This window comes from Euphorbia lathyris, chromosome 9 (assembly GCF_963576675.1).
Source record: "Euphorbia lathyris chromosome 9, ddEupLath1.1, whole genome shotgun sequence".
Lineage (NCBI taxonomy): Eukaryota > Viridiplantae > Streptophyta > Magnoliopsida > Malpighiales > Euphorbiaceae > Euphorbia > Euphorbia lathyris.
Genome location: NC_088918.1, coordinates 76184177 through 76245124, shown reverse-complemented (window position 1 = coordinate 76245124; position 60948 = coordinate 76184177). Strand labels below are relative to the sequence as shown.

At 36.8% G+C, this 60948-nt stretch overlaps 1 non-coding gene and 1 pseudogene across 1 annotated transcript; one reads left to right on the top strand and one right to left on the bottom strand.

Annotated features, from left to right (window-relative positions):
* The first annotated feature begins 5681 nt into the window (after window positions 1–5681).
* On the top strand, window positions 5682–20596 carry LOC136207436 (pentatricopeptide repeat-containing protein At1g63330-like; annotated as a pseudogene).
* Window positions 20597–41192: 20596 nt separating this feature from the next.
* On the bottom strand, window positions 41193–41299 carry LOC136207629 (small nucleolar RNA R71). Its single transcript, XR_010676760.1, has one exon. It is a non-coding gene; the product is annotated as a small nucleolar RNA R71 (small nucleolar RNA).
* Between the last annotated feature and the right edge of the window lie 19649 nt (window positions 41300–60948).

Sequence of the window (60948 nt, the reverse complement as noted above, 5' to 3'; positions counted from 1 at the left end):
AAATATAATAATTTAGTATTGTGTTAGAGCTGTTAGAATTTGTCAAGGGATTTGACAGAAATTGAAAGGGACATAATCTAGTGTATTGACCATATGATTGTTATTTAGTTCATTTTTTTTCATGGCATTTTTTTCTTGAGCTGAATGTATTTTTATAGTATTTGCAACTCGTTTTAACTTTGATGACATATCAGGCGTCAAACGGTTTGGGTACCCTTTTTTTTATCTGTAGCTTAGTTTTATGATTATTCTACTTCCTCTGCTCCTTTAATCAATTAGAGGTTTTAGATTAATCATTTGGATTGAAAATTTAGATGATTATTGGTTCTTAATTCTACTGTTGATTGCTGTGGTGTCAATGAAGATAAAAAAAGGGAATACTTCATTTCTCGTTCTTTATAAAACTGACTCTCTATGCTCTTATTTTTCAGTTGAATTTGGTTCTGATTTCTTTTTTGTTGTTTGTGCGTTGCTTGATTCATGATACAAGTGTTCGTTTGCATTTCTAATTTGTAAAAATATGTAGTTATATTTTAAACTTGCAACTCCTTTTTTTGTTGTTTTAACTTTTTTAGTTCAAACAGTAGATATACAGTGGTTAGTTAAGATTGTAAAACACCTTATTGATAGTTAATACATGAAGAGCACTTGTATTTTGGCTAAATATTTGATCATCCCCTGAACTTTGGAGATGTCTCAAGTCCTCTGTACTTACTTAGCCTGACCTAGTGGCTGCTTGAACCTGGTTAAGTGACCGATTAGTTACTAAGCTCATTGATCCCCTGAACTTGTTTAAAGTGATACGCTTCACGCTTCAATTTTTATCAAAATCACCACTTTGCTCCGCCAAGTAGGGTTTATAGGGTTAAGCATATTACTTTATGGAAGTTTATGGGCTAATGAAACATCTCAAGAGTTCAAGGACCAATCGAATTATTTGGCCAAGTACAAGAGCTCCTGATGTAGTAACCCAAATATCTCCTAGCTACTAGTAACGGTAACAACTATCATCACCAACAGACCGTAAACAACAATAGAAAACATTAAACAACAGTAGTTGAACCAAAAAGATTCTTTGAATATTTGAACAAGAAAGATGTGATTAGGGTAGCCTTTTATAATTTTATTCCCTTTACATGCTTGTGATACTTGCTAGTTCAAAAGGCTGGTGGGGGTAGATAAGATTTAAGTCTTTTTTTCCACTTCTTATTTCGTAATCATGTTAGCCTGGCCCAGCATGGTCTGAACCTGATGTGAATATAGTGCCGACTGAGCTGGGTTCAGCCAAGGTAGTTAAGTGTGAAGTCCAGTTAGCCTGAACCCCATGTTAATATAGTCCGGACTGAGCTGAGCTGGCACATTAGACTTTACTCCCTCCCTTATTGTTTAGGCTAATTTTGTGTTACAAGGTGGTATTACCTTGTTCAAACCATGCTCGCCCCTGCCCTGTCTGAAACCATGATATAATTAAGTACTCATTTTGTTTTCTTTTTTTTGTAGCTCTTTTTTCTTAAAGTAAGTATTTAGTTAGGATTTAGAAACAACTGTCATTAGCTATTTAGAACGAAAATATCTACAAGTAACAACAAACAACAAACAATTAACCAATAGTCCCAAAGATGTAATGCATGGAGTGGTTTTTATTTATTTATTTAGGATCTCAAGGGATATTTGTTTCGATTTCTATCCTTCCACCTGTAATAAGTATTTGATGCCTAAAACGAGAAAAGAAAGCTCGAATATGTACATCTTTCACATCACATTTGCAAGTTTTGGGATTTAAGCAAACAACTTGAGTTGGTTGGTGATCGGTCGGCGGCATATAGGGCAATGATATTGGCATGTAGGGAAATTTGATATCATTGATCCACACTCTCTACATGTGGCCACAGTTGAAGGCAAAGCCTTTGCAGTTGGTCAGGCAAATAGGACAGGGCTTCGAGCCAAATTATAATTTTATTGGAAAGTTTTGATCATCCATAGAGTGTAGCAGTTGAGAAAAAATAAACGTAAAAAGCATCACTAGACTTCTGATCTTTCATTGGATATATTAATCCCCTAATCATTTATGTTTTTGTAACATTAAGTCATTTACTTGTTAAATTGGCTAGTCGTGAATATTTAATTCAATTTAAAAAACATTATTCATTTCATTTGCATTTGAAATTATATCTTTTACAGTTCTAAATAAAGTTTTTACACTTTTCATATAGACACATTACATTAAAAATCATTTCAGACTTAAAAATAAAAATTCAAAAGCAAGTGAAATAAATAACTATTCAAATCTAACTTTTATGGCTATAAGAGGTTTAATGCGATAGAAAATAAAAAAACATGGATTTAATGTGTCCAAATAAAAATCAAGAACTTAATACACCAAAATATGAAAAATCAATGGCTTGCGATGCTTTTTGCAACAAATCGGTAAAAGTTTTAATATATGGATAGCCTCTCCAAGATGTTCATAAGATCTGGCGGCATGTCACATTAAACTCTGATAACAACAAATTAAATTGATTTCCGGAATTGTTTAAAGTAATACACATTTTAATTTATCTAAATCTCCACTTGCATGGCCATGTAGGAACGTAAAAAGGGTTAATCTTGTCACTTGGTAATTTTAAAGGGTTAAGTCTAAGTCTCATTAAGAGAAGGTATTAGAGAAACTTGTATCCGTGATGTCTGAACTTTAGAATGTTTCACAGTTTAGCTTTTAGCATCATCAATGGCATCAAAACCTCTTGGAAGAAGATTAGAAGTTGTTCATTTTGTGTTTGGACCATTAATAAGAACATAACCATCACAAACTTGGACAAAACAATCATGAAAATGGATTCTAACTAGTAGCTATATGAAATGAGATTGGACCCTTTTGATTTACCTGCGATTTGTTGTTTTGACAAAATGCAATTCAGATATTAAAGTATGAATGAGAGTGAAGTTCAAGTACCATTGGTGTAATTTATCCATCAAATTCGCAATTGACCCGTCACTGACCGGTTAAAAGTATTAAATTGTCAAGTCAACTTTACTTGAGGTATATATTTGAAACAAAATGAAATCTAGATACCAAAATATGAAGTATGATAAAATTTAGGTACCATTGGTACTTTTTTCATGTATATCTAACTAAATATCTAAACTTTCATTGAAAAGGCAAATATGAGAAAAAAATGGAGTAAACGAACATTCTGAATTTGTTGTTGGGTTTTTATGTTGGACATGTTCTTGAATAAAATCTTACTCTCGTTTGCCTTTCCACTATAACCAAACACATCATAATTGAAACTGTAATTAAAAATAAATGCATTTCATTATTGCTAAATAATAGAGTAAAGATTTCAAAAAAAAAAAAAAAAATAATAGAGTAAAATTATACCAATGGTATTTCAAATTTGTCCTAACTCACACTTTGGTATCTAGATTTCATTTTGTCTCAAAAATATACCTCAAGTAAAAATAATAGGACAATTTAGTACCTTTAACCGGTCAACACAAGTTTGACGGATAAATTACACCAATAGTACTTAAATTTTATCGTATTTACATTTCGATGCCTAAATTTTATTTTGTTGTAAAAATAAACCTCAATTAAGGATGACAAGATAATTAAGTGACCAGTCAATGCGAATTTACGCAAAAAATTTAGGATCCACTAAGATCTCAACTCTCTCTCACTCCTTTTCATTTACATTCTCTTTACATGTGGTTTATTTTTTAATCACTTGGTTTTTTAATGCAATTGTGAGTGTTCAAGTTGGTAGAGATGTTTTAATGGGTAAATTATATCAAAAGTATACCATAATTTACATTTTGTTACTTAAATTACATTTTGTACAAAAAAAAAAAAAATGTCTCAAATATAGGTGACTGACATTCAAGTAACTTTATTAGCTGGTAGATGTTGGTCAACCCAAATTTAACCACTTTTATACAAATATATAGGCATAATGCTTTCCTAATCCCCTTAACTTGTCCAAATTGGTCATTTTACCCCTTCAACTCATCGAATGTCTTATTTACTCTCTTAACTCCATAAAACTGGTATCTCTCACCCTTTCAACTTGTCCATTTATTCCCCCAACTCATAGAATATTCTACTTACACTCCTAACTCCATAAAACTGGTATTTTTTACTCCTTACAATCCGTTATCGAAGCCTAAATTGATAACTTTTTTTAAACGTTAGACCTATATTTATGCTATTTTGTAAGTGGAACCTAAATTGATACTTCTCCAAAAATCATAGGCCTATTTTGGTACATTATTCCTACATATAATGTATTTAACTTGTTCATATTAATGTTCTTGTTATTTGTATTTTCTATTCGTTCTTTCTCTTTTCAACTTTTTTAACTACTATAAAGGGATAAGAAATACCATTTTTATGGAGTTAAGAAGGTAAATAAGATCATAAGTGGTGAGAAATACCATTTTTATGGAGTTAAAGGGGTAAATAGGATATTCGATGAGTTGAAAATGAGTAAAATGACAAATTTGGACAAGTTAAGGGGGTAGAAATACTATATTTATGGAGTTAAGGGGGTAAATAGGATATTCGATGAATTGGATGGGTAAAATGACCAATTTAGACAAGTTAAATGGGCTGGAGAAGCATTAAACCTTAATCAAATTAAGAGGTTCGTGTTAAAGTTTTAAGGTTTAAGGGCCAGTTGAATTTTTTGGATAATTTGAGGGAAATACTACAAAAAAATTAATGTTAAACACACGACAAACGTTTTTTTTCACATTTTTCACATTTTTGTATGTTTTTTCATGTTATTAACGTTATTGTGTTTTTTCACATTTTTTTTTATTTTGACGTTTAGTTTTTCCGTTTTCTTTCTTTCGCGTTTTTTATTTTTTGCATTTTTTTTTCGCATTTTGTTACTTTTTCGTGTTATTCACGTTTTTTTCATGTTTTTCGTATTTTTCATGTTTTCGTATTTTGTTTGCATTTTTTTTTGTCTTTTCATGTTTATCGCGTTTTTCACTTATTGTCACGTTTTTGTGTTTTAGCATTTTTAGTGTTTTCTTTTTTTCGTGTTTTTTGTATTTTTCACGTTTTTGTATAATTCGTGTTTTCTCACTTTTTCACATTGTTCATGTTTTGTGTTTTTTCAAGTGTTATTTTTTTGCGTTTTTGTGTTTTTCATGTTTGTTCCCATTTTAATGTTTTTGCGGGGTTTTTTCATATTCTCGTGTTTTGTAACGTTTTCACGTTATTCATGTTTTTTCGTGTTTCATATTTTTGTATTTTTACATTTTTTAATGTTTTTCTCATTTTTTCTAAATGTTTATGTTTTGGGGAAAATGTTTTACCCTTTCCAAAAGAGTAAACATTTTTCCGTACTTCTTCCTTTTCCATTGACTTGCTACTTATTTTTCTTTGACTTATTTTCCTACCCAAACAAACACTGAAAAATTGTGAAAATATTTCCCCCAAACAAACATGACCTTAATAAAGTTTTCTCTCTTTCATTAAAAAAACCCTCAATATAAACAATAAAAATAAAAAAATTAATAGTGTATTATTTATTTACTTATTTACGTCATCTGGTCCTACCAAGTAATCCGTCCCACCAAGTAATCCGTGACCTCCCTACAAATCTATTTTGATGTTCGATTTGTTATAACATTAGTTATTCTTTCCAAATAATCAATCTCACATCAACACCATGTTCACCATCACCACCAGACGCCTTCTTGCTTCTTCCTCTTCAACTTCATCTCTCACTTCTTCTCCATTTCATCAGATTACGACTTCCATTTCTCTCCTCCATACTCATAACTCTGCCACTGAGGTCAATGAAGTTGTCTCTTCCTTCCATAAGCTTCTTCGTACAAGGCCCCAACCTTCTGTAATCGAGTTCACTAAATTGTTGTCTTCACTGGTTAGGATGAAGCAGTTTCAGACTGTCATTTCTTTGTCCAAGCAGATGGAATTGGTGAGTATTAAACCTGATTTTTATACTTGTAGCATCTTAATTAATTGCTTCTCCCATTTAGAGCGTGTGGATTTGGGGTTCTCTATTCTGGCCAAAATTTACAAGCTTGGTTTTGAGCCTGACATTATAACCTTCAGTACTTTAATTAATGGTTTATGTGGAGATGGTAAAATTGGACATGCTCTAGATTTATTTGACAAAATAGAGGTCATGGGTCATCAACCTGACGTCATCACTTATACTACTATTGTGAATGGTCTATGCAAAATTGGAAATATGCATGTAGCTATTTGTTTGCTCAAAAAATGGTTGAGATAAGTTGTGAGCCTAATGTTGTGACATACAATGCCATTGTTGATGGTCTTTGTAAGTGTAAACAAGTTAAGGAAGCATTTGAGCTCTTCAAAGAGATTAAGAGCCGAGGAGTTTTGCCTGATGTTATCACTTACAATTCACTAATTCATGGTCTGTGTTATTCGAGCAAGTGGAAGGAAGCTTCGACGTTGTTTGAAGAAATGTTGGATAAGAATATTGGGCCAAATGTAGTTAGTTACAGTATATTAGTTGATGAACTTTGCAAAGGAGGAATGATACTGAAAGCCCAATCTGCGGTCAGTATATTTGTTGGAACGCTCAAATATTCCGATCTGTTCAAATAAGAATCAATTTTTTTGAAAGGGTTTTATCCAATGGCCTTGTTGAAGCTCTTTGTGTCTCCTTTGGCAATATTAAACATGTACTGTGAATTCCTCTGAAGTTAAAGTAAATATTGTTTAGTGTAGTATTTTCCAATTATTCAATTTTTGGAACATAAGGGAAACCCGTAAACGTATCTTATGCTCAAATCTTTGCTCCTTTTAAATAAAAAACTAACTTGTTAATAGAATTTTATTTTCCCCCTTATTTATGATCTTGTTGAATCTCTGTGTTTTTTGGGGCAATATTGAAACATGAACTCTGAATTCTGCTGAAGGTAAAATTATTTTTTGTGTTGTTTTTCTTTTTCCTTTTCATTTACACACACTAATGCTTTCTATAGGATTAGTTATATGACTGTTTGCTTGAGAAATTTTGCAGCTGATAAAAATGGATTGGTTTAGACAGTTTGTTTATAAAACCAGATTAAACCTTATTGTTTACGCACACTAATGCTTTTCTTACTGTTGGGGGATTATGCTTCTTCATGACACTCTTGTTATATCTCATCAAGGATAAGTAGTTTTCTTGGTCATATTGTCTTAACTTAATCTTAAATTTGACTCTTAAAGCAGCGAGTCTGAACCCCTAATTTATGAGTAGTGGGAAAATATAATAATTTAGCATTGTGTTAGAGATGTTAGAATTTGTCAAGGGAATTAGCAGAAATTGAAAGGGTCATAATCTAGTGTATTGATCATATGATTGTTGTTTAGTTCATTTTTTTCATGGCATTTTTTCTTGAACTGAATGTATTTTCATAGTATTTGCAACTCGTTTTAACTTTGATGACATATCAGGCGTCAGACGGCTTGGGCACCTCTCTTTTTTTATCTGTAGCTTAGTTTTATGATTATTCTACTTCCTCTGCTCCTTTAATCTGTTGATTAATGTAGCTCTTAAAGTATTGTAATGTAAAAGTTGAAGCTTGACTCTACCAAGAAGGTAAGACTCAATAGAATGAAACTTCTCTTTTTCAATCATTCATTTGAAGGAGCCTTACATATATATATATATAGTGATGTTTAGAGTATTCTAGAAACTAGATTATAGTTGGATACATTAGAGCATTCTAGATACATATACTTACAACTATACAAATCTCATAACATCTAGACTTTTCTACATTATTCTACTTAACTTTATGACTAACTAAAAATTACAGCAAATACAAAGTAGAAATTATCCAGGAAAAATCCACTTTTGCTGTCACTCCTCCTTGAGATTTTTCTTGGATACACCAAGCATATATTTCAAGAAGTCAAACTTGTCTCTATGTAGAGCTTTGGTAAAGATATCCGCCAATTGCTCTTCTCCTTTGCAGAAAACTAGCTTAATCTGCTTCGTTCTTTCAGCTTCCTTAGAGCATGATACTTAACATTTATATGTTTTGTCCTTCCATGCTGAGTGGGATTTTCTGCCATAGAAATAGCAGATTTGTTGTCAATGTAAATGACAGATGGAGCTTGAGAAGGAAAGCCAAGATCAACCCAGATTTTTCTGATCCAAATGCATTGATTTGCAGCTGATGCAGCTGAAACATATTCAGCTTCTGCTGTGGATTGAGCAACCACCTCCTACTTCTTAGAATTCAACGAGAAGATGCCTGAACCAAAAGAAAAACAATATCCAGATGTGCTTTTACAATCTTCGACACATCCAGCCCAATCACTATCAGCATAGCCAATTAATTTTCCATTTTCAATTTGCTTGTACCAAATACCATGATCCATTGTGCCCTTGATATACCTTAGAACTCTTTTAGTAGCACCAAGATGTTTATAGCTTGGATTATGCATGAATCTTGACAAAATGCTTACAGAGTACATCAAATCAGGCCTTGATGCAGTGAGATATAGTAAGCTGCCAACAAGACTTCTGTATTGCTTTGCACCAGTTTTCTTTTCACCATCTTCAACTTGAAAATTCCCATTAACAATCATAGGAGTAGGCACTGGCTTACACTCGTAAAGATTAAATTTCTTCAACAGAGATTGAGCATACTGACCTTGAGATAGAAAAATTCTAACAGTTGTTTGATTGATTTCCATCCCAAGGAAGAACTTCATCAATCCTAAATCAGTCATCTCAAATTCTTTCTTCATTTTTTACTTGAATTCATCAACAGCAGCTTCATCATTTCCTGTTATTAAAAGATCGTCCACATAAAGTGAGATCACAACTAGACTGCCATTTTTACCTCTTTTCGTATATAATGTGGGTTCATTCATGCTTATTTTGAACCCAAGAGACTCCAAATATGAGTCGATTCTCGAATACCATGCACGCGGAGCTTGTTTAAGCCCATATAGTGCCTTGTGTAGCTTATACACTTTATCTTCTGCACCTGCAATAGAAAATCCTTCAGGCTGGTCTACACACATGTCCTCTTCAAGCCAACCATTTAAGAAGGCTGACTTGACATCCATGTGGTGCAATCTCCACCTAAACTGAGCCGCAAAAGCAATTAAAAATCTCACTGTCCCATGTCTTGCAACAAGAGCAAAAGTATCTCCAAAGTCAACACCAGGGAGTTGAGAATACCCCTTCACTACCAGCCTTGCTTTATGCTTGAAAATGCTTCCATCTGGATTGTACTTGTGTCTGAATACCCATTTTACTCCTATTACATGCTTGTCATTTGGCTTGTCAACCAAAGACCAAGTGCCATTCTTCTCAATAGCCGTTAATTCTTCTTCCATGGCTTGTTTCCATTCAGGAAACTTGATAGCTTCTGCAAAACTTGAAGGTTCAGCTGCAGTAAAATTGCAATCTTCATATATCTCTGATAATAACCTCGTCTTGATCACATCATCATCGGTAGTGTTCTCTATTGAACTTATGTATTCTTGTTGATCAAGCTTTTCATCATTTTTCTCAGAGATATCCATTGCTGGAACTTGATTGCAATGTGCTTCTTGTTTTACCACCATATGCTTCTCCCAATCCCAATAAGCATTCTCATCAAAATGAACATCTCTGCTGATGAGAACCTTCTTTGCTTGAATGTTGTACAACTTATATCCCTTTGAATGAGATGAATAACCCAACAAAATACATAATTCAGCTTTGTCATCAAGTTTTCTCCTCCTTGTTGATGGAATGAGAGAATAACAAATAGAGCCGAACACTTTCAGCTCATTGGTAGAAGGCTTGAATCCATACCAAGCCTCAAATGGAGTTTTCCCTTCAACAGACCTGGTTGAAAGTCTATTAAGTAAATAGACTGCCGTGTTCACCGACTCTGTCCAAAAACATTTGGGCATCTTCTTTTCTGCCAATATGGATCTTGCCATTTCTATAATAGTTCGATTTTTCCTTTCCGAGACTCCATTCTGTTGAGGCGAATAAGGCACAGTGAGCCGGTGATGTATTCCTTCATCTTGACATAACTTTGCAAACTCCCTTGATGTATACTCAGAACCATTATCAGATCTGAGTACCTTAATTAGAGAATCACTCTCCTTTTCAACTGAAGCTTTGAAGGATTTGAAGGCTTCAAAGGCTTGTGACTTATGGCTTAGGAAGTACACCCATGTCATTCGCGTCAAATCATCAATGAATAACAGAAAATACTTACTGCCATTCAAAGCTGGAGTTTGCATTGGGCCACAAATATCAGTATGGACCAGCTCTAACTTTTTACTAGGAACTCCTTTGAGGGAATGACTGCCTGTGAAGCTTACCAAATTGACAAGCTTGAAAAGTCTCCTTACAGATATTAATTTTATCTAAATCATGTATCATGCCATTCTTCTTCATAAATTTCAAAGAATGAAGATTATAATGGCCAAATCTCTTATGCCACAGCAATGAATTATCCTCCATGGCAGATAAAGCATGATTATTAATTGCATTCCAATTAATCGGAAATCAATTATTTTTCATCTCAACTGTAATAACATGAGCTCCTGTAGAGTCTTTGATTTCACAAGTTTTATCTTTGAAAAATAAGCTATAGCCCTTGTTTATCATTTGGCCAACACTTAGCAGATTTTGTGCTAGATGAGGAACATAAAGAGCATCAATAATGAGATTCATACCTGTAGAAGTCAGAATCTTAACCGTACCTTTGCCTTGAGCTTGAATAGTGCTACCATTTCCCAGCCTCACTTTTGTGTTGTCACGTTTGTCTAAATGAGAAAATAAGCTTTCTTCTTTCACCATATGCCTAGTACATCCACTATTTATGTACCAGACATTGTTGTTATTAGCGACTGAATTTTGTGAGGCAATAAAGAGCTTTGCTTCAGCTTCAGCTTCAATATGATCTTCAGTAAAGTGAGCTTGCTGACTTTTTGGTTGTGAGGAAGCTTGCTGATAATTTTGGTATTGCTTTGCCTTGCAATATTTCTCTACGTGCCCAAACTTTTTGCAATGATTGCATTGAATTTGAGGTCTGCCATGCTTTTTCCAGCAGTCTTTCTCTAAATGATTTGTCTTCCCGCATGTGGAACAAGATGGAAATTTTGTCTTTCTAGAGAAATCTGGTTGCTTACCTTTCCCTTACAGCTTCTTGCCATCCCGGAGATAATTCCCCTTTTGCTTGGCTTGAAAAGCTTCTTCTATAACTTGCTTTTGTCTGACAGAACTCCTTTGTTCAGTGGCATGAAGCTTTGAGATCAATTCAGCTACTGATAAAGTACTAAGATCACAAGATTCTTCTATGGCAGAGATCTTGGACTCAAATTTTTCTGGTAAACTAACCAAGATTTTCTCCACGATCCTTTCCTCGTGAAAATCATCTCCATGTAGCCGAATACGATTGACAATCTCCATGATCTTGGCGAAGAAATCCTTGACTGATTCTGTCTCAGTCATATGTAGCAGCTCAAATTCTCTTTTCAAAGTTAAGAGCTTGAATCTCTTTACTTTGGTGTTGCCTTCAAATTCATCTTTCAACTTGTCCCATGCCTCTTTAGCAAATTTACAAGCCATGATTCTTGTAAAAATGGCCTCTGAAACTGCTGATTGAATACAAGAAAGTGCCTTTGGATCCCTAGTACTTAGCTCATCATACCTTTTGATTTCATTTAAAGTTGCATTTTCTTTAAGTGGTGGAACATCAGGTCTTCCATTCTCCAAAACATCCCAAAGACCTTGAGCTTTAAGATAAGTTTGCAATTTGATAGCCCAAACAGTGTAATTCTCCCCTGTGAAAGTTGGAGGAGCTGTTACAGCAGAGTTGAAAGAAGCCATTGCTGCAGAAAAACTCAGGAAAACAGAGTAACCACAACCCTTAAGAAATGCAACTCTGATACCACTGTTGATTAATGTAGCTCTTAAAGTATTGTAATGTAAAAGTTGAAGCTTGACTCTACCAAGAAAGTAAGACTCAATAGAATGAAACTTCTCTTTTTCAATCATTCATTTGAAGGAGCCTTACATATATATATAGTGATGTTTAGAGTATTCTAGAAACTAGATTATAGTTGGATACATTAGAGCATTCTAGATACATATACTTACAACTATACAAATCTCATAACATCTAGGCTTTTCTACATTATTCTACTTAACTTTATGACTAACTAAAAATTACAGCAAATACAAAGTAGAAATTATCCAGGAAAAATCCACTTTTGCTGTCATAATCAATTAGGGGTTTTAGATTAATCATTTGGATTGAAAATTTAGATGGATTAGAGATGCCTGATTGAAAATTAATGATTATTAGTTCTTAATTCTACTGTTGATTGTTGTGGTGTCAATGAAGAAAAAAAAAATGGAATACTTCATTTCTCGTTCTTTATAAAACTGACTCTCTATACTCTTATTTTTCAGTTGAATTTGGTTCTGATCTCTTTTTTGTTGTTTGTGCATTGCTTGATTCATGATACAAGTGTTCGTTTGCATTTCTAATTTGTAAAAATATGCAGTTATATTTTAAACTTGCAACTCCTTTTTTGTTGTTTTAACTTTTTTAGTTCAAACAGTAGATATACTGTGTTTAGTTAAGATTGTAAAACACCTTATTGATTGTTAATACATGAAGAGCACTTGTATTTTGGCTAAAGATTCGATTATCCCCCTGAACTTACTTAGCGTGACCTAGTGGCTGCTTGAACTTGGTTAAGTGACTGATTGATCACTAAGCTCATTGATCCCCTGAACTTGCTTAAAGTGATATGTTTCACGCTTCAATTTATCAAAATGACCACTTTGTTCCGCCAAGTAGGGTTTATAGGGTTAATCATATTAATTTAAGCAAGTTTATGGGCTAATGAAACATCTCGGATGTTCAGGGACCAATTGAATTATTTGGCCAAGTACAGGAGCTCCTGATGTAGTAACCCAAATATCAACACCAACAAACCGTAAACAACAATAGAAAACATTAAACAACAATAGTCGAACAAAAAAGACACTTTGAATAGTCGAACAAGAAAGATGTGATAATTTTATTCCCTTTACATGCTTTTGATACTTGCTAGTTCAAAAGACTGGTTGGAGTAGATGAGGTTTAAGTCTTTTTTTCCCACTAATCCTAGTTGTTATCACTAATCCTGTTAGCGTGGCCCAGCTTAGTCTGAATCCGATGTCAATATAGTGCCGACTGAGCTAGGTTTAGAGAAGGTAGTTAAGTGTGAAGTCCAGTTAGCCTGGCTCAAAGTTAATATAGTCCCGATTGAGCTGAGCTGACACATTAAACTTTACTCCCTCCCTTATTATTCAAATCATGATCTCCCCTCCCGTGTCTGAAACTGATATAATTTTGTGTTACAAATTTAGTTTTAGTTGGATCTCTAAATTAGATGAAGGGGAAAAGTCAATCAAGAGTGACTAGCAAAATACCTTAGGGAGCTGAAGTGTTGCTTTCTTTACGAGTGAATTCAGCCAGTACTGAAGCTGGCGAGGAACAGAAGATTCAGCACAAAAAGAAGTTGATCAGAAGACAGCCATGCCGGTATGTATGTACCATACTAGTTTCGTATGGGAATACTAGAGAGGGTATTTTTAGTTCTTTACCGAATTCACTCTTTCGTATATATTTTACGTTGTGCTCGAATTGTATTTGTTCACTTGATTGTCATACGTGCTTGATGAATGGATTGATGATATACTAGTGATGAAGCTTCATTGACATTCATGTTTAGAATTAGGTGATTCAACGTAAATTCAGGTCTCTCAGTTGGTTTCTGTTACGTACAGAAAACACTAACATTAAGTGTTGGTTTCGTTTTCTTATTTTTTTTTCTTAAAGTAATGCTTGTAGAGGCTACAATAATATTTAGAGGCATGCTATATATATATATATATATATATATATATATATAGTTCGTCAGCAGCAGTGGCAAATATAACATTAATCTGTTTGGAGAGCCAATTCTATGTGCGCCCGTAAAAAAAATGCTTTATTGTCAAATCGAACTCGTTCAATTTTTTTCCATACATATACATGTTAATACTCAATTTTATGTACCACTATAAAATTTCAGTCACTTGGTAGTATGGGAGCCACTGCTAAAATGGTAAAATGGAAATAATCTAGACTAGTTCAATGACAAGTCTCGGGTGATTAGTCAGTTTTTATAGTGTTTCTTACGTCAATTCAAGATCCAGAGACAATACACGTTACAATATCTCCCTCGCCATTGCTCCTTGTCATCTACTCACTCTCTTCCACATTACATCCTTACTCTTCCCAATTACATTGCTTGAAACTACACAAGTTTTCCTCCCATACGTTAAGGTGTTGTTTGATAAAACTCAAATAAGTGTTAAATATTATAAGTGCTGAAAGTATTAAATGATGTAATTTTTATAAAAATATTAGTTGATAATGTTTAACTTAAAATGTTAAGTAAAATAATTTGACTTATCAAAATAAGTGATTTTTAACTTAATTAACTAATTTAAGTGGTGGAGAAACAACCGTTATCAAACGCACTTAAATTAAATATGTGCTTAACATTTTAATTTAAGTAATTAAGTAGGTTATCAAACAAGCCCTTGGGGAAATTGATTGCCCATAATATATTAAACAAACTGAATTTTGTAATGAAATACAAACTCAATGAGTTAATTAACCATTTCGAACTTTAATTGCTTTCACCAATATGTTTAATGGGTTAATTGCATCAATTGTAACCTAAGTTTGGAGTTGGTTTTAAAAAGTCACCGAACTTCATTTTATTTCAAAAAAAAAAAATCATTGAACTTTCATTTCTATTTTATAAAGTCATTCTATTTAAGACAAAAATGACATGAATAGTGTCATGACAGCGACGTTAAAAATGGTTGATTTTTACATATGATATGTCAATCATATTACAACAAAAAAAATCCATATTTATTATTTATTTAATTAAATTGCTTGAAACTGTAACGTGACAATCATTTTTATTCCAAAAAAGTCATTCTAGCCATTGCAGACAGAAAAAATCACATGAATAGTGACATAATAACAACATTGAAATGATTGAATTTTACGTATGACATGATAAACATATTACAACAGTAACAGAAAAAAATCATACTTATTATCTACTTAATTCAACTGCTTGAAATTGTCACGTGACAATTGTTTTTATTTTAATAAAGTCATTCTAGCAATGTCACACAGAAAAAATCACCTGAATAATGACATAACATCGATGTTGAAAATGATTGACTTTTATGTATACCATGACATTCATATTACAAAAAAAAAATCATATTTATTATTTACTTAATTCAACTGTTTGAAACTGTCACGAGACAACCAAAGATACTTTTTTATTTTATTTTTTTCAACTGCCACACAACATACAAATGGTTGTTGTTGAGATTTTGATTTTCTGATTCAAATTTGTTTTTTTACTAAGTCTAGTTTTAACGGGTCTTTATTTTGTTAGTGAGATAAACAGTTAAGATTTTATTGTTTCCTTTAAAATCTCATTTTTTGTTGATACTACAATTTTTCTTATTAATTTCATTTATGTGTTTCTCAATAAAACTCTCAGCACCATCAATTTGTACTAGTTGCGGGGAGAAGTGCTCCGATTACAAGATGATGATGGAAAGTACGTGATATGTAAAAGAACTTTGAATCAAGAAGGAATATTGAGATTTTGATTTTCTGATTCAAAGTTGTTTTTTTTTACTAAATCAACTTGGAATATAGAATCCGGTTAATAGAGTGATATTCGTTTCTGTGAGTTTGAATTTTTTTTTACAGTTAAAAACAATTTTTTATATATGTAATATGAATACATGAAAACTATAAAAACCTTAAAAAAATTATAACTTTAAACAATAAAGAAAATATAGTTAATAAACAGAAAATATAGTTAATAAACAGAGACTAATATTTACTTTGCAAAATATGAAGCTACTTATCTTCAAATTCATCTTTTATTTTAAGGATTCAACTTAACAAGTATAAAAAGAGAATATGGGAAAGTACATCATATCCTTAATGTTTGCAGCACAGAATAACTTTTCCTTTAACGTTTAAAGTAATACAATTTTATTTTAATATTAGCAGTTATTAGTAATTTTATATTTATAAGAGTCAATTTCAGACATTATTGTAAAATATAAATATTTTATTCTTTATTTTGTATCAATTGCACATGAATTGGTTAAACAAATTCTTATGATAAATAATAGAATTGAAGATCAGTACTTATAAATTCATCAGAATATTTGATTTTTTTTTGTCCACCTTATACAAAAAAAAAAAATATTTTTTGAAGAAAAATAAATTTCATTAAATAGAATCAACATACGAGGAATGAGAAGGCCTAGCTAAAGCATGAGTCATCCTATTCGCAGAATGACCTATCAATCTAACAATGAATATGCTCTACCACTAATCGTGCATCCGACAATAATTAAAAAAAGATTTCACATTTAATCATGTTTTGTGATAAAATGATGTGAACTGTAGATCACAATATTCACTGTAAGACCACGTTTGACAAATTATTTTTCAAATTAATACAACCTGTGAACTGTAATGTCGTTTTTAGCCTCTAACTTAGAGTTAAAATTGTATGGTTGTAAACCTTAGGTTAAAATTGCTCCCTTTATTATAAACATCGGATCGATTTGAAGCCTCCAAATTCCCAAATCAAACCCCTAATTCTCTCCAATTCTAATCTGCTGTTGTTAAGGTTTTTCCATTCACCCCAAAAATCGCTCCCCATAACTACTCCAAGCTGCCCGCCATGCTCACCTCCACCTCCAGACGACTTCTTCTTTCTTCCTCTTCAACATCACCTCCATTTCATCAGATTATGGGTTTCATTTCTTCTCTCCATACTCATACTTCTGGTTCAGATATCAATCAACTCCTCGCTTCCTTTCATAAGCTTCTGCGTACGAAGCCCCGGCCTTCTGTAATCGAATTCAATAAATTGTCCTCTGTACTGGTGAAGATGAAACAATTTCAGACTGTCATTTCTTTGTCCAAGCAGATGGAAATGGTGAGAATTAAACCTGATGTTTATACTTTTAGCATCTTAATTAATTGCTTCTCCCATTTAGATCGTGTGGATTTGGGGTTTTCTGTTCTCTCCAAAATTTACAAGATTGGTTTTCAACCTAGCATTGTGACCTTCAGTACTTTAATTAATGGTTTATGTAGAGATGGTAAAATTGGTCATGCTGTAGATTTATTTGACAAGATAGAGGCCATGGGTCATCAACCTAACTTCATCACTTATAGTACTATTGTGAATGGTCTATGTAAAATTGGAAATATGCATGTAGCTGTTTGTTTGCTCAAAAGAATGGTTGAGAAAGGTTGTGAGCCTAATGTTGTGACATATAGTGCCATTGTTGATGGTCTTTGTAAGTGTAACCAAGTTGAGGAAGCATTTGAGCTCTTCAAAGAGATGAAGAATCGAGGAGTTCTGCTTGATGTTATCACATACAATTCACTAATTCATGGTCTATGTTATTCGAGCAAGTGGAAGGAAGCTTTGGCGTTGTTTGAAGAAATGTTGGATAAGAATATTGCACCAAATGTTGTTAGTTACAGTATATTAGTTGATGAACTTTGCAAAGGAGGAATGATAACGAAGGCTCAATCTATGGTTAGCAATTAGCAAAATGATTCAAACAGGTGTTGAGCCTGATGTCATTACATACAATTCACTAATAGATGGACATGGTTTACATGGACAAATGCATCTAGTTAAGAAAGTGTTTGATGTGATGAAGAGAAAAGGTTGCAATCCTAATGTCCATACTTATAGCATCTTGATCAACTGGTATGGTAAGAAGAAACTTATTTACGAGGCAAAGAGTCTTCTTTATGAAATGTCTTCTAGAGATTTAGTCCCGGATCAATATATTTATAGTTCTATTATATACGGCTTATGTCATGCCAGAAGACCTTGGGAAGCACTCGAGTTTTTCAAGGACTCATGTGGAAGTGGCTACCTTCCCAATGTAGTAACATACTCAACTTTGCTACATGGTTTTTGCAAAAACGGGCATCTTGATATAGCATTATCCTTATTTCATGAAATGGAAGTGAGCAATTTGAAGCCTAATGCAGTTACATATACTATCCTAATTCAAGGCATGTGCAAGGCTGGAAGGTTTAAAGATGTCAAGAAATTGTTATCTAAATTTTCTGTTGATGAGTTGCAGCCTACGATTTACACGTATAGTATAATCATTGATGGGCTTAGCAAGAAAGGATTCCTAGATGAAGCATACCAGATCTTCAGAAATATGGAAAACAATGTCTTCTCACCAAATAGTTGCTGTTATAATGTGATTATTCATGGATTTCTTAGGCGCAAGGATTTGGCGATGGTAGCAAAACTTATTCATGAAATGCGTGACAAGGGTTTCTCTGCCGATAACACCACGTTTGTTTTGGTAGCGGAGAATAAAGACATCTTGAAATTACTATAAAATGTCTTCAGGTGAAATGATGAGCTGAAATTGACATTTATTACATCCTTACAAATTGACATTTCAGATTCTGATTATTTGTCTTGATGTCTAAGCAGCTGTTTGTGAATCCTAGCTCTGGGAGCATGTTGCGATAACCACATTGGAAAGAAGCTACCCTTGCCTTACAACAGCATCACCATTGTTTCACTTGAAATCGGTGAGTCCCAAGTTTATTGCAATGGCTGCAAATCTGAGATGTAGAGTTTCTATCCAGTAGTAAAAGCTCTCCAAATGGTATCTTAGTCCATAGTTCGACACAGAATGAGTATGATGTGGCAGTTTGATGCTCTTAGCCCAATTTGGGTGGCCTAGATTTGACTTTTTGAGATTAATTCTGAAATTTTTGTATATTGTTGTTTCCAAAGTTTTTTAATACGAGTCTAGTGTTGCTAATTTGTACGAGTCGAATTCTGTATGGAAGATTTGTGCTAGGCAGACAGATGATAATTTTTTTAAGGACATGTATATTCAGTTAGTACTCTCTTATTGCATAGGTAGGAGTTGATGTGCTACAAACAACAGTGGCAACTCCCCTTGCCTTAGTAGAGCATCACCACCATTTTCATTTGAAGTCTGACTCTAAAGTTTGTGGCAGTCCGAGAGGTTAGCAGCTTTTTCAAACTATTTCAACAGAGTTCCTTGTTATATTATTTTTGAACTGAGTAGAAAAGAACTTATGCTTGATCCTTTTACATGACTGAGTCATTCTGTCACTTGATCTCATTGAGGAAAGATCAAATCACTGTTTAGTGACTTTTTCTGTCTGCAATTTCTTTTATATAGCAAACTATGTAGTGCCTCCCTCTTTATCATTATCACAAAAAGTTTCTATTTTGAAATGAAATCTTACCAATTCTCTCTTCAAGTTTAGTATAATCTTATAAAAGAATTGTATAAATCCTCTGGCCCAATGCACGCCCCGAGTCCCTTGTACGCTTCTTCATTTTAATAAAGTTAATCTCTTTTCTACAATAAAACCTCTTTCGTCTCTTTTGATCTGTAGTTTAGTTTTATGATTATTCTACTTCCTCTGCTCCTTTAATCAATTAGAGGTTTTAGATCAATGGTTTGGATTGAATTTGGTTTTGGGTTGTCTAGTTTTGATCTCAATTTAGATGGATTAGACGTTGGATTGAAAATTAATGATTATTAGTTCTTAAATCTGCTGTTGATTGTTGTGGTGTCAATGAAGATAAAAAAAAATAGGGTATATTTCATTTTTCGTTCTTTATAAAGCTGAATGCTCTGATGTTTTGTTGAATTTTGGTTCTGATTTATCTTTTGTTGTTTGTACATTGCTTGATTCCTGATACATGTGTTCGTTTGCATTTCTAATTAGTGAAAAAATGCGGTTGTAGTCTTGTTATTTTAAACTTGCAACTCTTTTTTGTTGTTTGAACTTTAGAGATGTCTCAATATCCTCTACACTTACTTAACCTATTGGCCCTTAAACTTACTTAAAGTGACCTATTGATCCCTTGAACTTGTTTCAAGAGATAGATTTCACGCTTCAGTTTATCTAAATCACCACTTTGCTCTGGCAAGCAGGACCTAAAAAGTTAGTCATGTTACCTTAAGCAAGTTTATGGACTAATGGGTCATTCAATTGTTCAGGGACGAATCAAATTATTTGGCCAGGTACAGGAGCTCCTGGTGTAGCAAGCCTAATTCTTCCAGTAGAGAAAACTATTCCTCAACTGCTGTGGTTTTATGTTTATAGTATTAGAGTAACCTTTGACCATTTTAGTCCCTTTACAAACTTTTTTTAGGGAAGCTCAATCAAGAGAGACTAGCAGAATACCTTGGGGAGCTGAAGTGTTGCTTCTCTGAGAGGCGAGACACTAGCCAGGAAATGCTACGTGCGAATTCAACCAGCACCGAAGCAAGGCAACATGGAATCCGGCGAGGAACAGAAGATTGAGCACAAAAAGAAGTGGATCAGAAGATAGCCATGCCGGTGCATTACTTTCTGTTTGTTGGTATCATTATATGGTTAGAAAGCACGGAATAGCTCGATGCTTTTTGCAATGTTATTCCATACTTGTTTCATATGGGAAAATTTGAGCGGGTATTCTTACATTTTGAGTTTGTTCAATTCATAGTTGCGAAAGGCGAAAGGCGAGTCGAGGCGATAAGGGCAAAATATCGCCTCGAGGCGAGGCGACTGCCTCTCGCACGTGAGGCGACAAACAATTTAGAAAAAAAAAAAAAACCATAACTCAAATTGGCTAGTTTAACTTCTAAAGTTGTAAAACAAAATAAAACTTCTAGTCTAATACTAAGATCCTAATTCCTAATAATATATCAACCATCATCATCAAACTCAATGTCATCATACTTCCCTGCCTTGACCTCTTGCACATACTTCCAACAAAGATTCATTCTTGTTGTCGCTTTCGATGTATTAGAATTACTAATACTCATGTCCAAAAGCCTGCAAAATTTGGAAAATTAGACTCTTGTAAGCTACTATTTCATACACTTTTATACATTTTCACACACTTACATAGAGTTGCAAACATTTTCACACATTTTCAGTTCACACACTTTCATAAACTTGCATAAAATTTCACATACTTTCATAATAGTAACATAAACTTTCATAAACTTTCATAACAGTAGCATTAGCATAAACTTTCACACACTTCCATTTCTCAAACTTTCATAACCTTCACCTAAACTTTCATAACTTAGTAATAATAACACAAATCGCAAAATTTGGGCAGCATAACACTTGCATAAGTCACAAGTCATAAATAAAGACTAGAAATTTGGGCAGCATAACAACAGGACGAAGATGAAAAAAAGAAAAATAGAGAAGAAAGGAGAAGATCGTAAAGAAAAATAAAAGAAATGAGAACAGAGAAGAGTATTAGAAACAAAAACAAAAGAAAGAAGAACAGAGACCGTACCTGTTTTTATGTCAACGAGGCCGTTGGGTGGGTGGAGAGGTAGTTTCTGTGTGGATGTCTGGATCGATCGGTGTTGTTGTGCCTAGTTTGCTTTTTTTTTTCTTCTATACTTCCAAAGGTTCCGATGTCTTTAACCTAAAATCCCTTTTATATTTCTTTCTTTCTGATTTTTTCAGAAAAAACTGTAAGTAACCACCAAAGTTCAGAAGGCGACCGCCTCTCGCCTGCGGCAGCCAGGCGGTCGCCTTTTGAAGAACGCCTGCCTTCCAGTGAAGAAGGCGGGGGAAGGAACGCCTGGGTCGCCTCTCGCCTCAGGCGATCCAGGCGATCGCCTTTCACAACTATGGTTCAATTGATTATCATACTTGCTTGATTAATTGATTGATGATATATTAGTGGTGAGCCTTCATTGACATTCATGTTTAGAATTAGATGATTCAACTTAAATTCAGGTTTATTAAAAAAAAACTTAAATTCAGGTCCCTTGGTCTCACTTGTGTACACAAAACACTGAAATTAAGTGCTCGTTTCGTTTTCCTTTTTGTAGCTCTTTTTTTCGAAGTAAGTATTTAGTTAAGATTGAGAAACAACTATCATTATCATTAGCTATTTAGAACGAAAATCAACTGTCATTAACAACAAATAATAAATAATTAACCAATAGTCTCAAAGATCTAATGCTCGGATTGGTTTTTATTTATTTATTTTGAATCTCAAGGAATATTTGTTTTGATTTCTATCCTTCCACCTGTAATAAGTACTTGACGCCTAAAACGAGAAAAGAAATATTACATCTTTCACATCACATTTGCAAATTCTGGGATTTAAGCAAGCAGCATGAGTTGGTTGGTGATCGGTCGGTCGGTAGCATATAGGGCAATGATATCGGCATAGAGCAATTTGATATCATTGATGCACACTCTTTACAAGTCTGCAGGAACTGGTAAATGTTAGTTTAACCAAACTTTAAAAACAACAAATTAACTCCTTAAACTAGTTTAAAGGGATAAGGTGTAAAAAATGCCTCTAACGTTAACAATCAGGAGTAATTTTACCCATAACATAAAAAATAGTGCAATTTTACTCCTAACGTTGGCAGTCAAGAACAATTTTACCCCTAATGTTGGCAGCCAAGAACAATTTTACCCCTAACGTTGATTAGTTGGATTAATTTGAAAAATAATTTATCAAACTGTCTTCTCGGTCGTAGATCTTGTCATTTACACTTCATATGCATATCAATTTATCACTCATTAGTAGCAGATCGCAAACATATGTTTAGACGTGAATTTTTTTTTTAAAATATACCGTCTTTTGTATGAGTTGGATAATTTTTTTAAAATATTTTACAGAAGTTGTAAATATTAATCTCGAATTCTATTATTAAATCACAATAAAAAATATGAAATCTTTTTTTAGAACCAACTAATATGCATTTGGTAGAGAATAAGGAACAAAATATCTGTTTTTATAATAATGTTTAAAATTGACCCGACTTGTCAACGTTAAGGTAAAATTGCTCTTGTCTGTTGTAACAGAAAGTCAATGTAATAAATGTATAGCATGCTTAGGCTAATGTGACAGCTATAGGCTGCCAGTAGGGCTACTATGTTTTCTTTATTGCAGGAAAAATCTTGTATAAATATGTGTATTCATCTTAAGTTTAATATATCAATGTAGACTCCTAATCTACATAGTATCCCATGGATTTCTCTCTATTTCCATGGTCTATTACATGGTATCAGAACCTGAGGTCTAAGGTTTCTGAATTCTTTTTTCTGGGTAGTATTTCTAGAGTTGTGAAGTATTTCCAGAGTTGTATTTCTGCAAGGGTTCAATATTTTCTGGGTAGTATTTCCCAGAGTTCCATTTCTGTCAAGAGCTTGGGTCTCTTGAATACTCACTGTTGGGGCGTCATTTTATCTCACCACCCCTCTGGTTCATCGCCTCTGATCGGCGTTTCCTCACATTCCGGCCACCCTGTATCGTCGTCGCTGTAAGAAAAGTCCTCCTTACATGGGATTAGAGCCTTGTTTGGTCTCTGTTTTGGGTTTCTAGATTGAGATTCCAGAATTTGTCTTCGGCTTTATGAGCAGAATTTATGGGTTTACATTTCTGGGTTGTTTCTTTCAACATTGTTGTCTGCCTTGTGAGCAGAATTTCTCGGTTCTTCTTCCGCCATCATCGACTCTCTGTTTTCGATTTGTCTGTCCCGTTAGTTTTCCGGTGAATCTCTTTTTGTGCACTGATGTTGCTGGCAGCCTCTTGCATGTGGCTACAACTGAGTTTTGCTTTTCTGTTTCGCAACAAAGCCGCGTGCCCTGGATTATATTTTATATTCTAAAGTATCTTGAGATATTGTTTTTAAGACCATGTTATCTGTATTTGTAGCAAGATGAGCATGATTAAAATCCATGCCTCAGCTTGAGGGGGAGTGTTACAGAAAGTCAATGTATAGCATCCTTAGGCTGTTGTGACAGCTATAGGCTGCTAGTAGGGCCACTATGTTTTCTTTATTGTAGAGAAAACCTTGTATAAATATGTGTATTCATGTTAAGTTTAATATATTCATATAGACTCTTAATCTACATGTATCCCATGTATTCTAGTGTATTACATGGTCTCTTACATCTGTCAACCTTAGGGGTATAATTGCACTATTTTAGACATTAGGGGTAGAACTGCTCCTAACTGTAAACGTTACGAATATTTTTGCACCTTATCCCTAGTTTAATAACATATTGACCTCCTAAACTTGTTTAAAGTGATATATTGATTCTCTGAACTTACTTAAAGTAGTAAATGTTTCGATTTGTTCAAATCTCTACTTGTACCGCCACATAGGGACATAAAGGGGTTAATCTTGTCACTCGGTAATTTTAAAAGGTTAATCCATTTTAAAACTTGGATGGATCATTAGAGTTTTCTAAATATTTGGGACCTAAAAAAATTAGGGTTATAAACAAGGCGGGCAGAAATAGGGTATGTTTCCTCCGTCTCCATTCTTGAATACTCGAAGAATCTCCATTCGTGTCTTTATATATGAATCAATGAAAAATCAACGGAAATTAAGTATTCTTTATGTTTAGTGTATGCATGTTCATCCTACTACGTGTAGAAAGCTTATCAATAAATAAAATTATTAGGATTTGAATCTTGATTAATTAGCCTAAAAGATTCTAATACCCAGTAGTATTCATATGGACCCTGAATAATTAGATGAATTATATATTTTTTTTTATAGTTTATGATTTCTTGGTTTGAGGGTGGTCAGACATTTTTTAGGTAGAGAACTTCACAATTTAAGCTTTTTACATACGTTAGGACTTGAGGTCCTTAACCACTCAACTCGTCTATAAATTATATTTTAATGTAAATAAATTAATAAATATTGAAAAATTCATATCAACAAGAGTGACAAGATATTTAATGTCAAGAACTGAAGCTGCAAATTTCTGGTTTTGAGAGTCATTAAATCCATGTAAATTAACAGTCTCAACTCCACTATCTTTTCTTTCAATTCGCACTTGCCAAAGGTCTCCATATATTAATAATAAATAATATTTCACAAATTTACCAATTTAATAACGGTAATCTATACTATATATATATATATATAATTACGGAAGCAGAGAGAATTTGCAAGAAGAGTTTTAGAGGTTTTTTGGCTTAGTTGGTATCGCAGGAGCAAAGAGAATAAATTAGTTAATGAGTTCTAATTATCTCTATATAATTAGTACTATGTTAACACATTATTTATTTTCCATTAATGGTCCATCAATTAAGTAATAAAATAAAGTAAGAGTTACAAGAAGATGAAAAAACACAAAGCGAAGGAAATCCAAAAGTCACAAATAAACCTATATATAAAGCATGACATATAACATTCTATCATTATATTCATTGGCCACCGAAAATCAAATTCATCATCAACCTTTTTTTTTATTTATGTATTAGTTTTGTTCTTAATCATATATATATATATATATATATATATATATATATATATATATATATTTTTTATAATTTTGTTCTGATTTCATTAAGAGATTCAAATTTATTTAGATGCGATTTCAATTGATAAACTGTATTAATAGCATTTTCTTCAAGAATTGTCAGAATTTAGACTTTGTTATCTCCAATTGAAGAAATCTGATGGAAATAAAAAAGGCATGGACAACTGAAATCGGGAAAAGCAAAAGAGTAAAAACTTATAGGAAATCGTTATGTTTCCCAAGGTAATATTCTATCATTATATTCATTGGCCACCGAAAATCAAAGTCATCATCGACCTTTATTTTTTTTATTATGTATTAGTTTTGTTCTTAATCATATAATTTTTTTTTTATAATTTTGTTCTGATTTCAGTAAGAGATTCAGATTTATTTAGGAACGATTTCCATTGATAAACTGTATTAATAACATTTTCTTCAAGAATTGTCAGAATTTAGACTTTGATATCTTCAATTGAAGAAATATGATGGAAATAAAAGAGGCATGGACAACTGAAATCGAGAAAAGCAAAAGAGTAAAAAAGTACAGGAAATCGTTATGTTTCCCAAGGTAATTATTCGATTTTTTTTATATGTAATAGTTAGTTTGTTCTCAATTCATGTTTTGTCATGATTATTCTTCTAAGTTTCTTTCTCATTTTTAGTGATGAATTCTATATCTATATTTATATATATAATAGTGGAGTCAGAAAGAAATTGAAGAGGAGAGTTTTAGAGGCCTTTTTTTTATTAGTTACCAAAATGGTAACAAAAGAAAATTATAAATATCTAATCTAATTTTTATTTAATAGATATAATAAAATAACTTACAAAATATCAAAACAAAAAAAATTATATGATGACAACATATATGTAAGAATCCATTCAAATTCCATTCATTTAACTTTAATAAATAACATTAAAATTAAAACCAATATAACTGAAAAAAATTATATTTAAATTTAATAGATATAATAAATTAAGTTACAAAATATCCCAACGAACACAAATTATATAACGATAAAAAAAATGTAAGGATCCATTCAAATTACATTCATTTTACTTTAATAAATAGCGTTAAAATTAATATAACTAAAAAAATTTATAACACATAATAATTAACACAATATTTAAACCTCCAAACTACTATCTAAACTAAATAAAATTTAAAAAGAAAGACGTACTTATTTCAAATTCATTGATTTATCAAAGGATTTAGAAAGCACGTGAAATGTTTTTTTAGGAGAACTAGAATTTGATTGAAAAAGTATCGCTACAAAGTGTAGTAAATATTTTAAAATTACAAGATTATAAAAAAAATATTATACAAGAACGAAAATGAATGATTCTTGCAAACATGTCAACATGGTATTATCAAGCAATTATAAACGGTTGTTAGTTAATTTATTTACAATTTTTAAATTTAAATTATTTTAAATCAAAATATTAATATCACTATATATAAATGATACAAAATTTTAAAAATATTAAATGTTAAATTTATGTACAAAACATTTATCATCCGCGCAACGCGAGCACAATACTAGTTGAATATTTAAATGTGGAACACAAAAATTATAATTTAATAAAAAAAATAAAATTCATTCAAATAGTATGTAAAGTTAATCAAACATATCCGCATTTAAACAAAAATAAATTAGAAACTACTATTTTTAAAATAATAATTTTAATTTTAAAATGATAAATTAGACTACAAATAGTTTTTTAAGTACCCTTAGAGCAATTCTAATGGTTGCCAAAAGGACCAGTTTGTAATTTTCTAGAGACTTCTAACCATTAGAGCAGGATTTGTGATAGTCGCTAGACCCAAGAGCCCAAATCCCTTGAAATCCAACAACATTAGGGCTGTAAATGGAGCGGGGCGGTGCGGGGATTGCCTTAACCATCCCCGACCATTAGTCAATCGGGGATTCCTGTCCCTGTCCCCGAATGACATATGGGGAAAATTTAGCTACCATCCCCGTCCCGTGAAAATCCCCATTCCCGTTTAAGTTCATAATTTTTTCAAATTCATATCACTAAAATACCAAAAAAAAAAAAGTAAAAGAACAGATATTCCAAATCTGAAACTGCATTCATATAATTTTGTCTAGGTAAATTCAAACAAATATAGATTACAAAAGACAGAGATTACAAAAAATTCAAAATCAATTTAATTTTGGGTTTGTTGTAGTTGAAGGTGCGACCATCGAATTACCTATAAAAAACAATTTAATTTTATATTACAACTTTAAAATAGATAATAGAGGTTTTCTTTTTATATATTTGGAGATATAATAGAATTACTTAGTACTGCTCTTAATTTATTTTTAGAATGGGTCACTTGTATATTTTTTAAGTATATTTTTTTTATTAATTCGGGTATTTACTCGGGGATCCCCGATGGGGACATTCGGAGTCGAGGATGGGGACGGGGACGGGGATGAGACACTTATAACCATCCCCGCCCCATCCCCGACTGTCGGGGAGGAAATACAAACCATCCCCGCCCCATGGGGATCTCAAACGGGGATTCCCCGTCCCCAACGAGGTGAGTCTCCAACGGGGATGGAGAATTCCCAACCAATTGACAGCTCTAAACAACATGCGAGATGGTAGGCTGTGTATGACATACTCACTTGTAGTTGGAGCGTGGAGTTGCAATTTCCAACCTTAGATAGTGGCTTTGAAATTTGAGAAGACAAAAGAGTAATGGTGGGTTCCTTGTTCCGCTATGCTCATAGTTGAGTTTTTTTAATTTCTTTCAAATATATCAACCGAATATTAATGTTATTTTTTTTTGAAGCATTTAATGTTATTTTTTATTTATAATATTTTTTGTATGTTTAAAAGTAGTTTATTGTTATGAATAAATTGATGGATGTTCATAAGTATAACCATCGTAACTCCGCATTCCTTAATGTCGTAACTATTCATTCATTAAGGTTGTAACTTTGTATTCCTTAATGTTTGTAACTACATAACTTATGTTCTTATGTAACCTATATTCATAATCCTATAAATATAGGTTTCCTTCATGTAATATATACACAAGTAAAAGGACAAGTGAAATACAAGCTTACACTCTCTTCATTGTTCTTATTCTATTGCAATTTATCTTTCTTGTTTTATAACACGTTATCAGCACGAAACCCTAGCCGTTTGAGCAAGCTTCTGCAATTCATGTAGAAAAATTCTCAACGATATTTTTCATCACCGAGGTTAGTAAATAAAAACCTATTTTCATTATCCTATGTTATCTTAATTATGAAACTGCGAAATCGTTGAATAAATAGGGTTTATGAAATTTTTCGATCTTGATATATGGTTTTGATATATATTCTGTTAAACCTTTATCACCAAATTCATGATAATAAAGATATATATGTATATGTTTGTATCATAATATAAAACATGGAATTGCAGTAGCTGATTCTATTTTTGAAATTGATTGTTCATCTGTTGATGGCAAGATATTATAATTCTTTACTTAAGTTTTAGCCATCATCAATGTAAGATATTTGATGACTTGTGGAGAATTTCCGATTAGATTTCGTCTCTGTGGGGGCGTCGTTGGGTTCGACGGGGGGAAGCTCCGATGCCAAAGTCAGTAACGAGGATCAAAGGGGTAAACTGAATTGACAAAGAGAGTAAGTAAATGTATGTGTACCTTGATAGCTCGAGATGTAAGCTATATATATAATCATGAATTCGTAACCTTTAGTAACTAAAAGATCTCCATTAATGGCCCATTAATGGCAGTTACTGGTTTCTTTCAAGTGTATCTGTTGGTGCATTGATAGCTCATTAATTGCTTTTAATGAAGGGTTTAGCTTAGCTGTTTCAGCTGGCGGACAGTAGAGTCTTGGCGGATCTCGTGTAGGTTTGACTGCGGATCTCATATGGCGGAGCTTCGAGGATCCGTCTCATGGATGTCGTATATGATACGCCATTGCTTTTAAAGCTGATCGATACGCGGTCGTTTCGGGTACATATCTCTTTTGGTCCTTGTGATAATATCCCCATGTTATCAGAAGCCCCTCTAAAGTTCCTTTAAAGTCCTTTAGGGCTTTTGAGCTTCCTTGGCGTGCCGCCATGACGTCTTGCATTTATGGCCTCTCTGTTCAATGCCGATCGATTGGTGACACGTGTCACAGGCGCTCGAGGTGAGAGAAATCTCCTTCTTCCTTTCTCACTTTCTCTTTCCACTTCATTTGCATTCCTTTCCTATTTTCATCGAGTTTCTCACTTCAAAGTTCTTTCGGAGTCTAGAATCCTTCAAAAAGCCTCGCATTTTTCATGTAAGTGTAATTCTTGCTTTGATTGTTGAATGTTTAGGAGTTCTTCATTATCTTCTGGGTCTTCTTTAGAACTTTTTAACTTGACCACTTCCTTCGAGCCTGTATTTAGCTGGACTTCTTCCTCTTCGGAGAACTCTGTTTCTTCCGAAAGTACTGTTAGTGGCAATTTAGCTGAGTTGTATAACTCGGCGTGTAATAGTGGCCGAACTCATTCCGGGAGATTTAGGAATCTTTCCGCTGTCGTTGCTGGCACTTCTCCGTCAATAGGTTCTAGGTGATTTTCTGGGATGGAAGCCTCTTCTTCTGCCCCATCTAGGAAAAAGGCGCCTCGTGCGGAGTCAACCTCCTCTCACCTGAGCGCCGCGGATCTAGCAAGTCTCGCGGATCGTTTCTCGTGGATAAAAAATTATGAGATTCAATTGGCGGCTGCTCATCAACGACCCGCCGATCTACCAAGCGGATATATATCTGTATATAGTAGTCATGTGGAAAGAGGGTTCCGACTTCCTCTTCCCAAGATGATGGCGGATATCCTTGCATACTTTGATATTGCTGTCAGCCAGCTACATCCGAATGGCTGGTTAGATCTAGCACTAGATTGTTATTTAGCTTCGAACCTAGGGGTAGTATGTAATCCTCGTTTTTTTCGATCCCTTCATAAACCAACGAAGTGTAAGGTTGAATCCTTCTTCACTTTCGCTAAGTTCAAAACTTATTCGCCTTTCTGTGGCAAAATGTCCAACGTCCATCTTTGGGATGAAAAATTCTTTTTTATAAAGATAAAAGAGGGCGAGTCTCTAGGCTTTCTGTCGGTTTGGAATGCCAGACCCTTGCATATGGCAGGTGACTTGCGTATTTTGACGGAGGCTGATGAAGAGGTGGTGGATCTCATGATGAGTGTCAAGGCGGGGGCTTGGACATATGCTGATGCCTTGGACTTCATGATGAATGATATTCCTTTGATCCACCGTGAAGGGGACAAGTTCATTTATTCAAAGTTTGCACAACTTGATAAACGTAACTTTGTTTTTCTTTGAACCTTGATTATTTCTGTGTTCTCTTTGCCAGGGGTTTATCTAAGGCCAATCATGCTCTTGTAGAGGTACATAAGAAACTGAAGGAAGATGAAGCCCGAAAGAAGGGACAAATGGCGAACACTCAGAAGAGCGCAGAGAAGCATCCTGCTAGTGATATGGTGGATCCGCCTCCTCCAAAGAAGAAGAAATCTGTGTTTACTAGTGGAGGAAAGCTATTGGTGGGCGCCATGTGAACCGCGAAACCATCGGCGAATCTGGAAGAGGTATGCAGATCTTATTACTTTCCCCATTGTTGTTTTTGCCTGAATCTCACTTTTGGTGTGTTTTTAAAGCTTACGCAGATAACAAAGCCTGATCTAGGCAGTTACTGGTCCACTAAGTACGTGGATAAGGGATCTCTGAAGAATGAATCTGTTATCAATGACTTGGACGAAGCTCTTGGTCAACTAGGCGAGGTGCGGGAGAGCCAGAACAAGGTTTCGGGATCCACCCATGTCCAAATGGGAAAAACTAAGCTCCTTACGGTAAATTTCTTTTACCTTTTTGAAATTTTTGGATGACAATACATTTAAGCCATGGGTGGCTAAAAGACTTTCTGTACAGGTGATCGTTCATCATGGAGAAATAAGCCTCTTTTCTTACTATCCGCCGAGCTTCTTCTCTGTCTGAGGGCAGAGTTCCATCGACCAGATATTGGTGGATGGATGATCTCCAATCACTTTCTATAGTGGTGAGCAAGGATACCTCTTCCAAGGCGAATGCTGGGGATATTTTGACTTCGAATGGGCACTACAGATCCGCCCAATTCTCCTTGCTCGAAGCAATTTTAGCTAGGTGATCAGCTTCTGTATTTGATCTGCGAGGTACATGGATCAGTTCCCACTTGGTTTCCTTGGCTTCAAGATGGTTCGGTAATTTCTTAACTTCAGTAGCATATTTGGCCAAAATATCATCTTTCACTTCGAAATTTTTTATCACTTGGTTGACCATTAATTTAGAATCACTGTAGATTATGATCCGCTCGGGAGTGATTTCTTTTAGCAGGCGTAGCCCCAATATTATGGCCTCATACTCCGCCGCGTTATTGGTTGCGAGGAAATCTAATTTTGCTGCATACCTTAGCTTTATGTATTGGGGACCTTTGATTACGATGCCAATACCTGCACCTTCTGCCGAGGAAGCTCCGTCTGCATACATTGTCCATTCTTCAACTTCAGATTTGGGAAGATTCATTTCTTCTTCAGTGAATTCATTTACAAAGTCTGCCAAGACCTGACTTTTTAGGGCGGATCGGCTTTCATATCGAACATCGAACTCTCCTAGGTGAATTGCCCATTCCATTAATCTCCCCGAAGTCTCAGGTTTTTACAACACCTTCCTCATGGGTATATTGGTGCGAACTATGATAGCATGAGCTTGAAAGTAGGGCCTAAGGCGAATTGTCGTGGTGACAACGGCTAGTGCCATTTTATCGAGCTTGGAATATCTGGTTTCTGCATCTTTTAATACTTTGGTCACGTAATAAATTGGATATTGCTGCCCATCCTCTTCCCTTATCATGACCGTGCAAACGACTTTATCTGTCAGTGAAACGTACATATAAAGATCCTCACCTTTTTGTGGCCGGCTCATCAGGGGTGGTTCTGTGAGAAACCGTTTGATTCCTTCGAAGGCCTTCTCGCAATCCTCGTTCCATTCGAATGCCTTTTGCTTCTTGATCACCTCGTAAAAGGGTTGGCATCTACGAGCAGAACATGAGATAAACTTGCCCAAGGCCACGATACGCCCGTTAAGACGTTGCACCTCTCTAATATTCTGGGGCGCTTTCATTTCTAGGACAACTTTGATTTTGTCGGGATTTGGGCTCACTCCTTTTTGGCTAATCATGAATCCCAAAAACTTTCCATACGTTGCTCCAAAGGTACATTTTTCAGGATTCAGCTTGATGTTATGACGTCGGAGTACGCCCAGTACCTCCCTTATATCATCTGCATGTTTTTCTATAGTAGTACTCTTGATGATCACATCATCTACATAGACAGAAAAGTTATCACCTTTTCTTTCTTCAAATATTTTGTTCATCATTCGTTGATAAGTTTCCACAGCGTTTTTAAGTCCGAAGGGCATGACTTTAAAACAATAGGTGGCTTGATGAGTCACGAACGATGTCTTAATCCTGTCACTAGGCTCCATGGGGATCTGATGATAACTCAACTTCACATCAGTGAAGGAATACATGGCGTGTCCTGCGGTTCCATCTACTAGGATATCAATACACGGCAAAGGATAGTTGTCTTTGGGACAAGCCTTGTTAAGATCCGTAAAGTCAATACACATGTGGTATGATCCGCCTGCCTTTTTAACCAAGACCACATTTGCCAGCCACTGTGTGTAAAGCACTTCTTCAATGGCGTCCGCCCTTTTGAGCTTGGTGATCTCCTCCTCTATCACCTTCTGCCTTTTGGGACCATGGTTTCTTCGTTTCTGCGCCACCGGGACCGCATCTTTGTCAATGTTGAGTTTGTGAGTAATCACATCCGGACTAATCCTTGGGAGAATCTCATCTTTCCACGAAAAGACATCTTCTGAATCATGGAGAACCTTAGTAATAGCCTCCTTAATCTCTCCTTTTAGCCCTTTTGCCATTCGTACCCGTTTCTCATCCACCATAAGGTACATCTCTGTTTCGCCCAAGGCCATTGTGTCAAGTTCTTCCTCATCCTCATCCTTAGACTGTGGGCGAATCATTAAGGATGCCGAATACGTCTCCTGGGCCACTTTTTGACTCCCTCGGACCATTACCCCTCCTTTGGCCGTGGGGATGTAAATGGTTAAATGTCGTATGGAGATAAGAGCTGCAGCTTCGGAGATAAAGGGCCGCCCAAGGATAACATTATAAGCTAACTGGTCGTCCAGGATGGAGAATTCTAGATCCCCTTTCCAGACTTGATCTTCATCTGATACCTCACAATCTAATGTTACCTGGCCTTTTGTTTGGATGGTGTGCACTGTTACTCCCAGAATGTCTACTATGGTGGTTTCCACTTGGATGGGATCAACCATAAGCTTGGCGAATGCTCCTCTTATGATGACGTTGCAGGAACTTCTAGTGTCAATCATCACTCGCTTCATCTCCCACCATTCTACCATCATGGTAATGACTAGAGCATCTGCATGAGGGGGAACCTCAGGGCCTATATCTGTAAAAGGGCGATTAAGTGATGCTTTGTCGAGAGCAATAGTTTTCGCTTTTTTCAATACAGGTTGATATCCAGGTCCGCCTGCTATGACATTGATGGTTCCTTTTGCCTTTTTTCTTCTAATCATCCATTGATCTGTCTCCATCACCCTTCTTACTATCATTTCGAATGAACCTGTCCAACTTTTCTCTTTCAATAAGCCTTTCTATCTCCCTGGCCAACTCCCAGCATGCGTCTGTGTCATGGCCATTCTTCCTATGGTACTTGCAATAATTTTTTGGATTTTTCCCGGTGTTGGTGTACTCCCCCCCTTTTGGTTCGGGGTATGAAATGCTCTGCTTGTGCTGGCTATTCTCAATCCACATTAGTACTTCACTTTTAGAGGCATTGAGCGGTGTAAATGTCGATACAAATGCCGATTTGTGCTTGGAGCCCCTTTTCCGACCTCTAGATGATGAATCGGGATTTTTGTCCTTCTCTCTATCCCGATGGCGAGATTCGCCCTTATCCTTCTTAGGTGGAGATAATGACTCACGACGGATATCATCCACCTCCATGAAGTCCTTGCATCGTTCAATTAATTCTACCATATTTCTGGGCTTTTTTCGAATTAGATCTTCCTGCAAGCTTTTACACGTGGTGTTCTTTACTAAAGCTTCCGCTGCCATGGAGACATCGACATCAACAATCCGTATGCACAATTTGTTGAAATTGTCTACATATTCTCGAAGAGGCTCATTCGGCTTCTGTTTCAGTTCAAAAAGCTTTCTTGATTTCACTACTGGTGGGATGCATCCGGTGAATTTAGCACAAAACTCCCTACTCAATTGATCCCAACTGTCTACTGATCCGGTCGGAAGAGATTGGAACCAATCATAAGCGGGGCCTCCCAAGGTGGTGATGAACATCCGACATAAGACGGCCTCACTAGCCCGATTGAGACCAAGCAACATTCGGTACTTTCTGGGATGGGCCTCGGGGTTGTCTGCACCCATGTAGACTGGGATATTAGGAATTTTAAAATGCCTATATGTTTCTTCAGCTTCGATCCATGCAGTGAAGGGCGAATCGCGATTGGCGAACGGATTATGCCTGGCATTCTCCTCATTCATGCGGAGCACCGCCGCTCTAACTCGGTCCTCAAAATTGTCAGGCTCTGCCCTGGGACGTCCTCTATTTGGAGAATTACTTGGAGAGGACGAGGAGCTAGAGCCAGATGATGGATCAGATGGTGAACATTCACCTCCACCTCCATGTCCTCCAGGAGGATCTTGTCTGTTGTCACCTTCACTTCTCCCAGAAGGGACTGGCCTATCCTCTTCCTGGTTTGGCGGGGGTGGTGGCCTATCTGAACGAGGTGCTTCTATGGGCCTCTTACTTTGTCTCCGATCAGAGGATGGTGGTGATCTACCACGGCGGGAGGATCTTCGTCTAGGCGAAGGTGACCTTGATCGTTTGTTTTTCCCGTTTCTCTGCTTTTTGTGCCTTCGGCCCGACGATCCGCCGTCTAGGAGATTCGGCCGTGTGTGACCAGGTGCACCAGATCCGCCAAGAGTCATTCTAGGGTTTGGTGGTCCTCTAGGATGAGTTGAGGCATTCCTCTGACTTCCTTCCGCCGCATCAAAATTGAGTCGCCGATTAAGTGGCAGGTCACCAGCTGCCGCAGTTGTAACCACCATAGAATCCGTAGGTTGAGGCTGGAAGAATGAGGAGTCTAAGGCACCTGATCCGACAGCTGCAGTTGTCCATGGAGATACCGTAGTAGTTGACGCCATACTCCAAAGCGGGGGAATGAGCATGAATGACCGCAGGCGGTTCCCCATATCTGGTCCAAATTCTCGTCCTATTGCTCCTACACATAGGTCGATGAATGCGTCTGGTGCCATACTCCCTTCAGCTGGCGTCGTTGGTGTATTTGTATCAATGCGACTAGCGCTGGTTACAGGTTGGCTTGATGGTGTTATCGATGATGCATCAATCCCCGAGGAGGGATCTAGACCTCCACTTGCCATGTTCTTAAATGTGAACGAAAACCCTTTATTTGGTTAAGGATCCACCTTCACCGCACCAATTGATGACTTGTGGAGAATTTCCGATTAGATTTCATCTCTGTGGGGGCGTCATTGGGTTCGACGGGGGGAAGCTCCGATGCCAAAGTCAGTAACGAGGATCAAAGGGGTAAACTGAATTGACAAAGAGAGTAAGTGAATGTATGTGTACCTTGATAGCTCGAGATATAAGCTATATATATAGTCATGAAGTCGTAACCTTTAGTAACTAAAAGATCTCCATTAATGGCCAATTAATGGCAGTTACTGGTTTCTTTCAAGTGTATCCGTTGGTGCATTGATAGCTCATTAATTACTTTTAATGAAGGGTTTAGCTTAGCTGTTTCAGTTGGCGGACAGTAGAGTCTTGGCGGATCTCGTGTATGTTTGACTGCAGATCTCATGTGACGGAGCTTCGAGGATCCGTCTCACGGATGTCGTATATGATACGCCATTGCGTTTAAAGCTGATCGATACACGGTCGTTTTGGGTAAATATCTCTTTTGGTCCTTGTGATAATATCCCCATGTTATCAATATTATAATTCTTTACTTAAGTTTTAGCCATCATCAATGTATGAATAAAATCTATTTTTGTGAAACCCAAAACATAGTTTGAATATATTTGAACCTATTTTGGCTCTACTGGATAAATCGGTTGATATTAAGTATGATGTATGTTGCTATAGATATTAAGTATGATATTAGTTGGAATATGTGAATCTAATTTACAACATTATCAAATTATATCAGAATGATTAAGTGATATTAGGGTGTTCTGAATCTAGTATAAAATATAAACTTGACATGATTATGTTTATTGGCAAAGTCCTAATTGGTGAATTTTCTCTATAGTGCTATGTCGAATCTCACAAAACTTGAATTTGACGCCATTGATATTACTGGAGACAACTATTTGTCTTGGGTGTTAGATGCTGAAATTCACTTAGATGCAAAAGAACTTGGTGATACAATCAAAGAAGGCAATGTAGCAACACGTCAAAATAAGGCAAAGGCCATGATATTTCTTCGCCATCACCTCCATACGGATCTTAAAATTGAGTATCTGACTGTGAAAGACCCACAAGTCCTTTGGAACAATCTAAAGGATAGGTATAACCACCAGAAAAATGTGATATTACCTAAAGCTCGTCATGAATGGTCTAATTTAAGACTACAAGACTTTAAGTCAGTAAGTGAATATAACTCAGTCATGTTCAGAATTACTTCACAATTGTTATTATGTGGAGATAAAATCACTGATGCAGAAATGTTAGAGAGAACATATTCTACCTTTCATGCGAATAATGTTGTCCTGCAGACACAATATCGTGAAAAGGGATTTAAGAAATATTTTGAACTTATATCTTGTCTCCTTGTGGCTAAACAAAATAACGAGCTATTGATGAAAAATCATGCATTACGTCCAACTGGTTCTGCTCCATTCCCTGAAGCGAATGTGATATCCTATAATGTGAAAGGAAAAGATCATACGAATCATAGTGGTCGAGGACGTGACCGTGGACGTGGTTAAGGACGTGGACGTGGATATGGTCAAGGACGAGGCCGAGGTGGTTATTTCAAGAACTCACAATCCCACCTGAAGTGGGCTAATAAAAATGGTCACAAACAAGGCAAAGATAACAATGAGGGAGTGACCAATACATGTTATCGCTGTGGAGGACAAGGTCATTGGTTTCGCACATGTCGTACACCAACGCATCTTGTTGATCTTTATCAACAAACATTGAAGCAAAACAACAAAAAAGAAACAAATCTTGTGTATGAAGATGGCGAAGATGACTTTGATTGTAGCAATACAACCCTGAAGGTTGATGATTTCATTCCCCCCAAGGATATAAATTAGACATAGCAGTAGTAGATTATTTATTTTGGATGTTTAAGGGTTACACTAGGATCTCTTTATTCTTATGACTTTATGGATTTGTGTTAAACTATGAGTTTATGATTTTATGAATTTTGCTATGCATGAGATATGATTGAACTTGACTTATTCAAATTAATTGTCTGTATGTGACTGTTATTTTATTTATTTGAAGAACATGGATAGTGAAGTTTTATGTCTAGCAGACAGTGCAACTACTCATACCATACTAAGAAGCAGGAAATATTTCTCTCATTTGACAATGAAAGAAACTTGTGTTAATACTATATCGGGCAGTACAAAGATTATTGAAGGTTCCGGAAGAGCTAATATATTATTGCCTATGGGAACGAAATTTGGCATTATGAATGCGTTGTACTCTTCCAAGTCTCAAAGAAATTTATTGAGTTTTAAAGATATTCGTCGGAATGGATATCATATTGAGACAATAAGTGAAGGAAATGTAGAATCACAAGTATGACTCAAGGCACTAAACATATCGTTGAGAAATTACCTGCATTCTCCACCGGATTGTACTATACTAAAATTAGTACAATTGAATCATATGATATAGCAAACCAGAAGTTTATTGATAATGTTACTGTTTGGCATGACCGGTTAGGCCATCTGGGTTCAATAATGATGCGAAAAATAATCAAAAATTCATGTGAACATTCATTGAAGAACCAGCAGATTCTTCCTAATGATTTTACATGTGCTGCTTGCTCACAAGAAAAATTAATAATTAGACATTCACCAGCCAAAGTTATACATGAATCTATCAATTTTCTGGAACGCATAAAAGGAGATATTTATGGGCCAATTCACCCACCATGTGGATCATTTAGATATTTTATGGTTTTAATCGATGCATCGACTAGATGCTCACAGGTCTTCCTATTATCAACTCGCAACCTGGCGTTTGTGAGATTACTTGCTCAATTGATTAGATTAAGAGCACATTTTTCAGATTTTCCTTTGAAGGCAATTCACCTTGATAATTGTTAAGCCCAGAATACACCTAAAATATCATTAATAATTACATCAGTTTTATTACGAATTTGTGCTATTTATATCTATTTAGAGTACTTTTACTTCCGAATATGTTTATTTCTTGCAAGGTACCTAAATATTTGGTAAAATCCAAATAGGAACGAAAAGAGCTTAAAAACAGAAGAAAACCGTACAAAAGGAGTCAAAGACGACGAAGATCAAAAACGCCAAATCGAGGACGAGGACAAAAGACGAAGGCCCGGAAAAGCTCCGTGCAGCGACCGCAGATCTCCCATTCTCGGTCGCGACACGCCTTTGCCAGTCACCTCCTTCCTTTCGTCTGAAGACCAAAATCAGCTCCCCCATTCTTGGTCGAGGATTTGCATTCTCGGTAAGTTCAGAATTTCTGGAAGAGCTATTTGCACACTTTCGTTTTCGATAAAACGCGTTCATTCAAGTGGATAGAAACGTCCCTTCACAAAAGACACGACCCTTCACAACGGACACGACTCTTAACCAACGGACACGACTCTTAACCAACGGATACGTCTCTTCACAAAAGACGCGACACTTCAATCACAACCCTTCAACATCTATAAATAAAGAGTTGATGTGGAGAGAAAATACAGTGTGATAATTTTAGATATAGAGAATTTATAGAGTAGAACTAATGTAGAAGTTTTAAGTCAAACGATTCGAAAGTTAGAAGTTCGATTCTGTAAAAAACAATATGATGTACACACATTGTTTATAAAATAATTACAAACACAGTAGCGTTTAGATTCGTTCATATTAGTTTACATTTTGGTAGAGGCCTTCCGCATCCCTATAACGAAGTTACATCGAGAAGATTGAGTAGAGGATCCGCCCCGGAGTCTGACAAACTCTAACGAAGCCCAAGGGAAGAATTGACAACCTTTCACTTGCAATCGTAAAAGTTTCCATGCTTGGTGTTCTCTGTAAACTTGTATCAATTCATATTTCATCTAATAAAGTTTATTCTCTTCAATTCAATTTTATGTAGCACTTATGGTAACCAATCCACTAAAGTGAGTTCTGGTATTTTCATTAAAACGTAGTTAAATTCAAAATCATTACAAGGAAACTTTGTTGAACAACTTAAGCAAGTTAGTACTTTTAACATTAAAAATTTGTACTAGGTTGGTTAGGGCAACAATACTTTGCTGAAAGATTGACTGCAGTTCAAAGCCCAACACATTGAAGGAGTTCATGATATTACATTTTCATAGTGTACAAAGTTTAAAGTTGATTTCTTTACTTAATGCAAATGAATACATTTAATTGCTTTTCTAAAAAGAACTAAACGTTCATGTTTTGTAAATTCATCCCTAAATCAGAAGACATTTCTAACATTCGATATATTCTAATATAACTCTTATTCTAGCATTTTCAAATACCCAAATCCCCAAATCCAACTAAACGATTTTACTCTTTATTAACTTTAAAAGTAAATCTAACAAATTCGAAACTAACAGATTCAAAAATAAGTTTTTCGTTAAAAAACGTATCCTTGTGGGATCGATATCTTTTTATTACTACAAGCGAAACCGTGCACTTGCGGAAATCGCTCAACAAGTTTTTGGCGCCGTTGCCGGGGATACGCCAAAATTTTTGACAAAATTTTTATTTTTCGTATTTTATTTTCGAATCTAGGTTTACACATATTTATTCTGACTTTTATATTTTATTTATTTCAGTTTATTTAACATATTTATTTTTCAAATTCTGTTTTGAAGATAGTTTGGCTCGTGCAACAATTTCAAGTTCATGCGCAGTTCTCGAAGTTCAGGCATTTCACCAAAACCATTTGATCCAGAAATTGAAAAGACCTTAAAGAAAGCTAAAAAGAAAAACAAAGAAACAATAGATTTAGAACCTCAGGCAGAACATATGGCAACACTTATGGAGTATGCTAGGCTAGGAGTGGCTGGTGTAACAAACAGTATAGTTAGACCCCGTATAAACGCAAATCAATTTGAAATTAAGCCTGCTTTGCTTAATATGTTGCAAAACAACGTAACGTTTTATGGACTACCTAACGAAAATCCTAATACCCATTTGACAAATTTCTTAGAAATTTGTGACACTTTTAAAATTAGTGACGTGCCAGCCGAAGCACTCAAACTTTGCCTTTTTCCTTTTACTTTGAAGGATCGAGCCAAAGAATAGTTAACTTCTATGCCAGCCGCAACATTTGAAACTTGGGACCAACTTGCCCAAGCATTTTTATCAAAATATTTTCCTTTAGCAAAAACCGCAAGAGTCATAAAAGAGTTGACATCTTTTTTACAAAATGACAATGAAACTCTTTATGAGGCTTGGGAACGTTTTAAAGAACTTCAACGTTTATGCCCACACCACCAATTGCCCACTGAACTTTTAATGCAAACATTTTATAATGGATTAAATTCTACAACTAGAGGTTCATTAGATGCAATGTCTGGAGGGTTATTTATGAAGAAGACATCCGCCCAAGCAAGAGAACTTTTGGAGGAAATGGCAATCAACAGTAGTATGTGGCCCGCGGAATGTCGACATATACCAATGGCAAAACCATCATCTTCAAACACATCATCGGTTAAAGGTATAGTGAATCTTGATCCAGTTGCAATGTTACAAGCCCAATTTTCTGCCTTATCGCACAAAGTTGATAGGTTTATGGCACCGTGTGATCCTAATGGTAATCAAATCCAAACGGATATTGATTATGAAGGTATGGATGAGATCGAACAGGTAAATTTTGTCCAAGGACAAAACCAAACTAATAATCCTTATTCTAATACTTATAATCATGGATGGAGAAATCATCCTAACTTTAACTGGAGAGACAATAATAACAATAATGCAAATGCTAATCAATATCGTAACAATAACTATCAAAATCAATCAAAAGATACGATTAGCACTCTATCTTCTAAGATCGACAAATTTATAGATGATATGAATGGAAAAATAAGTAATCAAGACGATGGTTTTAAACGGATCGAGAATAAATTCGATCAGCTTATTAAAAACCAATCATCTAGCATCCATAATTTGGAGGTTCAAATTGGACAACTTGCTAAATCAATTCCATCCCAAAAAGAGGGAAGTCTTCCCAGCCAAACGGAAGAAAATCCGAAGGAGCATGTAAAGGCTATCACTCTTCGTTCAGGGAAAAACTATTTAGGTCCGGAAATTCCCGGAGATTCAACTTTACCTGGAACTGATTTACCAAATTCCAAAGAAGATACATTAAAAAAAAAAGATGCACCAATTGACTCTGGTACAAAAACTTTTGTACCAAAACCACCTTTTCCACACAAGATCCGAAATAAGGACCATGACAAACAACTTTTATCATTTTTAGATAAACTTAAAAATTTGCATATTAATTTAACATTTATGGATTCAATTACGCAAATTCCTAATTATGGAAAGTTCTTGAAAGATTTAATTTCGAAGAAGATTAGTTGGGAAGGAATTTCATCCATTTCGCCAACTGAAGATTGTAGTTCGATAGTATCAAGTAAACCAATAAGGACGCGGGATGAATTAATCCGAAGCCGGTCTGATGTCGCGGCAGATGCATTTCACTCCTTCCATCCAGCCTAGTGGAACATCCCACTATCAGAAATAAACCGACCAGTCTCCGACGCCCCTCAGGTGAAATCGTCGCCGGCAAACGCTAAGGCAAGATCCCCGCCGCTCTGAATCGAAACCAGCCGCCGGTGAGAAGATGGTGAAGGTGGGAGAAGGAAGAAGATCGAATATGTCGAGAGGAAATTAGGAATCCCTAAATCGTAAAGGGATGAGGAGGAACCGGGTCAATAGTACTGGATCCGAATACAAAATGGGGCCGACCCATTCCTTAAGGCTTTTTTTTCTCTTTAAATTGTTTAAAGTCCATTTGTTTCCTTTTTATTAATAATTCTCAATTTATTCATTTATTTTAATTACCTAACTAATTGTTAAAGCTTAATTCTAGTTTATTTTAACTTAATATAGTCTACTAGTTGTTAATTAATTAACTATTTGAATTTATTTATTTCCCTTTTAGTTTAGATTAATCTTAACTATTTATAGTTTATGTTAGTTTGTGAATAAATCCCTTCCGTAGACCCCGTTAACTTAAGTTTGTTGTTTAATCCAAATATCTTTTAGCTTCTCAAACGTCGGCTTAAAATTAATGAAAACATGATTCGAATTTCTAAGCGATATAGGTCCCTCACGAACCCCCAATTAACTCTATTACCCAATGCATAAGGTTATGTCATAGCCGTATGCACGGTAAATAAAAAATGATAAAGCGTGCACGAATAATAGTAACGTTATCTATTACCCAATGCATAGGGTTATGTCATAATTGTATACATGGTAAATATGAAATAATAAAATCACATAAAAATAATAGTAATATCCTCAAAACATATTAAACCGCTATATAAGGTTATGTCATAACCGTATGTATGGTAAATAGAAACGACAAATCATTCGAAGATAATGTCAATATACCTTAAAAAATATTAAGCTCCATGTATAAGGTTATGTTATAATCGTATACACGGTTATCAAAGTCGTTTCTACAACTCAATGTTATTTTCTTGATATTTTTCGATCATCGAACCCGCTACACATAGTTATGTCATAACTACGTGAATGGTTCACGAACGTTAATCCCGCAAATGATATAGTCTCGAACTCTCTGTATGTGGTTATGTGATAACCGTGTATACGATTACGACATTTAAAACACGATAAAAATTATTAAACAAACTCAAAGAGTCGTCTTAGAATAAAAAACAACGCGTAAGGTTATGTGATAATCCTTACGCAATTAAAAATTCAAGCGAGGTAGCCAACATTATTGTGCATTAAAACCTCCTCATACCAGTGAGTATGGTCATGTTATGACCCATATCCATTCACGGATCCAAGAGACTTCATGAACAATGAAGAAAGGCTTGAATGAACCCAGTCAGCAATCAAAGCAATACCGAACACGAACACGTAAAACAAGCAGGCAGAAATATAACAGTACTGATTTATCGGACGGGGTAGGGTGAGATTACGTCTCTTCCCTACATGTAACCAGAAACCGAAATTAGAATCATCGCAGACCACTATTGATAACATTGAGATATTATCTGAGGACCAAGGAAGATATTAACAACAAGACGCGCCACGTCCGGCGTATCAAAGAGCTCCGCCAAAGGCTGATCACGAAGACAGGATCCTATGAGATCCGTGGGCGGATCACCAAGGCGAATCTCCTTATAAACGGTCAGGTTAGACGCAGGAATGAAATCCATTAAATGAGCATTAATTTCCTTTAACGGACATCTTAAAGGAATCCTGTAACCCGCCATTAATGAAGCATTAATGGAACTAAGCTGTTATAACTCACCAACTCTATAAATAGCCTACATCTAGGGCTATCAAAGGTACACATACTTTATATATTCTCTAAGCTTTGTCAATTCAGTTTATTCTCCAAATCTCTACTGACTTTGGCATCAGAGCTTCCCCCCGTCGAACCCAACGACGCCCCCCACAGAGACGAACTCCGATCAGAAATTCTCCACTTGTTATCAATTGGTGCGATGATCATGGAGCCTTAATCAAATCAAGGTTTTTACAAGAACATTTCGAAAAATATGACAAGTGAAGATCAAAATCCCACCTCAGGGATGGAAACTCCATCAGTAACACCATCTAGTCAACCGGCGACTAGCACTGTTCAGGATGATCAAACAGAAGTGAGCATGCCACCTGCGACAATGATCCATATGTGGGCAGGCGCAATTGAAAGGGCGTATGGAACCGAAATGGGTAATCGTATGCGGTCATATATGATTATCCCTCCAACTTGGAGTTTGGCATCAACATCAACAACTACACCATGGCCACATCAAATGTTCCTGGGCCCACAGGCACAAAGCTCCTCGTTTCTTCAGGCAACCGCAACGGATTCTGTGGTCACCACTGCCATGCCATCTGGCGTACCGCCAATCAACCGTGAATTATTTTCTAGCGTCCCCCGGCATGTGAGATCTGGACTCCCAGAGGGAGGTTCTGGTTCGCAAAGGCATAAGAAACAACGGATAGAAAAGCATCGTAAAACCTCTCCGTCGTGAAAGCCAGGTTCTTCTCGCAAAGGTCGATCACCTCCATCTCCAGTACGTCGATATAGTAAAAGGCCTATTGACACAAATCGGAATACCGGCCCGCCAGTATCATCCTCCCGACCAACAAACATTGGACACGTCTCTGCAGGGAACCCCGGAGGTCAGGATCGGTTAAATATATGCGGATCAGGAGCCGGCGGTTCAGGAGGTGGTGGATCAGATAGAGGCGGACTTGGTAATGGAGGCGGATCAGGAGGTAGAGGCGGACGTTCACCATCAGATCCATCTTCTGGATCTAGTAGTTCAACTTCTCCCAGTAGATCTCCAACCAGATCACCACAACATAGACGCCGAAGGCGAGAACCAGGAAACTTTGAAGAACAAGTTAGGGCAACCGTGATTCGTATGAATGAGGAGGAGGCCAGGCACAACCCATTCGCCAACAGGGATTCGCCCTTCACGGCCTGGATCGAGGCTGAGGAAGCTACCCGGAACCAGAAAATTCCTAACATTCCTCTTTATACAGGCACAGATAACCCTGAGGCTCATGCGAGGAAGTATCGGATGTTGCTTGGTCTAAACCACGTTAGCGAAGCTGTTTTATGCCGAATGTTCATCACAACCCTGGGCGGGCCTGCATATGATTGGTTCCAATCTTTGCCTCCTGGATGAATTGACAGCTGGGACCAGCTAAGCAGAGAATTTTGTGCAAAGTTCGCTGGATGTATTCCACCAGTCATCAAATCTCGCAAGCTTTTTGAGTTAAAACAGAAGGCTAATGAACCTCTCCGGGAGTATGTTGATAACTTCAACAGGCTGTGCATACGAATTGTTGATGTGGATGTTTCTATAGCTGCGGAGGCATTGGCTCAAAATACGACATGTAAAAGCTTACAGGAGGACTTGATCCGACGAAAACCCCACAATATGGCGGATCTAATCGAGAGATGCAAAGCATTCATGGAGGTAGATGACATACGCCGTGAAACATTATCTCCAGCACGTAAGTCTAAGGGCGACTCTCATAACCGTGATCATGAGAAGGATAAAAATCGGGATTCTTCTTCCAGAAATAGGAATAAGGGCTCTAGACATAAATCAACATTTGTTCCTAACTTTACTCCACTCAACGCTTCTAAGAGTGAGATACTCATGTGGGTGGAGAATAGCCAGCATAAACGGAGCATTTCATACCCCGATCCCAAAGGGAGGAGTCAACCAATATTGGTAAGAATTCCAAAAAATATTGCAAATATCACAGGACAAATAGCCACGATACAGATGCATGCTGGGAATTGGCCAGAGAGATCGAGAGACTTATCGAAAAAGGAAAGTTGGACCAGTTCGTCCAAGGTGATGGAAAGAAGGGAGATAATGATAGAACCAGGGATGACTCAAAGAAGAATGCCAAAGGAACTATCCATGTCATTACAGGCGGACTCGACTATCAACCTGCACAAAAGAAAGCAAAAACCGCAGCTCTGGATAAAGCATCTTTGAATCGCCCGTTTGCAGATAGTGGTCCAGAGATCCCACCACATGCGGATGCTTTGGTCATTACAATGATGATAGAGGGCTGGGAGATGAAGAGAGTGATGATTGATACGGGAAGTTCTTGCAACGTCATCACCAGAGGTGCCTTTGCTAAATTGATGATTGATCATATTCAAGTAGAGACGACAGCAGTAGACATCCTGGGCATAACCGGACACACCATCCGAACAAAAGGTCAGGTAACTTTGGATTGTGAACTGTCAGATGAGGATCAAATCTGGAGAGGTGACTTGGAGTTTTCTATCCTGGACGGACAATTGGCTTACAATGTCATTCTGGGTCCTTTTATCTCCGAGACTGCAGCTCTTATCTCCATACGCCATCTAACACTTTATATCCCAACGGTCAAGGGAGATGTAATGATCAAAGGAAGCCAAACAGTAGCCCAAGAAACATATACAACATCTTTAGCTATTCACCCACAATCGCCAAAAGAAGATGAAGAGGATCTTACAACAATGGCCTTAGGCGAGACAGAAATGTACCTTTTGGCGGATGAGAAGCAGGTACGAATGGCGAAAGGACTAAAAGAGGAAATCAAAGATGCTATCACTAAAGTTCTCCTTGATGCCGAAAGTGTCTTCGCTTGGAAGGATGAAATTCTCCCAGGAATTAATCCTGACATAATCACACACAAGCTGAACATTGACAGCAGTGCCACTCCCATAGCCCAGAAAAGAAGAACACGTGGTCCAGAAAGACAGAAGGTGATTGAGGAAGAAATCGCCAAACTCAAACGAGCAGATGCCATTGAAGAAGTATTATACACTCAGTGGCTGGTGAACGTGGTCCTTGTTAAAAAACCTGGCGGATCATATCGTATGTGTATTGATTTTACAGATCTCAACAAAGCTTGTCCTAAAGACAATTATCCTTTACCATGCATTGATGTTCTAGTAGATGCAACCGCCGGGCATGCCATGTACTCATTCACCGATGTGAAGTCGAGTTATCATCAGATCCCCATGGAGCCTTCCGATAGAATCAAGACTTCATTTGTGACTCACCAAGCTACTTACTGTTTCAAAGTCATGCCCTTTGGCTTGAAAAATGCAGGAGCCACATATCAGCGGATGATGAACAAAATATTCGCAGATAGCCAAGGTGACAATTTCTCCGTCTATGTGGATGACATGATCATCAAAAGTACCACAGTGGAGAAACATGCAGAGGATATAAAGGAGGTACTGGGCGTACTCCGACGTCACAATATCAAGTTAAATCCAGAGAAGTGTACCTTCGGTGCCACATCCGGAAAGTTTTTGGGATACATGATCAGTCAGAAAGGAGTAAGCCCCAATCCGAACAAAATTAAAGATGTGTTAAACATGCAGGCACCTCAGAATGTAAGAGAGGTACAATGCCTCAATGGGCGGATCATAGCCTTGGGCAGGTTCATTTCATGTTCGGCGCGTAGATGTCAGCCCTTCTATGAAGTTATCAAGAAGCAAAAGGCATTTGAATGGAATGAAGATTGTCAAAAAGCGTTCGAGGGAATCAAACGATTCTTGACAGAGCCGCCCTTGATGAGTCGACCAATAAAAGGTGAAACTCTTTATATGTATGTTTCAGTTACTGATAAAGCCATATGTACGGTTATGATCAGGGAGGAAGATGGGCAGCAATATCCCATCTATTATGTGAGCAAAGTGTTGAAAGATGCTGAAACTAGATACTCCAGACTGGACAAAATGGCTCTAGCTATTGTCACCACCGCTATCCGCCTCAGGCCCTATTTTCAAGCTCATACTGTTATAGTTCGGACACATATACCTATGAGAAAAGTGCTGGAGAAACCAGACACCTCTAGACGCCTGATGGAGTGGGCGATTCGCCTAGGCGAGTTTGATGTACGGTACGAAGGGCGATCCGCTTTAAAAAGTCAGGTCTTGGCAGACTTCATAAACGAATTTACTGACGAAGGAATGAATCTCCCAAAGATTCCAGTAGAGGAGTGGACAATGTATACCGATGGAGCTTCTTCGTCGGATGGTGCAGGAATTGGAATTGTGATCCAAGGCCCTCAGTATATAAAACTACGGTATGCAGCTAAACTTGATTTTCTAGCAACAAACAATGCCGCGGAATACGAGGCTTTGATATTGGGTTGCGTTTGTTAAAATAGATCACTCCGGAAAGGATCGTAATTTATAGTGACTCCAAATTAATGGTCAATCAAGTGATCAAAAATTACGAGGTAAAAGATGAGGTTTTGGCCAAATATGCGTCTGAAGGAAAGAAATTGCTGGATCACCTAGAAGCCAAAGACACTAAATGGGAGTTGGTTCATGTACCTAGAGGATCAAACATCGAAGCAGGCCATCTAGCTAAATTGGCTTGCAGTAGTGCCAATTGGACTGATCTTCAGTGTCCCTTTGAAATCAAAGCATCTCCTGCCTTCGTCACAGAGGAGATAACTTTATTGGCGGCGGTAGAGAATGATTGGCGAACATCAATCCGCCAGTACCTATCAGATGGCGCCTTACCTACAGATCAGGAAGAGGCTCGGAGGATAGTTCGAAAAGCAGCTTATTTCTCCGTGATGAATGATCATCTTTACAGAAAATCTTTTAATCATCCATGGTTGAAATGTATCTTACCAGAAGAAGGGTGCAATATCCTTAAAGAATTACATGAAGGAACCTGTGGGGCTCATGAGGCATCCGCCTCCATGATCAAAAAAGCTAGACTAATGGGATTCTATTGGCCCACAGCTGAGCTGGACGCACAGAAGCTGGTGGAGACATGCCATAATTGCCAAATTCATGCCAATGATTCACATGTTCCTCAAAATCTCCAAAGACCAATTGTGGAGGGAAGGCCATTCGCCATCTGGGGCATAGACATCGTGGGACCTTTTCCAACCACTCGTAAACAAAGGAGATACGTGATAGTAGCGGTAGACCATTTCACCAAATGGGTAGAAGCAGAAGCTGTATCGTCAATCACCGCAGAAAGAATGGTGGAGCATAAAGACAACATTGTGGGAAGGTACGGTATTCCACACACCATTATATCTGAAAATGGTACACAGCTTAATTGTACAGAGTTTAAAGCTTTCTGTGAGGGATTGGGCATCCTAAACAGATTCTCCTCGGTTTATTACCCCCAATCTAACGGCATGACCGAAGTCACAAATCGGACAATTGTGAAAGGGATAAAGAAAAGGCTAGGAGAACATGACAAAAAATGGGCGGATTAGTTGATGAATGTCTTATGGGCGTATCAGACTACTCCAAGAACGGCCACAGGGGAAACACCATTCGCCCTGTCTCATTGCATAGAAGCAGCCATCCCTATTGAGATAATGATTCCAAGCGACAGAGTTGCATTTTACTGTGAAGATAAGAACCATCTACGCCTAAAGGAAAGTCTTGATCACGTAGAGGATAAGCGAGAAAATGCGTATATTAGGCTGGCCGTTTACAAGCAGCGCATTGCGGCTTATCATGATAAACATGCCAAGTTGGTGGATCTCAATGAAGGAGACTTAGTACTCCGCAAAGCTGATAAAATCCAGTCCCAAGAGGGAAAGGGAAAATTCGGGATCAACTGGACAGGTCCTTATCGTATTATCGAGAAAATTGGATCCGCCACCTTCAAGTTACAAGACATGGAAGGACGTCTATTGCCAAGAACTTGGAATCTCCATAACCTCAAGAGGTATTACGCCAAGGAGTGAAAACGCGATAAACAGGTCTTGAGTACTCTTTTTCCTTTAATAAGTTTTTTTCCCAAGTGCTTTTTCTTGTTAAAGGTTTTAATGAGGCTCACATGTAAGATCTGCTAAATGTAAATCTCCTATCAATAAATAAAAATTGTTCAAATATTTATGTTCTCTTCTTTTGTTAAGATTTCAGTATGAGTAATATAAATATTCCTATGGTCACAATTTAGGGGGGGTATCAATCTAAACAATTATTATCACCATTGGTCGGGCACCAAATTGGTCGGACACCGAATGAGTTAAAACATTCCTTGGACGCAAGGTTTTTACACTCTCAACTCTTCCCAAATAAGAGTCTAAATAGAAAGCCCTACGGGCGGATCACTTCACCTCAAAGATAGGAAAGTAAGTTGATCCCCTAGGCAAGCTTTACTTCCTTTTTAAGGAATAAAACAGCTTAAACTAAACCTTCACAAAGGTTTTTCATGCAAGGGTATGGCTAGCTACCTACTCTAAGTTATATTCTACAAAGCACTTGTAAGAATCATGCAATTACTCAAAAAGTAAATTAAAATGCAAATTGTACTGTTTACAATTAAAACAAAAACAAAAAGTTACACTGGAGCGGGCGTATCCCCTTCAATGTTCTTCTCGCCAGACACACTTGCCTGGGAGTTTCCAATTTCAGCTATAGGGGGTACGCCAACAGGAGCATTCTCCTTCTCTAAAGGTATAGCTTCTTGGTCAAAAGTTGGATCAGTGGTCACGTCATCCGCCACCTCGCCCCCTTTAGCAGCTTTTTCTATGGACTTCCGAACCTGAGCACGAAGGAAGCTCCTTGAATCCTCTATCTGGTTAAGCTTCTGAACCTCGTCCGGGGCAGGGATCTCGAACTGCGGATCCACAAAATCCAAGTCAGGATATGTCTCCTAAAAGTAGGCGATCAGCAGCTCGCCATAATAAAAGGCTTGCTCTCCAGCTGTGTACTCTGCTGCCTCCAAAGCCTCTGCCCGTTCCTTCTTATCCTTCTCGATCTTCTCCTGCAACTGTTTTATCTCAGCATCTTTCTAAGCAAGATCGGCATCTTTCTGGGCAAGGGCGGACGCAGCGGATGCAGCTTCACTTTCTAGCCTCGTTATGGTGGCCTTGTCCACCACGCCCTGGAGAATCTCAGACTCAACCAAACGGAGTCGAGTAAATACCTGCTAAGGAAAATATAGACCATGCATCAGAATATATCATGGATTAGAACGTTTTCTGAAACCACAAGGTTTTACCTCGATAAGATCCATTCGGGATCTTTAGATGTGAGTCGAGGCGAGGACTTTGCTATATTTACTCTGGACTAAGCTTAACTAGCTAAAAGCCTCGTCCAGATCATTGATGAGGGACTCATTCCTCAAAGTCCCATGGTCCCCATACTTGGAAGCCCAGTATTTGCCTAGGTCAGGCTTCACCACCTGAATAAACGATGCCAATGTCAAAACACTGCAAAGATACAACTAAAAAGGCGAATAGAGTGGAAAGACTTACCAGGTCATCTTCCCTCACCACCGAAGTGGCGGACCTTTGAGCATCTGCCATTAGCTTCGAAGCAGGAGGTGCTCTTCTTCTCTTCAGTTGCGGATCGTCAGAGGCATCCGCCTTACTTTTACCGCTATCCTTTTGTGGATTCATCGCTGTAGCCTTCCTTTGAGCCGCCAGTTCCATCAACTTCTTGCGCCTCTCTGCAAGAGCGTCATAGGCCTTAGATACACCCCTGCCAAATGAAGCAAAATCCAACAATTAAAAGAGAAGAAACTCTATGTTACCTTGATCAAATTGTGCAATCCGGGAATAAACAAGCTTGTCCTCTTCCTGGCGGATCAGAGGAACATCGCTCAGCATAAAATCCAAAGCATCAGTATATGACCAGGAGCCCGCCTTCACCTCCCTCAAAGTTTCTATATAGACTTCATCAGTCTCCGTCAAAATGCGCATATCTCCTGTCATATGCAAAGGCTTGGGGTTCCAGCAGGAGGGAAAACCTAGGGGTTCGTTCTCCTTTATCTTCACAAAGAAGAACTTTTCATCCCTGCAATGGACATTGGACATTTTACCGTGAAAAGGGGCGTACAACCCAAATTTGGAGAAAGTATAAAACGACTTCGAGGTTCGCTTACTAGGCTTATGAAGAGCGCGGAAGACACGGGGCATACAAACTACCCCAAGATTAGAAGCTAAGTAGCAATCAAGTGCTAAATCTAGCCAACCATTCGGGTGCAGTTGGCATACGGTGATATCGAAGTAAGAGAGGATATCCGCCATCATCTTTGAAAGAGGTAGATGAAAGCCTCTCTCCACATGACTATAATAAACGGTCAGATAACCGTTTGGCGGATCCGCGGGTCTATGATGCACCTCAGCTAACAAAGTCTCATAATTCTTTATCCAAGGAAAGCTATCCGCCAGATACGCCAAATCCGCATAGCTCATGCGGGATGAGGTAGAAGCAGCTCGAGGAGCTTTTCTCCTAACAGGGATAGATGAAGAGGCATCCATCCCAAAAAATCTCCTAAAAATACCTAAACGAGTTCTACTCCTATTACACACCGAGTTTCGCAACTCAGTTAAATCTATGCTATTCGTACAGTCTGAAGAAAGAGTCTCCGACGAAGAGGACGAAGTGGACCAACTAAACTCAACGTCTGAGGCTGATGTTAAGTTAAAAAGATCAATAGTTGCTTCGGAAGAGGAAGAACAACTCATAAACATTCAACAAGAGATAGAAATAGCAAAGGAAGTGAGAACTTACATAAAAATCGATGAGGAAAAGCTGGGATTCCGGAAGAAAAACTTCTCTGGAACAAAAGAGAAATTACTGTTGAAAGAATGAGAATAATGAAAGAAAGAAGGAAAGGAGGAGAAGATGTCGAAAAGACATCTCTGCTCTCTCTCCTGGAACAGCGCGCCATCACCGCGTGTCACCAGTCGAATGGTCTTGAATATGGTGCACATTAAATGCTTGAAATGATGATGGTGCAAGGCACATCAAAAGCCCTAAAGGACTTTTAGGCATTTTACGGGGGCTTCTGATAACATTGAGATTATCTGAGGACCAAGGAAGATATTAACCACAAGACGCGCCACGTCCGGCGTATCAAAGAGCTCCGCCAAAGGCTGATCACAAAGACAGGATCCTATGAGATCCGCGGGCGGATCACCAAGGCGAATCTCCTTATAAACGGTCAGGTTAGACGCAGGAATGAAAGCCATTAAATGAGCATTAATTTCCTTTAACGGACATCTTAAAGGAATCCTGTAACCCGCCATTAATGAAGCATTAATGGAACTAAGCTGTTATAACTCACCAACTCTATAAATAGCCTACATCTAGGGCTATCAAAGGTACACATACTTTATATATTCTCTAAGCTTTGTCAATTCAGTTTATTCTCCAAATCTCTACTAACTTTGGCATCGGAGCTTTCCCCCATCGAACCCAACGATGCCCCCCATAGAGACGAACTCCGATCAGAAATTCTCCACTTGTTATCAACTATCTTATCCAAACCAACCCGAAAGGGTTAATTCGGAACCAAATCGGTGTCCAATCAGACCGTCAAACTGATTGATGGCGACTCGAAAACCAGACAATAGTCTCCTTAGAGGGACTATCCAATACCGTTGAAAACCAGTAGAGCGGAAGCCACATCAAATAAATAAACAGTTCGCAGTCCGCGGGCATGGGCGCGACAACCGGCTCGGTCAGGCCGTGCCTATTCAAAAGGGACTACTCACTCATACTGAGCAGTGAGCAATCTGATGTTCTTGATACAGCTTGAGACTCTATGGGAGCTCTCATTTTCTTCTAAACTAAAACTATATTCAAAGATAAAACAAAATCCAAACTCCCTTTCTTCCTTTCTAAACGCCTACTTAAAGAAGAAAGAAAGGGGCAAAACTGGTACATAAAAAAAAGTACCATTTCATAACAAAAGTCAACTAAAAAGAAAATAAAATGGAATGATTAAGAATCCTTTTTGACCCTTGAACACTCAAGGGTCGAAACATCATGTCATCTTGCTACATTGAGAAACACCTCCGCAACACACTTCCACCTGCCGCTCTGCCTCTGCCTCTGCTACCCCTGATCTGTCGTTGTCCATCATTGGATATCCGACGTTTGACCGCTGGACTAATACAGGCTCTACTCCTCTTTGGCAGTAGCCAAACAAGCTGTTTTCAGCGAGTTCAACATTTATCTTTGCTTATCTGCATAAAGACAATAATCAGCCCTCATTCTTTATCAAATAACAAAAAAACACCCCAAAATCTTTTACAAATGCTCTGTTAAACTTAGTCAATTTCATGCCTAACAAATGCCTTCCCCTTTCGAGGAAGCATCAGCATTAGCGTTAACATTAGCACTAGCAGGTGTTGCAGGCATGTTTCTTACCAGGATTTTTACAGAAAAACCAGACAGACTTTCCTTGCCATGTTCCTCAATACAGATATTCTTAAGCATATCAATTGATCCTTGCTGAGCCTCGTACTTCTGCTCCAGAGCGAATATCATTTCACGATTGGCTTAATTCTGTGCAAATAAGGAATTGAACTTATCCATGATGTCCTCACTGGATAGCCTGGCACACTTCTGATAGAAACTCAAATCTTTGGGCAACTCGACTTGTTCAGAGTCTGATGATACAGACACAGTTGGTTCGTTCTTCCGTTTGCGGCTTTCTACTTTCTTGGATGCGCAAAAATCTGACATCCATATCCACTTCCCATTCACCATTTTTCCAAACAACATCTTCTGCAAGCTCCGGAGGTTAATCTGGTCCGGGTGGTTCACTATGGTAAGCCAAGAGTGGTCTTCGGGCTTAAAAACTCCGATAGACTCAGCGATCCGGATGATGATGCTTCCGCAACAGATGAGTGAAGAGTTTTTCTTACAAAAGGCGCTGATGTATTCACCAAACCAGTACCCCAGATTCATTCTCGGCCCAACTACCATACTCCACAAAGTGGTGAGATATGCATGTGGCATGGTGGCTTGATTTTCTCGGGAAAATATTGTGCTAGATATTAGCTTGTGCAAATACCGAACCGCATAATCATCAATATTGGAAGCCTTGGACACGCTCCCGTCATAGTTTTTCTGCCCTGAAATCGATTCCCAGAAATCTGTAGGGTTAAATACATCTGGTGTTTTGGTGAATGCTTCTTTGTAGCTGTCGGATTCTAGGTCATCATCATCGGCAGCACCCAACATCTGGTTAAACAGGTTAAGCGAACGCCTCTGGGTGTGCCCCATGAGTCTGAAGCTGAACTTTCCCTCTTCTTTGGGGTCTGTTATCTCAACATTATGCTTAAATGTGGCCAAGAACTCAAGTGTCAGCTCCCGATAGGCAGGTTCTTTCATCTCAAATAAACATCCAAAGTGGCGTGTCTCCATGAGTGCACGAACACGAGCATCGAGCTTTAAGCTGTTGGGGTTTAGTGTCCTATAGTCAATTATTGCAGGATACAAACTTATTGTAAATGAATTGTTCTTTATATCATTTGTTTTAATGAGATATATGTTTATAACTATATAAAGGCAATCCCTTTTAAGCACTAAATAAAGTCTAATAAAAGGAAATCCGTAAGTTTGTTTAAAGTGATTATAAAGTGTTCATACAAGCATGAAGTGAGACAAAACTTTATAATAAACTAATAAACTTAAAACCACCCCAAGTCAAGTGATATGTTTAGGATTGATATATCACTGTTGAGACTTGTATGTAACAATGTCTTTTGTCCGACAGAAAGCTGATCTCACAAGCTTCATATATATAGATATCTGGACAGTTACATAGATCCGATGAAATGTCGTTCATTAGGATTGGGGATCCGATTTAAGATAACATGATGGGTAGATTCATCCTTGTCACCTGTTCATCTCATTGGTATTAATAGGTATAAGTAATCCTCAGACTCAAAGGAATGTTAATTGGTCATCCTGAATTACTGAATGTGAGACTTTGATCCTGTGGTCCCACGATCCTTAACAGAGATGACTCTGGGGTGTGAACTGCAAAGGTTGGGTGTCATAGGAGGTAATGTCAGGGTAGTTATACATTGGATTGAGCATTTATCACTCCCGATAAATGGGAGATACGTCCAAGGATCGCTTGTGGAAGACTCGACTCTAAATCCTTGCAAGGTGATAGCTTAAGAGTAGAAATACAGATTTCACTTAACCTATCTATTTGAGTTGACTCGGCTTAAACAAGTAAAACAAATGTCTCGCTATATGTGACTTGACATCATCCATACTCATAAGATTCAGTTCAAGGATGTAGTTGATAAAGGATCGAATTATACTGTAACTAATACGAAAGGGTTAACGGCAGAATCAACCTGTCTTCTTAACGGACTCTAGGGAATGATTACGGACATGCCGATAACATGCTCTGTACATCATTCCGTTATGCAAGGATTAAATATAATTCTTGAAGAAATTAATTTAATAGTTGCATACGGCCAGAAGTAGTAAGAACCTAATGGATCACACATAAGACTTGGAACCAAAAGAGAGATGGATATGATTAATAGATAGAAGCCAAAATTAAGCCCAGTAAGGCCCAATTATATGGAGGGGCCGAAATTTATATATGTTTTGGTAAGGAATTAATTTATTCCATTCATCCTAATTTGATTAGGATTGTGGAATTAAAATTAATTAAGAAATAATCAAGTTAGGAGTATTAATTAGATTAATATACTCCTATTATTATCTAACTAGGTTATTTATTATTATCCTAATTATATTAGATATATAGTAAGATAATAATTAGAAATCCTATTCCGAATTGGATTCCTATTAAGTATCCTATTCCTATCTAACTAGGGTTTAGATACAAGAAAATATATATACCCCTCCCTCATGTGAATTTCGACTCATGCTTCCTCCTCCCCTCATTGTGTTTTTCGAAAATTGCATTTAGAGAGAGAAAGTGAATTCCCATCCCCAAGTTCGTGGACAAGAATTCATACGGCTTCCGTCAATCGATTAATCTCATCCATCTCTTTTCTCTTTGATCTTGTGTTGATTTATTAGAGGCAATCTATTTTGGTTGCATCTCATACGGTTGATTCTAACTTAATCTGATTGTGTTTTCTGTGTGCTTGGAAAACTCGGAGAAGAGTTGTGGGCACTTCATTAACAACGGCAGATAAGTTCTTCAAAAGGTATTCCTTCTTATCCCTCTTTATATGAAATAACGGTTAACGGATCCTACGGTTAAATGGAAGTTGGCTAAAATTTTTATATTTCCGCTGCTTTACCTTAGCCTAATTTCCTTCATTGGTATCAGAGCCATCGTTAAATCCGTTATTTCATATATGAAATTTAGAAGTTTTCAATAGGATTGAATGAATATTTATGGTTAGGATTAATTAACAAATTGTTTGATTAATTAATTCTAAAGATAAATAAGTAAAATAGATTATGCATATGTTCCTAATTATTTCAGTTGATAATCATTATAACAAAATCTATTAGTTTTATGGTTAGATTAATAAAATTAGCTTTATTGATTCTAAAGATAAAACGGAAATCTATTGTAGTTTTTCCTATTTCTGAAAATCGCTTTTCAACCGTTTTGAAAATCTGATATATATATGTGTTCAAAATTAGTTTTGAATATAAATTACATATATACATGTTTCGGAAATTAATAGTTTTCTGTTTTGATTATCGAATGAAAATTCGTTTAAAAGTTTGTTTTTACCAAGTTGTAAATCAAAGCGTTAAATGAATTGAAATCAAAATAATTGGGACATGCATAATTGACGTTTTGTGTGGTTATATTAATCTAAGAATTAATATAAAGATACAAAGCGATTAGAAGTAAAATTGGATGAAAATTAATTTGATGAGTTAATGTGATTAACCTAAATATTACATAAATCAGTTATGTAATCAACCAATTAAATTTATTTAATTGAGTCTTTGCATGTTTGGAGTTATGGATATATTTGGACCCTCTTTTAGTCTTTTGGTATTTTTGAAATAGGGCCTGCGCGTCCTGCCTTTCTACTATCTATTGTAATTTCTCCTCTCATCTGATTCCCTTCAATTCAATTGAAGTTTTCTTTTAGTAGTATAGAAATTAATATGTAATTTCAAGGCGCCATGGAGAAGACGGAGGACCTAAAGAGAAATATGTAATAGTTAGTATTTCCTTAGGTTTGGCCTTTTATTCCGTCTCTGGCTCGACGAAATAATTTAGATGATATGTCCATAACGCTAATGTATGTGTGAATGTATGTCTGATGTATGCTAAAACAAATCAAGACTAAGTTAGATTATGAGACTTAAATAAAAACCCCTCATTAAAAGTTAAGGGAATAAGCAAGTTATTAAAATCGGTTGCCCCTCCCTAATATTATAATTTAGCCGGCAGTACTGGGGGCCTTTGGGTTGTTGAGCAAACTCAAGCTCGGGGTCTTATGGTAACACCTGAATTCTCGAAAATCGTTCTTTCATGAATATGGGGTAATACTTAAATTAGATTATGATAATTGGATGAGCAAACTCATGTTGTCATAAACTAATGGGCAATATGGTTGGGATTAATATGAGTAACATACTAGTTACTAATGTGGTTAGTAACCCAATAACCTAGGAGTCACATTCAAGATGTGATTGATTACATGAATCTACCTAACAAATGGGACTAGCTTGTTGAGCAAACTCAAGGCGAAATCTCAGGAGTTAGGATCCTAGCTCACTAAAGGATTTGTGAAATTCTTCGAATTAATATGGAGGATTATTAATTTGGCAAAATAGTGGGAGCAATCTGAAATAAATTAAAAGGCCTATAATTTTAGATTGTTATACTTTAAAACAAATGAATGACATACGTTTACTCTTTCTCACTCTCAGGTTTTTAAACATACGCTCTTAAAATCATGACTAAAACCAATCTACAAAACATTCTTACCGATAACAAATTGAATGGTTCAAACTTCACCGACTGGTTTCGTAACCTCAAAATTGTTTTGAAGTTCGAGAAAATTGGGTATGTACTTGATACACCGATACCCCCTATCCCGAAAGATGATGCTCCCATCGAGGAAATTGATGCTTATCAGAAGCACAAGGCTGATGATGATCATGCCGGCTGCATCATACTTGCATCGATGACGTCGAAATTACAACGGCAACATGAGGAGATGGATGCCTATTCCGTCATCATGCACCTAAAGGAATTGTTTGGGAAACAAAACAGGTGCGAATGCTACGAGATATCCAAGCTGTTATATCATTGCAGGATGTAAGAGGGCACATCAGTCATGACACATTGTGTCAAGATGATTGGCTACATTACCAAACTTTCTAGTATTGGATTCGTGATGGATAACGAATTAAGTGTAGACTTAATTCTTCAATCCCTCCTGGAAAGTTATTCACAGTTCATTATGAACTATCAGATGAATGACTTGCAAACCTCTGTTGAAGAGCTTGCAAACATGCTCAAGTCAGTTGAGCCCAATATGAAGAAAGACAAGGCCATACCGGCTCTTGTAATTGAGGGATCAAAGAAGAGGAAAGGGAATTTTCCCAATCCTAAACATCCCAAGAAAGGTAAGAAAGCTGTGTCCAAGGGAAAGGAAGTAAAAAAGCCCAAAGGAGAGTGCCACTTCTGTGGTAAAGACGGGCATTGGAAGAGAAACTACAAGGAGTATCTAGCCACCCTCAAGAAGGGAAATGGCGGTGCTTCAACATCTGGTATGTTTTATATTGAAATAAATACAGTTTCGTAATCTGAATCTTGGGTACTTGATACCGGATGTGGATCTCATATTTGTACAAATATGCAGGAGCTAAAACAGATTAAGGAACTAAAGAAAGGAAGCATAAACTTGCGAGTGGGAAATGGAGCAAGAGTTGTCGCCCTTGCAATTGGAGATTATGTTTTACCTTTGCCCTCTGGGCTTGTAATAGAATTAAGGAACTGTTTGTACGTTCCTAAGATGTCTTGTAACATTATTTCTATTAGCCGTCTAGTTGATGACGGTTTTCATATTTCAATAAAAGACAAACATTGCGATTTTTATAGAGATTCGATTTTCTATTTTTCAGGAATATCACAAAATGGGATTTATGTGTTGAATGATAATATTTATGTTTTCGCAATTGATACCAAAAGACATATGCTAGATAATTCGACTTACTTGTGGCATTGTCGTTTAGGCCATATAAACAAGAGACGCATGCTAAAGCTTCATTCAGATGGGCTTATAGATTCAATTGATTCTGAATCATTGGAAACATGCGAATCATGTTTAAAAGGTAAAATGACAAAGACACCCTTTAGCAATAAAGGTGAGCGTGTATCAGACACTCTAGGACTTATTCATACAGATGTATGCGGTCCTATGTCAGTCCAAGCAAGAGGAGGATTCAGATACTTCATTAGCTTCATAGATGACCATACTCGATATGGTTACATCTACTTGATGAAGCACAAATAAGAAGCTTTTGACAAGTTCAAATGCTTCAAGAATGAAGTGGAAAATCAATTAGAAAAGAAGATAAAGACACTTCGATCCGATCGAGGTGGCGAATATCTTTCTGATGATTTTCTGAATTATCTAACTGAATGTGGGATATGCTCACAATGGACACCTCCCTATACACCACAACACAATG